Here is a 72089-nt window from a genome sequence, read left to right on the forward strand (position 1 = left end):
TTTTGAGAGAGAAAGAGAGTGTGACTAGGGGAGGGGCAGAGAGGGAGGGAGAGAGAGAATCCCAAGCAGGCTCTGCACTGACCTACATGGGGCTTGATCTCATGAACACTTGAAATCATGACCTGAGCCCAAATCCAGAGTTGCAGGCAGTCAGCTGACTGAGCCCCCTAGGCACCCCTCTTCTCTTCCTTTCTGGCCCTTTTTCTTTTTTCTTCTCTTTTTCCCTTCTGTTTTCACTTTTCCTTAATTTCCTTCCTCCCTTCCTCGTCCTTTCTCCTGTGACTACTTCCAAATGCTAGTCTGTGGGCCTTTATCTGCTGTGTCTTTGAGGAGCATAGCCTTCAAAATTAGCCATGTGATTAATTTATTTTATTTATTTTGAGAGAGACAACACACGTGCGAGTCGGGGAGGGGCAGAGAGAGAGCGAGAGAGACCCCCAAGGAGGCTCCTTGCTGTCAGTGCAGAGCCAGATGCGGGGTTCGATCCCACAAACCAGGAGATCATAACCTGAGCCGAAATGAAGAGTCAGACACTTAACTGACAGAGCCACACAGGTGCCCCCAAAATATCCATTTTAAGGTAGTGTTCCCTACTTTTGGTATCAGTCTGTCCATCCACCACTTGGGCTAGAATTGGAGGAGGCTTTGAGTGCTGAACCTGACGTCCCACATCGTGTCTGGTCCCTGTGTGCTTTCTCCTGCCTGTGACAGTTCCACTGAGCAGTGATTGCCACAGACGTGGTACCCACATCAGGCCGGGAGTAAGCAGATGAATAATCAGGGGTAATAGGTCATTGTGTCAAACGAGCCGGAAAGAAGAGGAACAAATTAGCGGTTGAAAGACCATGTCTGTCCTAGAAAGGAGATCGGAAGTACAAAGAAGGGGACACAATTGAGGACATGTTTGTCCCATCAGGAAGGATTCTGAAATCTTGATGACAGGTCATCTCCGTATGAAACTAGTGCTGAAGAGAAGCTTGTTCTTAAACTGCACTTGTCAGCCACACAGTTTTAGTTAAGGAAGTGTGATGATAATTTCAGATTTGTTCTGAATCTAAGTACCTAAATTTGAATAGAAGGAAGATTAAGTTTTAAAAACATCAATAATATGTGTAGCTGCCCTAAAATGATGAAAGAAACTCATGGCTTTAACAGCACACTACAAATACGGTTGTAAAGTCTTCTAAAGTAGAATTGAATATAAAGGAAACTTCTTTTACAAAAAAGTATTTATACATCTTTCTTGTAAAATTATTTCTGATTGAGACCATTTCCAATTCTTAGGCAGCTGGTTATTTGGTGGGTATCAGAGCAGTTCTTAATGGTACTTGAGAGTCGGAGCTATCACACGAACGCAGGGATTGCGGTCTGCGGGGTCAGTCATGTCTGTCAGGCCTGATGCGTAGTCAGCCCTCATGGGTGAGCCCGGGGGGTGCATCTAAGCGCTCTAGCGTGTGTACTTGGAGATGAGGTAGCTGCTGGGTCCTGATGGTGCGGGCCCAGTACCTCATCAGAGCGGATCCCCAGCACCCCAGATGGCTACAATGTGCCAAGTCAATCTGTGTTTCAGTGGCTTGGCCCGGATGAAATACAACGTATGGGCACCTGATAGACGTTTGCCAACAGTCCACAGTGTTCCTTTCTGCCTTCTTCTGGAAAGTTACTCGGCTTTGTTTTTTTTCAAGATAATTTCTCTTTCCAACATTTGAAAGAAATTTTCCAGACTCTCCACGTGTGACCATCTTTGATAGGAAGAAATCAGAAAGAGTGATGACTATCTAAATAGTCAGCGTTTAAGAAGTAGAGGCAGACAGAATTTTTCCTGTATAATTCTTACACAAAACATTTTTAAAAGATGGTTTCCTTTTGATGGGGTCACTAATGTCAAAAACAGGGCTCTTATAACATCTTGAAAAGATTTTAAAAAACATTAAAAAACTTCTTTCCTCTTAATGGGGTCACTAATCTCAAGAATGGGGCTTCCTTGAAGTTCTTAAAAATGTTCTCTGTGTGTTTTCCCCCCTCTGCGTGTAGTTGAGTATAAACTTTGTAACTTCAGAGGTGCCCCTCGATACGCAGTTTTAATCCGGTTCTCTCCTTCCACAGGGTAAGAGGTCGAGACTCTGAGGGTTTTTGTGATTTGCTCAGGGGCACAGCAGAAAAGTCAAGATTAGAAACCTGGCACGTGATTCCCAATCCTCTGCTCCTTCTGTTGCATGCTTTTTAGAGCAAGGAGTTGTGAGCAATGCAACACAGAGGAAAAAAAAAAGATGTGAAACTTAGGTTTAAAAAAAAAGTTTTCAAGCCATCAGGACTCATTTGCACTTCCACAAGTTAAAACTATTCTTAATATACACTAAAACTTCCAACAAGCACAGAAAAACTGGGAATTATTTTATAAAACATGTTACCGACTTCCTTAAATGGTTCTCTGGAAGTACTTACTCTATGCCCTTCTTGGGTACCATAGTGGATTTATTCAGAATTTTCTAGAATTCATCTCTATAAAAATCAGTTAATGCTCTTCCACTGTAGCAGAGTGAAATAACTTTTTTTTAAAATCTCCTTCTCATTTGCAGTTCAAAAGGTAAAGTCCCTAAACCTCTTTTGAAAAGTCTGTGAGTGAAAGCTCAGATCTTGGGGGCAGTGTGGTCACAAAGGTAAGGTGGGGGCAAGAGACCTTACTCAGCTTTCTGCCCAGCACCTCCTGGGTTGGTGACCATGCCAGGTCACCCAAGTAAGGAGGGTCCTGGCGTCGGGCGACGTGCTAAACAAGACTGTAGGATAGGCTCTCCCTCCTGCTGTGTCTGCTTCTTGTCTCCCACTGCACCAGAGCAGGGGCCCCGGAAAAGATGACCCCTTCTCCTTGTCTTCGAGTGCATTCTGGGGAGGCCAGTGAATGCCGCTTCTGGTCAGCCCTCAAACTTCTGGTACAAGTTGTATGCACGTGGAAGACAAAGGTTATTTTTAGAAAGTCTAATAATGGAATCTATTTGACTCAAGCAGCTAGCAAATTCAAACCCTTCCCCCCCAAAAAACCCCCAAAAACTGGAAGCTAAATGTTACACAACTGCTTTTTTTTTTTTTTTTGATTTTTTAATTTTACATAATCTCTACAGCCAACATGGGGCTTGAATTTACAACCCTGAGATCAAGAGTCACATGCTCTACTGACTGAGCCAGCCAGGCCCCCTTCCCCATTAGTCTTTTAGACTGAGAATACAGGGTTTTGTTTCTAAACATAAAACTCTGTGTATAAACTTTTTAGGATTTGAATATATGTATCAAGTATCTCAGTAAGCTTCTAGTATTTTCTCATCTTTATCCTTGAGATTTTTTTTTTTTTGGCTTAGTCACATATTCTGAGAAACTAATTGTCAACACATACTTCAGATTTCTTAAAGCTGATGGTGACCATTGAACCAGGTTCTCATACTCTTTACGTGGCCTCAGGGGGCTCATTTGAAACTAGAAAACATTTTCCCCCCTCGATTAGCTAAAATATCAATATATTTTACACGTATCAAAACTATAAAGGATTGACCAGATTGCCATGACATTACATAATGTTTGTTTGCTTACATTCTTGGCTCAAATGTGATGAAAATGATTGAATTGAATCTCCGCTGAATTCCACAGATGGTGACGATTTTCTGCCCTAGGCACTCTGTCTCATCAGGTAGAAAGATGCTATTTATTTTGATTCCACTTTTCCTTGGGTAAAATCATCCCTGAATTTGTTCTTGTGGAGAAATCTTCATAAAACTATAGCTTTTGTCACATTTAACATTTTTTTCTTTGGTATTCTTACTATTATCATTTTCTGCTGTTCACACATTTGAAAATAACCTAGACCTTGGCTGGAACAGCATGTCCAACGCATGTGTTTTCTGCCTGAAGACTGGAGCCATCCTGATAGACAGGAAGATGGTCATAAATGTATAATGAGAGAATTGCAGAAGATCATCTTCCCCTAATACAGGAAAAGTCTTCATTTATAAATGAGATGTTAAAGCTGTGCACTGCACATGAGTGGAATTCTGTAAATATTGGGTGCAACATTATTTCAAAAGTCAATACTGAAAACACTGAGGACATGTGTAGGGCATCAGTCTGTTTAAATATTTTTAAAGAAAATTGTTTTATGGCAAAACACAGGTACTACTATTTTGAGCAGTCGCCTATACCATTTAAAATGATTTCGTTAAGCTTGCAAGGTTTAGGAAACTTATCTCCATCTAACTCTAGATAGAATTTTCTTTTCCTTTCAGGACCGAATATTTTTATGTGCTGCTAGTAGCTATGTCATAGCAGGAAACAATCCTGTCAAGAATCCAGCTACTCATAGGGTTGCCTTTACGTAGCCAAAATATTTGTTCCCAGAGGAAAGCATTTTAGCGTGATGCCTTTTAAAAACGATGGGGCGCCTGGGTGGCTCAGTCACTTAAGCTTCTGACTTTGGTTCAGGTCATGATCTCGCAGCTCGTGAGTTGGAGGCCGGCATCAGACTCTGTGCTGACAGCTCGGAGCCTGGTTTGGATTCTGTGTCTCCCTGTCTCCCTGCCCCTCCCCCACTCGTGCTCTCTCTCGAACATTAAAAATTAAAAAAAAACAAAAAAGAAATAAGCACTTCAATTGTGTTACCGAAATGTTTCCTTTTTAACACAGATGAGCATTTAAACATGATCTCCAGTGCATTTTAAATGTGCTAGATAGGAGCATTTCAGCTTACAGAAAGTATTTTAGCTGGTCAGAAGAAGTTAAATATCTGGGAAAGATTCTTTTTGAGTGAAATGCTTTCAAGCCATTGGAGGGATACTGAGGGATATTAAATCAGATGAAGAGTCTGAATGAATGATCCCAGTGCGCTGAATAACTATCTCGGGGACAGACTAAGCAGACGAACCAGTAAAATATCTTCCTTATTGATCCACTTGGTTATAAATTCACAAGTGTCATGTGCTACAGTATTTATAATCATCATTAAATATATTGAGATGAATTTAAATAAAACGTAATAGCAAATGTTCTCCCTGTGCAACTTTCTTTTCTAGAATCACACTTTTTCATAGTAATCGAAACCTGACCTCTGGCTAGAGGTAACGAAGAGGGGCAGGGGGAGATGGAATGTTTTCGTACCATCCAGTTTGGCCCCTCGTGTAAGACAGTAATGGACTGAACTTCCCAGTTTATAATACAGCGTTCATTTTATTTTAAACATATTTTGCATGATATAAAAATATTGATCACAGTGAGCTTTACCAATTGTTATTGCTATAAAAATGAATGCAGAAACAATATTTTTAGTGGAAATAAATTATATAGTCATTATTTTTCTTTTTTAAAATCACAAGAGAAAAAAAAAAAAAAACCTCAGCCGTTTGGTCATTGGTAGAAAACCAGTCATTATAAAGAGGTCTTCTGCAGGTGAGCTCCCGTCCGTGTCCGCCAAGCTGTCCACACCGTTCGGGAAGCACTGTCCTTCCTCGTCCGCACGGTCCCACGAAGGCCTCTGTGGCCACGGACGGTTCTCCTGCGGCCGCACGGCCGGCCAGGACCGCGAAGTGCCAAGGTGGGAGGGAGTGCGGGCTCAGTCCCCGTGCGGCCTTCTCCAGTACGAGGGGACGCAGCGACAGACCTCGTCGCTGAAGGCGAGTCCCTGCTCGCAGCGCTTCAGTCGGCTCGCGCACGGCCTTCTGTAGCAGCTGGGAAAACAAAGAGGAAGGCGTTTGCGCGAAGACCAACCCCGGGGCTCACCGTGCGCACACCCAGCTGTCCGGCTACGTGTGCGACAGAACGGAGTCACCTGCTCTATCAGAAGCCTATTCTTAGGTGTCCGCCTCACTGGCGTCCGGGCTGAGGTTCAGAAACCCGAGGGGCCTGGGGCGCCTGGGGGGCCTAGTCGGTTAAGCGTCCGGCTTTCGCTTGGGTCATGATCTCGCGGTTCGTGGGTTCGAGCCCCGCGTCGGGCTCTGTGCNGGAGGGAGGTGACGGAGCGCAGCTTCTCCTGTCGCGTCCTCTGCGTCGTGGGTGGAAGGAACACAGAACAGAGGCCGGGAAGGCGAGTGTTTAAGGGTCGGCCGATGGAGTGGGAGCACGGAGGTGTGGCCGAGTCCACAGGCGTGGGGGTGCCTGTGCGGAAGCCCGACTCGGAAGGGATGACTGTGGCCCTCCGTGGGGAGCCCCGGCCTCACTCCGTCTCTCTCCACGGGGCGCGTGCGCGCTGGTGCCGCGGGGTCCCCTCGCCCTCTCCACCTGCGCTCCCGGCGGGGGGGAGGGGGGNGGTCGGGGGGAGGGGGGGGGGGCCGGTGCCTGCCCGCCCGAGACCCACGGGGGAAAGGACACGGGCTCAAACTGCCCTGTGGCTGCGGCCGACGGAGCTACCTTTGAGGAAGCTCGTGGGAGCGGGACAAGTGTCCAGTGCGGGAAGGGGGCGGGGGTCCAGGGAGGGACACAACATGACCGNAGTTGGAAGTTTCATTTCCTGTGCTCTGGAAAAGAAAGCACACCTAGTTAAAGTGCTCCTTTCCCCCGCGCCGAAGCACAAGTGCACTCCTGGAGACTACCGGTATTCCGCTGCTAAAAAGATGCAAATCTCAGCGGTCAGTGGAAGTCGCTGATGAAGGCAGTGGACAAAAAATATATAGACTCGGCCCCTCCCCTCCTACTTTTGGAATAAATATGAATGAGAAATGAGTGTCCACATTTTCAAAATATTAAATTATATATTTTTTGCTTCAGCATATACATGTATACCCTTAGAAAAATGAACACAGGAGAGCTTCCATAAATTAAGTCTTCCTGAAACAATGTATCCTATTAGGAGATTACAAAGATCAAAGTCTTTCCTCTTAGATTAATGCAAGAATCTGTAGAGAAGTACGATGGCTGGTTAGTCTTATCTAAGCATAAGATCGGGCTTTCTAAATATACTAGGGTCCCTCAAAAGGTTCACTGTACAAAATGGTTAATAACTTTTAATAAGACTTAGTATGTATAATAGTCTGCATTTTTGAAATATCCTTCCGGGAGGTAGATATGCAGAAAAAATTGGAATGCAGTTGCTCAAAATATTCTAAGAAGAAAACAAAAGGATCCCTGTAAGATCCTCTGAAGCAGTAATGGAAGAAAACAATGTCATCCATGAGACAGCTAGATACACTGAAGTTCCCTGATGCAGCGGCAAAAATGTGAGTGTGGACGGACTGTCAGGAACATAAATTAAAACGGGAACACAAGACTCGTGAGGATAAAAAAGATGGACATTTTACTTACTGGAGAGAAGTAATGAACATTATTGCAGCTGGGAAATTGTAAATACACGAAATTTAATTTTTTAAAAATATTTTGAGAGAGAGAGAGGGAGAGAGACTATGAATATCCCAAGCAGGCTCCATGCTGTCAGCACAGAGCCTGATGTGGGACTCGAACTCAAGAACCATGAGGTCAGGACGGGAGCTAAGATCAAGAGTCAGACACCTAAACTAACTGAGCCACCCAAGTGCCCCCTGAAATTTAAGTTTTAGGTCCTGTGAGTGATCATCTGTCGCAAGGGCATTATCATCATCTCTACAGAGTCAGCTGGAAGAAGAGAAGCCAGTGTGGGTGATGATGGACGGTCTGAAAGCTAAAAGGGGAGCCGGGAGAATGAAATGTTGGGTCAGCCGGAAGGAAGAGGGGGCCTCAAGAGAAAGCACACAAAGGACAGGTTACGTGAAGACTAACTTGCCCGCTGAATTTGGCAATGGAGTCTTTAGCTACCTTGTGTAGAACGTTATCATGGAATGTCAGGCCATGACCTGATTACAGCTGGTTAGATAAAAGAGAGATGCAGGAGGTAAACACAGATGTCAGATGCCTGGGTCTTGGCACAGCTTCGAAGAGGGCCGAGCTTCGCTACTAAAGTACACTCAGCATCCCGGAAAGATGCTAATAAAACAGAAGTCTGGGTCTGGGAGCTCTCATAAGCTGAGGGGAAAGGAAAGTAGTCGAAGATGTCCTAGGTGTGGAAGAGAGTCAAGCCCGTATGGCGGACAATGTTGAAGAAAATGCCCAAAGCACAGATCTGGCTAAAATGCAGACCACCTTACCCTCAGGTTAAAGAGGAAGTAGCTCAATCCGGGAAGGGTTTGAGTCCAACAGTCTCATTTTCTTTTTCTTGGTGAAGAAGGGGGCAGAATCCATGTTTAAGGGATGAGTCTTGAGTAATCTTTAGCGATATACTAATTTATTTTCCTAACTCCACTATTCAGGTTAACTCTTTTTCTTTCTAGATACATTTCTACAATTAGTGGCACTATCCTGTCTTTTGTAAATTGTGCGTAGACTTTTCTGCACTGAGGGTGGTTGGCCCGCCTTATGATGGTGTCATAATTTTGGGGTGGGGGCAGATGAGCATTGTTCAGATGTTCTGGAAATGCTTGTCAAGTGACCGTCCTGCGCCTCTGTCTCCCATCCTGTGGTGAGCACCACACTACCGCAGCCTCAGCCTCTGGGACCAGGATGAGAGCACGTGTGGGGCTTGGATCTAGTTTCGATTCCCAGGGCTCCTGTCTTGCTTTTCTCAGGAGTAAACACCGTCTCCACCCAAGTTTCACCTTATTTAGAAAATAATAGAATTCACCTCCCAGAAGTTAACTGGTCTTGTTCTAAAAAGCAACAGCTATTGGGGTTGAGAAAACTATTCCCAGTAAGACAAGTGAATACGATTTATGAAGATATCTTACCTGCATGTTTGATGGTGAAATTTCTTTCCTTTTAAGAAGCACTTCTGCGAATTTTCTGTACACTCACAGGCACATTTTCCGGGGTTTAGGGGCTGATTTCTCGGGCAGGTCCTTTTACATACGCACTGGCATGTGTTTTCATCAAATTCTCGGTTGGCCCCGCATGAGCTGGATAAAAGTTTGTTTTTACAGACACACTGGCAGGAGTTCCTGTCTAGTTCCCTGTGGGGCCCGCAGCTGGAAGGCTGGAGCCCTCCTCTGCAGACACACTGACACGTCTCCTCATCAAGCTCCTTGTTGGGTCCACAGATGTCGTGGAATCCGCCTGTAGAGTCTAGACAAACACAGGCAGACAGCTTTACCTTGCTTAGTGCCCGGTGTGGTGTCAAACAATTAAAAGCGTCTTTGTGTTTTTCATTAAAGGGATGTTCACAGACATGGGTATGTTCCTTTACAAGGAAGTTCAAAATAATACCACCGTCAGGTAGAAAATGTCCTGCTTCGTAGTCACTTATTTCAGAGTAAGGCGATCTGAACATCGTACGTGTGCTTTTAATATCGAAAGATTTGTTGATCAGGACAGAGACCCTTGGCATTCGGTCTTTAAAACATCATTCTGCTTACCTTCTCCAGAATCAGAAGGAAAAATAAAATCTTGCTGAGGCAGGCATCGGCACAGGTGACTACTCCAGATGTAATTTGTGGGGCAAGTCTCATTGGCAGCCTGGCACCTTGGGGAGAAACCCACGAATTAGCAGGCTAACTGGTACACAGAAGGGGGCGTCTCTGTTCTTACCCATGTATTACAAAGCCGACGCATGCTTGTGAAAATGCTTTCAAATGACCAGAGAACGTATGGAGTGAAATGTGAGCATTTCCTCTCAGACTGCCCTCCTCGACCCCACGTGTGGCCAAATCCTAAGCCTAACGGGGACCCCTCTCAGTGGCGTGGTCTTCTGTTACTACAGACTTTTATCATGTTACGGCAAGTACATTTATTTGTACAATCACATAGTGGTTTAGCTTGTGTACAAATGGGATAAGCCTCTTCTACTACTCTGGGATTTCCTTCTTCCACGAAACAATATACTGTGGATATCTTCATAGGTCCCATCATGCTCTGCTGTTTACTGGCTACGTAGTAGTCCATAATGTGGATGTAATGTTAATCTCCTATTGGTAACTACTGAAATTGCTTCCAACTTTTGGCTTTTTCAAACAATTCTATAGGAAACGTCTTCATATGTTTACCTTAACTGACGTCTTTTTAAAATTTTATTTGTTTTTTAATGTTTATTCAGTTTTGAGAGGTAGAGAGACAGAACGTGAGTGGGGGGTGGGGTAGAGAGAGAGAGACACACACACTTCAGAATCTGAAGCAGACTCCAGGCTCTAAGCTGCCAGTGCAGAGCCTGATATGGGGCTCGAACTCATGAACCGTGAGATCATGACCTAAGCTGAAGTCGGATGCTCAACCGACTGAGCCACCCAAGGCCCCTTTACTGATGTTTCTGAAACACAGATGGCTACAACTGTAAAGCGTCCATTAATACAAATTTCCACTATACAATCCACCAGAAAGGCATCGAAGACTTGTTAATGCTGCTGTTCTACTGTGTTCTCCCTGGCTCCCTCCTTCTCTTCTAGCCCTGCTGTCTGAGTAGAAGTTCGGAACGTACGGCCTTCAGTGAGGTACCCCAAGTGCTCTTTTCCTGCAGTCGCCCCACAGCTGGCTAACTGGGGCTCCTTCATGTTGGCGCCTGTATGAGATGAGCCCTTTAGTTTGAAGCTTCTCTGGGAAGAACAGATGTCACAAGCTCATCTTGCCCATTTTTCCCTCCACCCTCAGAATCAGCCCTTCTTTCAAGGAGCCCTAGTTCTGTTTGTTGGAAAATGGCCTTTGGGATTAGGTTCGTTCGGTGCCATCAGGTTACACTGGCCTTTGCGGGGCACAGAGCTAGAAAATGCTTGTATGTCCCACAGAATGTCTCTGTACTTAATGTGCATCCAGTAGAAGGATTCTTGGCTCTTAATATCCTAACTCAGAGTGTATATAATCCTCTTACTAGCTAATTGTTCAGCTGAGCTTGGTGCAGGGGAAATAAGTGTATCTTCCACGCTCGATATCATGAACAAACTGTTAGAACATAACATTGTCTTAACAGGTGCACTGAGTGTGAACAAACAGGTCATGCGCTGTTTCAGAGACCTACTATGTGATGATGTAATGACATACCTTGCTTTAAAGGCCAGCCTGATGTGTTGGACAGCACCACAGAAAGGGATATTTGAGCAGTGTAAGCCCATCTGTATTTTGTAGCCACTTTTTCGCTGACAGCCACCTCTGAGAATTTATGGGAACTCTCCCACCCCGCAGTCTGTACAGGAGCTCCAAGACCCACGGAATCTCTCCCTGTTCCATTCAGGTGATAGTCTGCCTCAAACACCCTCTCCACACCCCTGCGAATGGCAATGACTGCCTTACCCTTACCCCTCCTTCCTTGTGACTTTCTTCAAGGGTCATGTCTCCAGCTTGAGGAAAAACCATGTTATGGAAAGTTTTCTTGGGATTTTTGATTCGTATCAAGTCTTTGAATGCTCTGTGCTGTCTGCCGTCCTGTATCTTAAGCTAATTTCTCATTGAGCATGCAAATAACCAAGTAACCACATATAAAGCAACTGTGTGTTAACAACTATGATAATTGCCGGATGATTAAGGAAACAGTGTTTGAGCATTTTAGAGTCTGTCAAGATAGGATGTTGCTTTTCCTACAGATATTTAAGTTGTTTTGTAGGGAATTAGTTATGTTTGGGGTTTGCCTACAATACTTTATAATTCTTACCATTTAAAACAATAAAAATGTTGGCAATGTATATATTTGGAAATAGGCTATTGACTTTAAGTAAAAGATACCTGTACAGATTTTTAGGGGAAAAAAAAAGTCACAGGGCTATTTCCAAAGACAATGTAACATTACTGGGGTTTTCAGTTTACTCCTTTGACTGCGTACTAATAACTTGCATTAAAATCTTTTTGACAAAAAAATTGTTCCTAACAATCTTTATATTTGCTAAAGTATATATAATTATATTTACTTTATATGCTATATGCCTTTTTATAATTTTATTTTTTGAGACATTTATGTGATTTCAGTTAAAATTATGAGAAAACATATATTCAGAGGACTTCATCCTGGCCCATGTCCTCAGCATGCTGATGCTTTTTGTAGCTTTTTGTTTGTTTTCAATGTTTCTTTCTGTAAAAAGAGGAAAAATATTTATATGTATGTACATATACATATTCTTTCCCCATTCCATTACAGAGAAGATATCCTCCCTTACATACTATTCTAAACCTTGCTTTTCTCATGAACAATATTCCCTGGGGGACACTACCTTACTGATAATTTCATGTCGTCTCAAGAACAAGTCTTTACTTAACCATATATTTCTGTCATTAGTATTTTCTTCATTAATCATAAACGTATGCAGGACACCTGGGTAGCTCAGTCCGTTAAGCGTCCAACTTTGGCTCAGGTCATGATCTCACGGTTCGTGGGTTCAAGCCCCGTGTCGGGCTCTCTGCTGACAGCTAGCTCAGAGCCTGGAGCCTGCTTCGGATTCTGTGTCTCCCTCTCTCTCTGACCCTCCCCTGCTCATGCTGCCTCTTTCTCTCGCTCAGAAATAAATAAAACATTAAAAAATTAAAAAAAAATCATAAACATACATTGTTCCACACAAAATTTAGACAGTATCAATTTTCTAAAACAATATCATTGTTTTTTGCTTTATCTCCTATCCAGAGCTTTAGTACCATTCCACCAAATAAGATGCAGGTATGTTTAGTTACAGAATAACAACAACTAATCCTGGCTGAATCTCAGATTGCTCTTCTCTAAAAGAAGATCAGTACAGTACATTCTGGCTATGTTGTCGTCCTATTGACATACACATGAGTTAAGCTACACACTCCTATGTTAGTGTCAGGAGGGCACAGAGCTGGGGTGGTCACAGTAGAAGGGCATTTTCATTTTGCCAGTATGGGATTTATGCTGCCATTACCGAAACCCAGTGTTCTTCTGGTCGTTAGCTGTAATATGTCAATTGATCCTGAAATCAATTACAAGGCATGGGAAGTGCATTTTTAATGTAAAAGAATGACATATAATAAAATACTACTAGAATGCACGTATAAAGATGGTTTCAGCAATTATATTCCACTGTTATATATGCATATATTTTTGTAACATGTAATATGCTATATACACATGCATACATAAATATGCATGTATACACCATCACACATAGGACCTCCCCCCTCTCCCACATGTGTTTGTGTACGTGTGTATATGGTACCAATTCAAATGCATTAGTTTTTTAGTTACAGTAGTGGATAAATGCATATCTAAACTGTTTATTTTTTATGGGAAGAAGTATCCAGGGTGATCTCAATCGTTAGCTTAAATGAGGCTGGTCACTAATGGGCTCTTCAACTGTAGGAGTGGGTGCTACCGGACCCGTGCTGAACTTTCAGTAGGTACACAAGGCTGAGCCCCAAATGGATATGAAAATAAAACATTTCCTATTTCTCATGAAGTGAGGAAAAAAGTAGAGTGTTCTAATATTTAACACTGTTAAAAATATAAGTTCCAAAGTATGGACCGTGTATAGAAACAAATGTAGGAATGTATTTCTGAAAATGTCATACAAAATAACAGGGTATCTACCGTCTAGTTTTACTGAATGATTTCAATATGGTCTGGCTACGGTAGGCATTTTGATTTTGCACGTTCATGTTGAGTAAAAATATGGTCTTCAGAATAATAATTTCAATTATGTTATACCTGAAGTGTTTTTGCTAAAGTAAACTTTATATTACTAACTGTGCGTTACTAAAGATGAACTAAATATTTTAAGCTCTAATATTCGTAAAACTTAAATTTCTAGAAAAATGGCTTTAGAAGCGTCACCAAAAATAAGTAGCTACTATTTACCAACGTTAACCTATTTTAATGTTGAAATCTGAAATCCCGGTAGAGAGCATTTTATTAAAGAAACATGTATCTGTGTAGAATGCATTTTCACAATTACTAACTGAGGTTCCCTACTCTAAAAGTGAATGGCAAGTTCTTAGCATTTAAAGCTTCTCACGGGAGAAAAAGGGAGACAAAATTTCCAAAGTATTATTTTAGAATGAAAGAAAACGTTGTTAATGTGGAGAGGGGAATGAGCACAGTTTACTTATCTTCTACATAGCCTTTAGAGCATTTTAATTCTATTGAAATATTTCTTCAAGTTCTGCATCTTAATGTGTGTAAACACATTAAACTTTTAAATAAATTAGTTATTTTTTGTACACTGTATTTACAAGATAATTCAAAGACACATTTTGTCTGCAAAGTCAGTGATTATGCAATTATTTGTAAAGCTATCTCGGTGGAGAATCACATGTAAATAAATGAACTTTCCTACTTTTCCTTCTCCTACAAGCATGACCACAGTCCCATTGATACTTACGTAGGTAAGACACTTTTCTAAGAATTATTTCATTACCTCACTCCACCGGTTTGGTACCTGTTGCCAGTTAAAAGCAGAGAACAAACACGGAACGGGATGTGTGTTACAGAACAATGGACTTAAAGACCAGAATCGTTCTTATGTTGCCATTTATTCCTCTTTTGAAATTTTAAAGGACGAATATGTTCCCTGCAATTAAATCCTCCTTACTGGAGGAGAGTTCCCGGCTCTGGTACTCGGACCACTGGAGTGGGCTGTTTTGTGCACACTGTCTTTTGGGTTCTTTCAAGTTCTCTACTTTTTGCCACTAGAGTTTTTATATACTTGGAAATTCCCTGACCCCTCAAATCCATATTTAAGGAATGCAGACACATTGCCATCTTTTGCTTGGCATTAGTGACAACTGAGCTGAATATATTTCATAATATATTTCTAAGTGAAAAAAAATGAACTGCATCTTGATTTATATTAAACTACTACTCATCCACTTGACTAAATATCTCTTAAAATATTTCATAGATCATTCAAAATGAATGTTAACATTAACTGAACACACATTCAAATTGTGGCACTCAATAGCTTTTCGAAAAAGCAAATTCTCTCCGTGCACACGAACTGTGCTGTTAATCAAGTACACTCACTGGCATCTATTTTCATAAGATGTCTTCACAACAACCCAACTGATTAAGATTCCACTGATCATATGGCACCTGTAGTAGCAGTTCCTTGAATAGCTGTTCCTTGAATAGCTATCCTGCCTTAAGTCTTAATCAATGTGGAGTGTGATCCAGTAACATCAGTTTGAAAGCATGTGCTGTGGGCCCTCCTCTATTTCTTCTGAGCATCTTGATATCATCCAATAAGATGCTCTGCACCCCATTAAGAAAACACATAGGGGGCATTCTGGCCATGTTAATACTTTTCATAAATATCCAGATACAGTTTTGGTTCCCTAAATGTCAACTGTTGCTGTTATCTGAACTTTACCTGCTGTGATTAACAATCGCTCAGACTGTAATTATATGTTGAAAGCATATCCACCCAGACCCTCCTAAGATTGCTGTCAGAATAGCAGCTGGAAGGGCAGCTCTTTGCTTTCGCTGTCAGAGCCACAGAGCCCTGGGTAAAATACTTCAACAGTCTGATTTCCAAAGACTGAATTCTTGTGTTTGTCTTGAGTTCTTCATGTGTGGCCCTCGAATACACCTGAGTGTCTGATGCAAGGTGTTAATAATAGGGGAGTCTAGGGAAGGAGAGCAAGGGGTAGATGGGAATTCTTCACAACTTTTTCTCAGTTCTTCTATAAGTCTAAAATTGTTAAAAAAAAAAAAAAGAGTCTCTCAAAATTAATTAGAAAAATGACTGGTAGATTGGGTCTAATGTAGACATTTATTTAAAATAACCAGGGGTGCCTGGGTGGCTTAGTCGGTTAAGCATTCAACTCTTGATTTCAGCTCAGGTCACGATCCCAGAGTTGTGGAATCAAGCCCTGCCTCTGTCTGTGCGCTGGGCATGGAGCCTGCTTAAGGGTCTCTCTCCATCTCCCTCTGCCCTCCCTGCTTGTGAGCTCCCTTTTTCTCTCTCTCAAAGAAAATAATCGGTATGTTGTAGTTAAATTTGATAGTAAATTGACAAACTCTTGGATCTAATGGTTGCCCCCTCTCAGTAACTTGGTAGACCCAACCTCAGTGCAGGGGATACACTGATGGAACATTCTCAGCTCACAGAGATTCTGCTTTAATTTCTACCAGCCACCAAGCCACAGGAATGCTGTGCTTTCACCTGTTATTGTTCAGAAGACAGAAACCAGACAGTCCAAAGGTCGGTGCACAGTACAGCACAGTTAGTTTCCTGTTAGAAAAATACGCCCCTAGGCCTGGAGGTTCACCTGAGTTCCATGGGTACATAGATGCATATTAATAGGTGCTCATTTGAAGGCGTTAGGCAGTATTTAGATAATAATGGGGTTTGTAAAAAGGAAAAAAAAAAAAAGGATGAGCAGACATAGGAAGTAAGATTTCAGAAATAACTGCATATCATGAGGGTTTTAAACCTGTCAAGAGGGTCTTTCCAGGGCAGGACTCAGATGCTGGAAATACTAGAAAAGTAGCTTCTGGTCAACGGGAGCCAAGACTTTGTGTCCCAGTTTCACTGGCAGATGTATTATCTCTGCATTTCCATTCTGATGCCGCTTATTCACTGCATCCACGCTACTCTGTTTATCTCTATTTCTGGGAAAGCAATAATGCATGATCTTCAAATTAAAAGGAAAGGAAAAATTAAAAGGAGAAAATAAAAGCCTAATGGATATTCAAGCTTCTAAGCGTTCAGACAGGATCTGTTACAGATTAACGAAGACGCTGAGCCCTCAAGTTCTACATCAAAGGTTGCCAGGGCTGTAAATTTGCTCTGTTCCTTAGAGAAGAGAGTAGTTCTCACACGATGAAATTCTCCTTACTAAGCCTGAGTAACTCTAACATCTTAGGAGCAAATATTTTGTATTTAGTGTCTTAGTGAACAATGTTGACATTTTTGTAAAAGAAATGAAAACCAGTAAACAGATAAAAATGGGCCTTCAAGCGAGATTTTTCCATCTTCTCATCTTTTTTCAACCCTTCTTTTCCTCTGTCACCACAACATGACTCCCCCCCGCCCAAAGATGGATAGGACCTCTTTATCAGGTTGAAATCAAAATTAATGCTATTTTTAATATTCATTAAAAAACTCAAGGTACCCTGGCTGTGCTGAGCACATGCTCTTGTCATTCCACTACCAGAACACTCCTCATGCGCCCCAGGACCTCTACAGAAAAGGGGAAGCTCTGGAAGCTTCCTAAGCCCAGCCTTAGCACTGCCTTTTTAATTGAATTTCCTATGGCCTTCACTCATTAACACCCAATTCTCCTCTATTCATTGTCCCCAAAATATGCTCTTTCCTTTAGGAACCCTTTAGGGACACTGTCACTGGTGGCCAATTAACCAATTTATTTACCACTGGGTAGAATTCGTTTCAAGGCACTTATCTTTCAAATGTGACAACTCTCTCCTTTGGTTTTACTCTCTTCCCATATGTAGTATATTGCCTTCCCTATAGTATGTATCATAGAATAAGCAAGAATATTCATTCACGCATTCATTCATTGATATGACGGAATAGTACACAGGAATTTAATGAACAAAGGGGTCCTGGAGACCTCAAAATGATTACATCTCTAAAATCTACTGTTGAGAGAAAAAAGTAATGTCACCATTTTTACATATTTTAAGCAAAGCTGTATGATTATATTCTTTGTCTTACGTTAACACATTCATATACCGTAAAAATGGAAGAGCGTGAATGAGAATACAATTTCCAAGCAGTGGTTACCTTTGGGAATAAAGGGTGCCAAACGTGTGACCGTGACTTTGGGTTGTGTCTTAAGTGAGTGTGCAAAATTGGGGTGGAGGAATAGGTCTTTTTTGCTTTTTATTTTCTCCTTTGCTATATGTTTGAAGGTGTTTTTTTTTCCTTTTTTTTAATTTAAAGAAGTTAAAAATGCAGTCATGACTGCGTCCCCAAAGGAGTGGTTCCACATTTAGTGTGAGTCCCTGGTTTGCCACGCTTAGGTGTGTGATGCGGAGGCAAACGACTTCATCCCTCTGGTGCAGTTTCTCATATGTAACTGGGAATTTCGCTCTCTTGTTTCTTCTTCCTCCTTCTCAAAGTGGTTGTGTAAGGTAGGGAAAATAATAAGTGTTTTCTCTGTTTCATGTCCTTCAGATAATGAAGTCTGTCATCGTAACTTGTGAGCTTTATCTAAGATTTGATCATCTGACCCCTTTGTTCCTTGAATTCTTGTTTCGCTTTTGCAATACCCTTTGGATTTTGTAATAACTAGTTTTTATCCCTATTTTTCCTGACTATTCTCAGTCTCTCGCACAGACTCTTTATTTCTCCCAGTTTCTTAGATGCTGACAGCGTGCACGGCGCCAGCGCCTGCTTCTCTTCTTACCATCTCCCACCTCGGTTTTCCTTGGTTGGGCTCGGCTCTTCCCGGCTCTGACGACCTACTCTGGGCGGCAGTGACCACCCAGCCCCAGATCCTACTGCCTTCTGAACGTGTCTCTGTGATTGCTTACAGATACCATAAATGCTAACCTGTGCAGATACAGAAACCAGATTCTCCTTTCCAAATCCACTCTTCCTGGGAACACGTGTTCCCTGTCTTGGTGAACACCGTCCAAGCACTCGCATTTTCAGCTTGCGCCTCTGTGTTCTCCTGCACGTGGCGTTCCCAAGTCGTGACTCTCTTAAAGACGTCTCTCTATCTCCTTTCTTCCCATCCCCATTTCCAACGCCTTGATTCCGGCCCTTGTTGCTTCTGTATGAGATCATTTCAGAAGCTTCTTCTCCAGTTTTTCCACTTGGTTTTGGGACCCAATCTACCTGCTACAGTGCCATCCATGTTCTTTGTATTGTTACACTGCCATCCAGTCTTTCTATGACATACGATGTAAACATCACAGGCCCTACATCTGTCTCTTAATGGTTCCTGAGAGACTTGAAAAAGTCCATCCTTGGCATGGCAGGTGCAATTGTCTCTACCTCTAGAGACTCGGGCATCCTGTGCTGAGCGGTAGGGATGCAGCCCACACCAGCTCTGGCCCTGTGTTCATCTGTCTGACTCAGATGAACTGACTCACAGGATTTTTCTAGAAGAGCGAGCCTGTCTCCCTTCCTCTCCAGCCCAGCATAATGGTAATAACAAGTAGACACACAGTGTTTGATGAATGACTTAATAAAGCAGAGCACAGTGTACATTTATGTACTTATTGTATTAGACGTACTTGTGTTTGTACTCTGGCACAGAGCTGCTTTAGTTAAGGAATTATCCATTTTTAAAAATACCCCTCACTAGGATGGTGTGACACACATGTAAGACTCAGCATAAACATCTCATGAATGAATAGACACTACTTCTATAAAGTAACAAAATCTATGGCATCACTTCTTAATCACAGGTGACTCCCTCCACGGAAAGAGATTTCTTCCTTCCCATGTAAGGGCCCATAGGAATGCATGGAGTTCAAGCAGAAGGAAAATACGGGAGGAAGTAATTGGAAGGAAAGAGAATAATCTATGAAAACATCAACTTGAACATTGATATCTAACCACTTCTAGAAAGAATCCCTTCTACCTCTGGAATTTCTGATCTATCTTGGTACTGATATTGAGACTTGAAAAATTTTTTTTTTTTTTTTTTTTGTAAATACTGTAAGATACTGGGGTAGAGCATGGGTTTAAGAGATGAAAAAGACTTGAATTTTTTTTCTGGCACTTTTCTTAGCTGTTCAGCTTTGTTACGTGCTGAGTAACATTCCTAATACTCTTTTCTCATTTGGAGAATGTCTGTAAAAATAGCAACCAAAGTTTATTGAATGCCAACTGTCAGGCTTCAGGCACTGGGCCAACACGGGGCAGGGTGTCACTGAGTATAAACGTCACTGTGTCCTTATGTATTGGATGTTGTCGTCCTCTTTCTCGTTATTACTCTTACTCTATTATGTTCTTCTACAATACCAGACTAACACATAGCACAGCGTCATGTCACTGAAGAGGCTGGCTGTGAGGATTAGGTTATAAATGTTACGCTGCATTTTTGTACCTAACATTAGAATTTATGTTTTGTACATGAGGAAAATGAGTCACAAGAAGTTGACAGAAGTTAGCAAAACTCACAGCATAAAATGAGTTTTCTAACCCGGAAGCTGCCTGCAGTGTGCACGCTTCCAGCCTGAAGTCTGTGTGTGGACCATCCACGCAGCCACCTCGTGGGGTTGGGGAGAGCATGAGGTCCTGTGTGGACGGTGCCTGGTGCATGGAAACACTTCATAAAATCATACAGTGATCATCATATGAACCCGTGTCGTCCCTCCGTGACTGTGCATGTGCTCTGAGGCCAGAAGCAGCCACGCTCATGTGTATCCTCTCTCACACTGCCTCGGAGCTTTCTCGGCCCAAGTTAGAGATGCAGCAGTTATTGATGCATGCCTCACTTTATGAAAAATGCATTTATTTACTGAATTATACTTCTTCATAAGTAACAGAACAAATGGTCTGCTACTCATTTAATCTCCTCGTATCGGGAGTCGAATGCTACGCACCTGACAAAGGGATGTTGTCTTCATCCCAACAGTGGCTGGTGAGCCCGCAGGGCTGGGGCGGGGCAGGGAAATTTCAAACTCTCTACAAATGGGGACTGGGAGCTCCTACCTGCTGGGGACTCACGAGAACCTTAAAATATCTGACTTCATTATCATAAAGATTTTAAGCTATCTACCGTTATAAACCTACATGAATTTCAAAACTATAGTTAATAAAACAGGTTAATAAAACAGGTCTATTTCTCTTGGCTTTTCAGAGCCCCATTTTGTTGAGAAAAAATTGGCATACGGTAAAATGCTTGTATTTTAGATTCACCTTTTTTTTTTTTTTTTTACAAACGTATGCACCCACGTAACTATCACCACAATCAAAATATGGACTGTTTCATCCCCCAAAGTTTCCCTTTGCTCCTTCTAGCCAGTCCCAAAGTGCTTTCTCTGAATCTAGATGATATTTGTCTTCTCGAGGGTTCATGTAAATTGAATCATGTAACATGTAGTTTTTAGTCTAGCTTCCTTTACTCAGCTTGGTGTTCGGAGACCCATTCCTGGTGGGCGTGTCAACAGCTCATGTGGATTGTACTGCTCAGTAATGTCCCACTGTATGCATGGACCACAGTTTGCTTATGCATTCCCCTCTGACGGATATTTGGCTTGTTTCTAGTTACTGGCTAACGAAGCTTCTGTGAACATTTGTGTGCAAGTTACTGTGTGTAAATGTGTTTTCAGATGATTTATGGATGATATTGGAAGTGTATATTTAAGATCTTGAGACTCTGCCATAACGGTTTGCAAAGTGGCTATGCCATTTTACATTCCCGTTAACATGAGCATGGCGTCACATCCTCTCCAGAACTAGCTTTTGTCATTATTTTTAATTTTGGCCACTGTGGTGGCAATTCCTGTTAATTTCTTTTTTAAAATTTTTTAAAAATGTTTTTATTTCTGAGAGAGAGAGAGAGACAGCGTGAGCAGGGGAGGGTCAGAGAGAGAGGGAGACACAGAATCTGAAGCAGGCGCCAGGCCCTGAGCTGTCAGCACAGAACCTGACGCGGGGCATAAACCCACAAACCGTGAGATCATGACCTAAGCCGAAGTTGGACGCTTAACCGACGGAGCCACCCAGGCGGCCCAATTCCTTTTACTTCTAAGAAAAGGTTTTATAACCTAGCTCTATATTCATCATACATAAATCGCTATGACAGTAGTTTTTAATTAAATTGTGGGCCACAGTTCACAATAAGTGGAGACCAACATTAAAAAAAAGAGAGAGAGAGAGAGAAACAGAAAAGAAAGAGAAAGTATCTGCGTGCGTCATGCCCCATTCACATGGGGACAGTATCATCAATAAGGGAGTAAAAACTGGTTACGGGGGCGGAAGAATCTTCAATGTTGCAGTGGTTTTTGGCTCTCCAAAACCCAACAAAAGCTTCTGAATCAGTATTTAATTTCTGCTGGGCTTTATGGGCTGTCACGTGAGCAGCCTTGGCCTTGAAGATATCCAAAGTGTATGCAAGATAAGGGTTATAAAATTATAGTGAACAGAGGGCTGTCACCGAAGGACCTTCTCTGACTTGAGTGCTCCATCTCAAGGTCACAGAGCAACAGCTGCCTGTGGACTGCCTTGGGGTTGTTGCCAGTGCTTGATCCCTGGGGTTTTGTGGGTGACGTGAGCTTAGGGAAATAAGTAAAAATAGTTTTTATTATTTAGCTCTACAGAAGTTATTCAAGCCATTAGTATGTCAAATGCTGAGAAAAACAAGGTGGTAACACTAAGTGAGCATCCAAAAGTCATAGAAGTAACAGGTTGTTTTCTTATATGAAGCAAAAGATGTTTTCTAAAGAATGTTACGTAGATTATTTTAAAAAGTATCCTTTTCCTGGAAAGATGACTATTTGGAATGCTTTCTTTAAAAATATATTCATATCTTTATAGATTTATATCAATTGGTACTTTCCATATGTAATATGACATATTACTGCTATATTAGTAAATAACTTGCCCTAAAGGTTTATCAGCAAATACTGTTACAAAACTATGTTTGATGTTCATGGCTTTTACATTTTTAATTTAACTTTTAACTATAATTTTTGGGGTCATTTTTAGTCCTATGTTGCATTAAAAAACTTTCTACTTCTTTTATGTATAAAGCCCAGATATACATATGATACATAAAGTGATATGAATAGGTTTATGGTTTTAAACTTTATGAGGGAGGAGATTTGAAAAAAGGTCTGCAAAAGGATCTTAGGGGGTGATCATGAAAAAAGAGTTGGGTAGCTCTATAATAAAGGAAAGTGTTTTAAAATAATGTTCTGTTTTACTCTTACAGTTATATATGACTATAATTTCATGTAAGGTTACACAGTTAATTTAAATCTATACACTACGCATGCTCTATGCATATTAAATAAACATAGATATCACACCCACACAGATTCATGTGAGTACTGATGTGGAATGTGAAATGCTTTTTTTTTTTTTATTGTAGATAGTGATAAAAAAGAAACCCACGAGGAAACACAGGGAGATGGGTGAATGAGATATGAATCTTAATGGTAATAATCAATCTGCCTTTTACTGGCTATCTCTTAGACGCCAGGCACTGGGCTAAGCACCACACTGAGTACTTCATTCATTCCTCTTTACAACCTCGTGCTTTTACATATAAGCAAACTGAAGTACAGACACATGAAATAACCCAACCTTAAAAAGTGACTTAGTGCCAACCTGAATTCAGGCTCAGACCTGGCTCACTGTAAGGCACAGGCTTGATTTGTTCTTTTCGTCTCTCCTAGCCTTCGACAGCCTATGGCACAGTAGTTATATGAATAAGTAATGGTGAAAATCTGAGCAAAACGTGCAAATGCTACAAAACCGCAGATAAAGAAGTGATTTGATATTAACAAGCACTGGCTGATCAGCTGAGTGTATTCTTTAGTTCCTAACTCTGGAGTGTGATTACCTGATTCATCTGTACGATAAAGCTAATATGACTATGAACTTCACAGATGCTTTTTGGGAGGAGCTCAGTGAGACCGTGCATGTGAAGGGCTGAAAGTATAGTAGTGACTCAATAATTTTCAAGCATTATTAGCTGGAGACTGTGGAGGTTATAAACCTACCCGAAATGCTCACCACCCAGTGGCACATGCCACGTTTATGGACCCCTACAAATCCATGTGAGGACAAGGGAATTGCAGTAATTGCCACGGGCCTTTGGGAAGCAAAGGAGGCTTGCATTTGGGCAAGACAAACGTCGGAGCGAGACCCTTCCCTGAACTCTGAGAAGTGGACGGGGCTTTGGGAAGGCAGAACATGAAGGGAATTCATTGTGAGCCAGGACCAGGACAGAAAGGAGAAACAGGGCAGGAAATGAGCTCTGTGTTCAGGGAATGAGACTTGGTGAAACCCAGACCTGGTGAGAAATGAGAAGTGAAACAAGAAAGGAAGTCTGATTGCAAGACACAGAGGTACGTAATCTGTGCTCAGGTCTTTGAGCAGCTGAGAGCGACGGACTGTTTGTGGTCAGATGGAGGGAGTGATGCCTTCTGAAGCTTATGCGTGACATTACACAGGAGCTGGGGAAAGTTCTGGCACGAGAAAATGGGCGTCGACACCGCTGCATTAGGTCAGACCTGCACACGGAGTGAAGTGGGCGGGGATGGCAGTGACAGAAAGGAGCTACACGTCTAGGAAGGAGCAAATATCTCCCATCTCCCCCCCCCCAATAAAATCAGGACAAACAAGCGAAATGACAGCCGTATGATTTCAAGGCCTCAAAGAACAGGAGAGAAAAGTGCTTTGAATAATTTAGAAATAAGCAGAATTAATCTTTGAGTTTTGTACCTATTATATCTAATACAAACAGAGCAATAGAGGAGATTCAGATATATTTTAAGTCACTCTTAAATCGTAACTCTGGGAACAGTCAGCATGGGGATTAACGGCTGAAGTGCTCAGAACCGACCACCCGCCACGGGGCAGGGGAGGGGGCAACTTTCAGAGCTGTGTGAGTGAACTCACACACACAACAACTTTGGGGGATGCTCGTCCCCCTGTACGGCAGCATCAGTTTAATTCATAGCAGACTGTAAGAGATTTCTGTTCTCACGCAAAGGACAGACTTCACTCAAATGACACTATCCTTAGTTTAAGTGACCCTGGAAAGACCCAGATAGGCCTCCTATCTGCCACACTAAGTAAAGAGAAATGGGGAAGACTGCTCTCATCCTATCACATTTATTGTCAAGTCCCCTACAATGCAAGGCTAAAACTTTTTTTTTTTGGTAATATATACGTTTGCCCATCAATTTATTGAAAATTTTGTTATAGATGTCAAAGCTTAGTAAATGTTGTTTGCATGCACTGGATAGCCTAAGGATCAAAGAGCTGAATCCTTCTGTTGGGGTACAGAGCATAAAGTTCCTAGATTTTTGATGACAATGCAAAATGACTCAATAGACACTATTCAGGGTCCGCCCTCGATGCTGTCTCCGGGTCCTTCTATGTGATCTAATGCAGCAAATGTTGCCATTTACAAGCCTAAAAAGTTTGATGAGAAAGGAATTTGAGTAACAGATGGTACTTTGAATGTTAATTTGAAATAACGGTAAGAGAAACTTCTTTCAAGTAGTTCATCAGTATTTCAATATTCAGTCCTGGCTAAAATAAACAATATGAATAGACAGAGAAAGACAACTGAGATTGAAAAAAGACAACGGAATGCTAATAGATGTGAAGTAATTTTTTCCTATTTACTTTTTGTTTTGGACCAAAAGTCTTACTGAGGCTTAAATGTTTTTCGCTTGAAGAACATCATTTATGAGTTTGCACACTTGATTTCATGAGTGTTAGAGCAATCAGGCTAAATTACTGATAATAGAATATTGGTGGGATGTGTATCATTCCACAGAAATACTTGCTTTATATTGTTAACTAGATTGTCTATAAAAAGGGCTTCCCTGTTTCAGTTTGATTTTATTTTCATGGCAGACTGTCCAATTTGTCTTTTGCATTTGATGCAAAGTATATTATAGAAAGTTTCACAAAAATTCTTTTAATAAACTATGTTGACTTGAAAATACTTTTATATTAGTAGAGGATACAGAAAAAGTAGATTTAATTCATACTCACTGTGGTAGTGTTGCTGGCAGGGAACGTCTAATAATTGAATGAACTTGTCTGTAAACGTCCAGTTTAGACATGCATCGGCAGGAAGTGTGATTGGCAAAACTGATTGTTACTGGTTTGGGGCCTTGAGAGAGAGGCACTGTAATTTCAAACAACTACAAAGAAGAGACAAAAAGAAGAAAAAATTATATAGATGCTAGACAGCGTTTCTATGGTAAATGCTGGAGTCCAAAAAGAGTGAGGTTAATTCTTTACGATACATAGTGCTTCATGATACACATGCAGGCCGCAGAAGTTGGTTTATGATTACGCCGTAAAAACTGTTTTGCTTTAAATCAGTAAGTATCCTTTATTAGAATAATAAATAGTCCATATGCTTCTCTCACATCACTATTACAAAGCATATTTGATAACCAGCTAAGGATTATGGAGCAGAGGTGCAGTAGACCAGTGTGTTTGGGGAAAAAGCGTTTTTTTCAGAATCCTCAATTATTGCAGGGTTTATTAAAAAGTGGCACAGATATAAATATCTTTGTTAATATAAGAGTAAAAAGCTATTGGCCACACAACCTAGAGATCATTGGTTACATCCTATTCTATGTAAACCAAATACAGAGACATAAAATACATAGATGTGAAATCAATTTTCATTCCAAACTAAATTTCTCCCTCAAAGCAGTTTTACATTTGTCTGAGGTATCTTCTGAATTTATTATGTTTAGAAGAAACTAAAAACACTCATCACTTAGTAGATAAAGCTTGTTTCTCCTCTTTGACACAGGCATTATGAAAATAGTAAGGTCGGACATAATACATGATTGTAGGTTATAGTCTGAAAATTCAAAGTCTCATTCGGAATGCCTTGTTTATGAGAACTTCACTTCTTCTCTTCCTTTTCCAAAGTCAATATTTTAAGTAGAATACACAAATAAATTAATGGTTATGTAAAACTAAGTGGGTTTAAATTCTTAAGTTTCTCAAAATCTAACTTATCAGGGGTGCCTGGGTAGCTTAGTCGGTTAAATGTCCAACTTCAGCTCAGGTCATGATCTCACCGTTCTGGAGCTTGAGTCCCGCATGGGGCTCTGTGCTGACAGCTCAGAACCTGGAGCCTGTTTCAGATTCTGTCTCTCTCTCTCTCTGTTTCTGACCCTCCCCTACCCAGGCTCTGTCTCTCTCAAAAATAAAGCATTAAAATTTTTTTTTAAAAAAATCTACATCAATAATCATGGTAAAAGTGAAGTCCTGGCCATTATGTACTTGATAAGCTCCATCTGTAGTAACAGGACCATAGCTGAACGAGTTTGGTGTTATTTGTGCCTTTCAGGGAATTTGAGCAGGGCTAAAAAGGATGACAAACTCCAGGGCATTGTGGTTCAGCCCCTCACTGTACTTTCATGCCAGCACGTGAAGATCATTGAAAATCTTCAGGGAACTGAATTAGCTGCCCATTTAGTCTTACAGGGAGATTTATGGACATGAATTTTGAAAGAAGAAATACAGAGATATCTAAATTATAAAATTCACATTTTCTACTTTTGAAATACATTTATTATATATTCATTGAAAAATTCAGCTACTTCATTAGCATAAGTGCCTTAGGAGGAAGGATCACAAAGTCACACCCCAACAGGGCATTTTATTACCAACCCCTCTTGTAAGTTTGGAAAATTACAAGAGGGGAAAAGTCACTTAACTAAGTTGTATATTTCATTAAAAATCAGTCAAGTTGAGGAAACATTTGACCCATTGTTCATGGGATGGTTATAAAAATTACATATGCTAATGTCAATGAGTTTGATATGCATATTGATGGCTACATACATGTTTTTATTATATTTTGCACATATTCTCAAGATTCTAGACATTCTCCAGAATACTGTAAATGATACACAGATAATCTCAACATATGACCTCACCATATCCCAGTATTATGTCTTTGACCAGTTACTTATCTAGAAAGACATTTGTTTATGCACACTGGAAGACACCTTTTATTAGGTGAAAGGTCACCCTGGTAGAAATCCTTTGCACTAGGTAACACTCTTTTAAGAGACAGAATTCTGCAGGGTCTATGTACACTACAGTTTTTCTGCTTATCACTTCTTAGGACGCTTGTGTAAGAACCAGTATAGCACAAGAAATGTATGTTTAATAAATTGCTTATTCAATTTCTGTATGTATAAAATGTATAAATTATTTAAACCCTGGGTAATGGTAGAAATGGTAGGAAGATGTCTAGGCTGGCTCACAAAATCCTAAGAACTTATGTCTAACAGGCAGTTAGATTTGTGTCTAGAGCTTAGGAGAGCCATTTCAAAGCCATCAATGAAAGCTGCACTTGACATCTTGGACACCGATGAGATTACTTGGAGAGGTCATTCTGAATGAACGGAGAAAATGTCTGATAGAAACCTGGGGAACAGGTGCAGGGAAGGGGTGAAAAAGGCAAAGGAAATAGTAAATACATCTGGGAAGAAGAAGGACACGAACATGGAGAGTCAGGACGGGGTTACTGTTAAACCAAGAGACGCCAGAGAGAAGAGGGCTTCAGAGAGGCGTGTGTGGTCACGGGGTCCAAAGTCTTGGGGAAATGAAGTGTAAGGATAGACTGAGGACAACTGGGTACCAGAGCAGCTCCAGGCCCTGTGGGGGGCCGGGCTGTGGGACAGGAGCGGGGTGGGGGGGCATGGAGAGAAGACAGGCCTCCCGTAACCAGAGGGAACATGCTCAGTTGGCTCAGGCCAGAGGAGGCAGTTTTCGCTTACAGAATGCATGTGATCGCTATAGGATCTGACGCTGTCTCCAGCCACAGGAGGCAGCACGGAGCCCTGCGAGGGTGGCCTACGCTGCGCGGCCTGAGATCCCTGCTGTTGTGGAAGGGCGCCTGGTGTTCCCGCCCTCAGGGGCTGCTGTGTCCCAGAGGGCACCCTCGCAAGGTTTCCCAAGGGCTAAGACATCTCGGTCCCCTTCAGCCACTGCTGGGGAGATGATGTCCACAGTCAGGACCCACCCGTGAGTCCCGAGTGTACCCTTAGGAACGGGGGCTCTGCAGAATGTTCTGGTGGGAGGGGAGCACTCCTATGCATTAAGAAAGCAGCTTCCTGGAAAGAAAAAAACAAAAACTATACTTCCAAGGGGTGGAAGAGATTTGTGTCTGTGAACTCACTGACTAGAGGGACAGGTAAACAGGCACTAAAGGAAAATCACTGTTAGAGAACTATTTTTTCCTGTATTAAAACTACATTCATAAGTGTTAAAACTATACGGGAGAATGGGAAAGAAAAATTTCACTTAGGTTGAAATAAATAAAACCCCCAAATTTTAATTACTTATGTTTCATTTCTCTTATTTGAGTCTAGGCAGGCAACTGGTCAGCTGAATTCATTTAATTCAGCTAAAGGAAAAAAGAGGCTGAAAAGTTAAAAAAAAAAAGTTGCTTCTCTTGAAACACATGTTCCAACTCCAAATNAGAAAGATGCCTTGACCAATATTAAAAGTAGAAAGGTTCTTGATAAGTAAGTTTTATTCATCTACCAACTTCCCAAATATAGGGGAGCATGCCGTACGTGTGCGCAGTAAGCACAATGGTACCTATCGTGGCTCCTGTCCTATACTGAGGAGGCTCTTTCCTTTTTCCAGTTTCTTTGTTCACTGGTCTCAAGTGTGTGGATTGATTGACTTTTCACATTTAAAATGATTATAAGGTTTCCACTCCCTTTTTAAGAAGTATGGTGAATTCCATTTCCTTACTCATAGATCAGTTTGTAAATTGTACATAGCTATATTTACTCCCTACATTACTAAGAGTGTCCACAGACCGTTTACCCTAATCAGATAGTATGAGCTTTGGAAATGTAAACTTGTTTGAACAGAAAATAATAATTTGAATCACTTTATAAATTCACAGCTCCCCCCAAATAATTAAATATAATTTCCAAATAACCAGCAACTTCCCTCCTTTACTAGAGCTGGACGAATAATCAAGAACCGAGTCTTAGAAACACACAGACATTTGAGTCCTGCATCTGCAATTTACTACTTCCATGACTTGGAAGAATTATCTCATTTCCCTTTGCCTCCATTTTGTTATCCATAAAATAGGGATCATAATGGTGGTGGTGTTCTTTGAGCAATGGTTCTCCTTCAAAATTGATCTGAATCTTTGTTAGAATAACAATGATTTGTTTAACATTTTACCTTGTTTAGTTTTCAATAACTATTGAGAACCAATAAGATGGTGAGAACCAGGTGCCTTGGCAACTTCTCAAGTCATCAATGACTCTTGTCACAGGCAACCTGCTCTACCCTTCCCTCTTTCTCTCTCATATATATGCACACATATACACATATAATGGTCCTAGGTTAGAAGTTTTAAACTATTAAATAGTTTATCACACATGCTGTTAGTAAGCAAGAACCTACAGCTTAACCCTCTCGAAATCTGTGCTTGCCAGTATATAAAGATCTGAACCAACACAGTCACTATAATTTTCCTTCAAAGGAGTAAGTTCTATCTGGGCACATCGCTGTTGAAACAGTAAATTAACTCTTTATATTTCAATAAAACAAGAATCTTCCTACTAAACTGTTTTGTGCCTTCACGTGTGCACAACAGTGTTCTCTACTCTAGATGTAAGCTCAGAGAGTGCAAAATGTATGTATGATGTTCAGCATTAGCTAACAATTCCATGTATAGATGTGGACTCAGTCAATCTTAATTGAGGATGATGACATTTATACTTCGATATTTTGAACACGATGATTTTCCTAAAATAGTTTTATGCTGTAAAGTGAGCTGGTCTTGAACAGTACATGATAATAGCGTGTATCTAACTTAGGATCTAAGGAGTAACAGAATTTATAATGGACCAGTACTATCTGCATATGCCTGTCTGAGGAGTTTTGGAGATCAAAAGATGACATTTAAACAAGCCTGGACATTGGGGAAATAAAAAATGTGTGTATTCTGTAAAGCTGTAATAAGAGGAAACACCAAGCATTTCCAACTGAATGGTTCCCAGTTGTTATCTACTGGAATTCTTTAATAAGAGTATTTAATAGTCAATTCTCACCAACAAGAATGGACTTCAAATAAAGCCACATTTTGAAACAATAGGCTGTTTATACCAGCCTAGCAACAGTTGTAAAACAACAATTCCTATTTCTACTTATCTTGCAGGCTATTCAAGAAAAAGGTGTAGAACTTCCTTACTGCAGGAAGGACTGCAGTTTAGTATTAATATTACACTTCAAGGGGATGTCTGTGTGGGTACAAATATGAAACAAAAAGATGCCGCCCTTTACAACATCTTTATACCCAGAAATATGACGAGTTTCTCTTCATCACGTATCTCATTGCCATATTTAATTTAAATATTTCAACCTTGAGTATATTAATGAAGTATAGAAGCAATCTGGAGTTCCTGGAGAGTATGGTTAGTGACTGTAAGATGACTTAGAGAAATCACACAGCACTTAAATAATTCCTAAAAATGGAAAAAGGTGAAAATTGAGGTTCACTGTCAGCTTCTCAAGTGAGCAGACCAACCACAGGGACAGTGTCCAGGGGCAGAGAACTTCCATTGGGTCGGGGAGATCACAGGCTAGCTGACCCTGACAGATTGTCTGGTACTGAATTAATTTTTACATATTGTTATATATAAAGCGCATATACAATGCTACAATTAGAAGCCCCGATCCAGGAGTGTTAGAAATACTGAATCAAATTTGTACACATGATCAAGGCCTAGAGTTGGAGGGGCGCCTGGGTGGCTCAGTCGGTTAAGTGTCTGACTTCAGCTCAGGTCCTGATCTCGCAGTTCATGGGTTCGAGCCCCGCATCGGGTTCTTTACTGGCAGCTCAGAGCCTGGAGCCTGTTTCAGATTCTGTGTCTCCCTCTCTCTCTTCCCTTTCCTCGCTCATGCTCCTTCTCTCTCTCTCTCAAAAATAAAAATAAACTGTTAAAAAAAAATCTATAGAGTTGGAAAAAGGGGGTTATTTAACAGACGCATTATTTTTTTTTCTTAAGGCAAAGGTGATTCTTAGACTTCTGATAACTGGTATTGGTAGAGAGCTTTTCCCCACATCTGGACAAAACCTGATTTCCAACAACTGCACTTGCCAACTATTAATTAGCTAAAGATTCCAAACAAATCGCATTCCACTTGTTGAATACATATGAATGGAATCTTTCGAACTGCTGCAGTGCTAAACAATACCTCGAAGTTTCATTCCATAGCTGCACGTTTTTACGTGGGTTTAAATAAAGTTCGCTGTAAAAGAAAATTTTATGAAGCACTCAGATGAACTCAGATATAATCTGGAATGTTTTTGCTAATATATACGCTTACACTATTTCCTTATGGAATAATAAATGTAATAGTTTTTTTCTTTTTTTTCCGGATGGCAACACAGAATTTTAAATAATGCTGTGCATGTACATCAGCATGGGCTAGAGGGACCCGGTTTCCAGAGCAAGCTGGGTCCTTCTGGCACTACCGAACACAGCAAAGAGGGGACAGTTCTTGGAGCTCTAACCCCAAGATTTCCAGAGAATCCCCACGGGCTTAGTAGGTCTTCTTTTTCATTCCTATCTTTGGGAAAACTATGTAAGGACAAAACTAACATTGAGATAACTTTTTAATCCAAGCGTTTGTCTCCAAAGCAGATGACTTTCTTCTGCTTTTATTTGAGTCATCAAATAATTTATCTCCTGCAAAACTCACTTTCTGGTTTTTGGTTATAGGTCTTAAATACGCAACTTCTCGTAAGAACATAGACGGAAGGCCTATGTTTAGGAAGAAGGTCAAAAAGGCACCCAGTCGACTTCTCAGAAGCAGACAGCAGGGGGGACTCAGAGCAGTTGTGACCCATTAGTTCCCTTTGGAACTTGCACGGCCTGTGGTTTCAACTAGTGGCGGGTTTCCTTACACATGCTAGTAACCTGCCCTCCACGGAGCCCCGTAAAGAAAACATTCTAGGAAGTGTCTATAAAAAAGGAGGGTTTGATGTTACTTATGGTACATTGTCTTTAACATTTATATGATTCTAGTGGGTGACTTTTGTTGCTACAGGTTGTGTCTGGAACTCCTTGAACAAAACAAAAACTCTTTTTTATCCCCTTCAGAAAATATAGCAGTAAGAAACTTCCTTTTGTGTTGTAAAGAGATCCTCACATGCTCCCATTTACAGTACATTAAAAATATAATAAAATATATGCTTAGGAACGCTATTACTTAGGTATAAGCCTTTACAAGCTGCAATATTAGTAAAAATGTTAAAACACGCATGAAAACATTGCCTTCAGGAGTTTCATGCCGTGTTCTCCTTGATATGCACTTCCACAAACCCTTGCACTTACTTCTTTTTCATAACACTTAGGCTACTTTTATTTGCTTGATAAATGTTGACGTTCCCTGCTAACTTGTGAGCTCCATGAATGCAGGGTTCCTACATCGCTAGGTACCCATTATAGAGCAGGGTATGAAGCACCCACAGTTACGTCCTGCACCACAGCTCTTAACGGAATTTAAACGAAAATAATTGCTTTTACTATTAAAAAAGATCTCAATGGATTCTCTGGGTGGGAGAAGGGAAGATATTATAAAATTAGAAGGAGAAATGGATGGGACTATCAATGACCGAATGCTGGCTTTCCCTTGGCACTGGCTTTTATATGAATTCTGTACATAGTAACAAGTATACCACAGCCTCCCACAACATTCATCAATATGATGTTTCCTCTCATAGCTACAGCGAGGGAGCCAATCACTGCTATAGAATTCTAGAATTACATGCCCAATTGTTTTCTGGTATCTCCACTTAGAAATAACTCAGATTTTTCAAAATCAGCATATTCCCAACTCTACTCTTGACTCCAAATCTGTTCTTTTTCCTTTATTCATTCAACTGAGTGTTAGTGTTTCCCACGTGCCTATGACTGTGCTATGCTTCAGGGTAATAACCAAACACAATCTTTTCTTTTGTGGAGCTTAGGGCTTAGGAACTAAAACAGTCTGACAGATAAGGTAATGATGTTATCATATGGGCAATAAAAGATGCTACGGAGCAGATAACATGATGCCCTGGAAGTGACATCCATATATAGGCTTGAAGATGAGTAGAAATTAGCTAGATGAGTGGAGAAGCCAAGGCAGTGTATAAGAAGTTGTTTCAAACACAGAGGACAGCATTGTAGTGACTCTGAGGTAGGAGATAGTGACATAATTTAAGGAGTGAGAGCATTTGGGTCCTTGTGGAAAGCAGTATTTGGGGGAAAGAGCAGTGGCCACTGACGCTGCAGATTACAATGGCAGCCGGGTCAGGGAGGGCCTAGTGAACCATGGTGATGAATTTAACCTAAAGAAGACACCTTAAGGAGAGTATTGCTCAAAATATTTAACGATTTAGAACATTTGCATCAACCAATAAGAATGATGCTAGTGGGGTGCCTGGGTGGCTCAGTCAGTTGAGCGTCGGACTTCGGCTCAGGTCATGATCTCGCGGTTCGTGGGTTCGAGCCCCACATCGGGCTCTGTGTCGACAGCCAGCTCAGAGCCTGGAGCCTGTTTCAGATTCTGTGCCTCCCTCTCTCTCTCTGATCCTCCCCTGCTCATGCTGTCTCTATCTCTCTCTCAAAAATAAATAAAGTATTTAAAAAAAAAAAGAATGATGCTAGCATAGTCACTGACTTAGCAATGAGCAAAGAGAAAACTCACTGCTATAATGTGGCCAACGGACTGGAGGGAAGTAAGAGTGGAGACACAGGACCAGGTACTAGGATGGCCCAGGTGATTGATGAATGTGGCCTAGATCAGAGGGGGATCAGCAGGATGAAGACACTGGATGCGTTCTAGCCACGTCTGGAAGACAGATTTCACAGCAATTGATTGGTCTTGTAGTGAAAGGAAGAATAGCTTGGACTAACCAACAAGACGAGTGGTGTTACTTACCAAGACAGAGAATACCAGAAGAGGAAAAGGCTTATTGCTTGTCTATTTGTGCAGGTGGGGTGGGTGTGGGGGAAGAGATCATAAACTCCAATATGGCACACACTTTCTGTGACCATCAAAGAGGAAGCAGCATCACAGGGTTGAGTATGGGGGCCATGAGAGAAGTCTGAGCTGGATAAGGGTTTTGGAGTAATCCCCATGAAGAGCAAACTAGTGTAGATGCGGAAACCCAAGGAGAAGGTGTGGAGTCAGAAAAGAACGTGTCCTGGGGCAAGAGCTTTGAGGGCTAAGTACCTTGTTTTCAAAGCACTTCAAATTTTTAATTCAAACTTTGCTGAAGAGCTGCAGAATGTGAATGAGACCAGATGAGGCCAGTCTGCTCTTACAGTGATGCGCACGTTTAAAAACACTACCGCTCTGCAGATCACAACTTGTGGGGATTGTGATTACTGCACATATCAAACCTATCATAAAAGAGCCAAGAGAAACTTGAGAAAACCACACCAACCAACAGCAAGGAACAGACCTCAAAAATTTTATAGGCAAATTCCTGATTTTTTGTATGAGCAGGTGACTGGAGGAGGCAGGTGAAATGATTTCAACATCATAAATCTGTTATAAAAGGAAATCTAAATTCTATGGAGCCTGGAGGTGCAAGAGAATGAAATACAGTGAGAACTAATCCCATATGATCTAAAGTAGATTTCGTTTTCCTGTAGAAAAATATATTGGACAAAATTCTGGTTCACCTACACATACCTGAAACTTAGCACTAAACGCTCGTAGCCGGGAAGCCTTACACATTCTGAAGACTGCAACCATGTGAGGCTTCCAGCGTGTCAGACAAGTGTGTGTGCTGTTGTGCAGGCACACTCACCCTTGAACAAGTGCTTTCACTCTGGCATCAATGAGGTCAACACGGGACCTAATCACCCCACTGTGGGGAACAAGTATTCACTGGTCACAGAAAAACCACTAATGATCTGCTGAAGACTACATTCACTGACTGTGTTTACTAACAATGGTGTTCTGTTTTCCACGTTTAGATTTTACTCAAGGCACTCCTCATATCTACTTGGTACATGTTGTGTAATGTAAGCATGTGTTTAGTAAGACAATGATAAGAAGAATAGAAGGGTGACTTTTTTAAAGTTTATTTATTTATTTATTTTGAGAGAGAGAGGGAGGGGAAGAGAGAGAGAGGGAGAGGGGGGGGAGAAGGGAGAGATAGCAGGAGAGGCAGAGAATCCCAAGCAAGGCTCCACACTGTTAGTGTGCAGCCTGACGTGGGGCTCGAACTCACAAACCAGGAGATCATGACCTGAGCTGAAGCTGGACCCTTACCTGGCTGAGCCACCCACGCACCCCCAGAATGGTGACTTTTGTTCCCTATCATTTATGAATGGGAAAAAAAGGATAATTTTCTGTTTGTTAAAAAAAACATTTAAAAATATTTTTCTAAAACTTATAGCATATATATTTCATTAGACAACAGGATCCATTTATTTAAAAATTACACAAGTGAGTTGGGGCACCCAGGTGGCTTAGGAGGTTGAGCCTCTGTATCTTGATTTCAGCTCCGGTCATGATCTCTCAGTTTGTAGGATCGAGCCCCATGTCAGGCTCTGCACTAACAGCACGGAGCCTTCTTGGGATTCTCTCTCTCTCTCTCTCTCTCTCTCTCTCTCTCTCTCTCCCCCACCCCTGCTCTTGTGGATGCCCTTTCTCTCTCAAAATTACACAGGTGGCTTAATCAACTATTTTATTATTATTAACCTTCAAGGCAGTTGTTTTAAGATCTGGTTCAACAGATAAGGACTAGGGTAAGGAAGGCACCTCCTTGTAAATGTGGGGTAAAAATACTGTGGGTTTGTCCATATTTTCATCTTTTTCTGATGGTAGGATCCAGTTTACATGTGGTTTCAAAGGAAGTTGTACGCTAACGTCGTGGTAGATACTCAGGAAACTGATGAATGACACAGACCTGCTTTTGGCTTTATGGAGGGGGCAGCCAATATAATAATGGCTATATTGTTATCAACTGATTTATAAGCTGTAGTAAGTGCAGTGAAAGAAAAGTATGGGAAACTATACAGAATTTAAGAGAAACACAGGATCCAATCATGGAGGTCAGAAGAGTCTCCCCCAAGGACTTCTTGAGTCATGTGATGGGGGTTGGAAGAACTGGTCCTCCAGCAAGGAGGAGACTAGAAGCTAGAGTCTGAGCAAAGATCCTGGCCCAGAGGGGGCACGGTGGTTCCCAGGAGCCCAGAGCATTTGGAAGCACAGAAAGTAAGCACAAGGGACAATTCTGTCAGATGGTGCTAGAGAGCCAAGCAGACCATCAAGGCTGTGATAAAGATTTTGGTCGTATTCTGAGAGCAGTGGGAACTCACTGAAGCAAACACCATCAGTCTTGTGTCTCTAAAAATATCCCATTGGGGGCAATTAAGAGAATAGATGGGGAAGAGGGGAAACGGAAGCAGGAGAGCAGAGAGACTGGCTTTTCATTATCTGGAAAAAGCATGAAAAGTATGTTGGACTAGAGTGATGGTGGTGGACATGGGGATTCAAGATACTTAGGGGACGAAACTCACATCGCGTTGGTGACAGGCTGCATGTGTGATGAGAGCAGCGAGAGGTCAAGGACGACCCCCGTGCTCCTGACTGGAGATGAAGACATGCGTCCAGAGGGGAACCCCAGGACAAGGGTGGTGTTTGGGCTGAGCATGGTGCGGGGGAATGAAGAGTTTGTCAGAGGAACTATTACACAAAATGCCTGAGCATCTGTATCTAAAGAAGATAAAGTTTGTAACAGGTAATTTAAATATTAAAATGTTTAATAAATATTATAAAGTATGACTTTTTTTTTTACCAAAAATTTTACCAAAAATTTATTTTGAGAGAGAGTGCATATGACTGAGCATGAGTGGAGGAGGGGCAGAGAGAGAGGGAGAGAGAGAAAATCCCAGGCAGGCTCTGCACTGTCAGCCCAGAGCCCGACATGGGCTTGGTCCCACGAACTGCAAAACCATGACCTGAGCCGAGATCAGGGATCAGACACTTAATGGACTGAGTCACCCAGGCGCCCCAAAGAAAGTTCATTTAAAATTATTTTTTCTATCAACAAGACATCACAGAAGAATCTGTGGAAGAAATTAGTAATGAAAAACAGCTTTACGTATTGTCAACTGGCAACGGATTTTCATCAAGAAAATAAATTAAGAAGACAGGAATCTCCAGAAAGGAACAAAACGCAACCCCAGTGCTAAGACAGTTAGTACTCAACTTTCCACCTTTACAACATGAGCACTCTAACCATAAAGTTTCATCCACCAACCAAATCCAATAAGGCATTTTTGAAATGGCAAATAATGAGCTCTTTGTAGATAACATTTTATTTCATGAAACAATTCTTCAAAATCTAACTTTTGAGGCTATTCTATATCATCCCATTTTTAAAACAGTTCTAGTCTTCTGGTCTTTGGAAACTGCAACCGGTTTATCTGGACTTCCTTCAGGTCAACCAAAATGATAATATAATCTAGGATCAATATCATATTGCTTAATGGAAATATTTAAAATATATGCTATAAAAGGCACTCTAAAAAGGTAATTTTCCAAGTCACCCGCATGTATATTCTCTAACTTTGAAAACTCAGAAGGCCAAAAATCCTTTTATGGACTTCAGCTTAAACATGAGAGCAGTGACAATTTTAATTTTAACATCTCCTTAAACATGAATGTTACATTTTGGAGACTATCCCACTGGAATAAGTAGTTAAATTTAGAACAAAAACAAAAATGGTGTTTAGTTCCAGCACCTATAAAAGGATTTTTAAAATCCTGTTATACTTCAGGGTTACGATGGGATAAAGGCCTATTATCCAGTAAAACCTGTGAAATTCATAGCATTTTATTCAGAATAGTGTACAGTAAATCTCCACCTCCTCAGCTACCAAATTCCTAAACACGGTTTGATAAAGAAGAGGGGAATGAGCAAAGAAGTGTTATTGTGCTCAAACACTACAATGATGCTATTATTCCATTAAAATATTAGAATTTTATCACACACTGGACTGTTACGCTGTGACCCACAGGCAAAGACTCTCCTCAGGAAGTTTCTAACTGCATGCATATATTTGGGAGTATCCTGCTTCATCCAGAATAACGAACTCCTCCTGGCAGTGCTGAATTATGATGATAACAGAGAAGACACCAGGCCCCAAGGGGTCACTTTTTAGATTTTCTTTTTAATCTTAAGAGTTTTGGCAGCGGTAAATGGAATGGAAAACACAGTTTGAGAATTTTTGTTTCCTCTTGCGAGTCTCAGTATCTGAAACGGCTTGTTCCTTCATCAGGTATATGAGCAATAAAAAGAAAAATGACTGTTTTTTCCAAAAAAAAAAGCAATTTGGGTTGCATAACAGGGCAGTGTCTGCAAACTCGGGAGGCCAAAGGATCACTGCAGTAAACATTTTAGAAACTGCCAACCAGATGGGAAAACACAGCTGACGAAACTGAGGTAGTCATTTCTACTTAGTTCTATCACAATAAGAGCAGATTTTTATTAGTGGGATCCAAACTTTTGATCAGCTAGGTCTGTAAGAGAAGAAGTTTCTCTCACCTGTGTTCTAAGTATAGACCGTTATTTGACTAAAAGCGTGACTCTGGGGTCATCCCACACGGTACAGATCAAACCGAGCATCCCGTTTTGGAAATTATTTTCCACTTTGAAGGTCAAAGTACAGTTCTGAATGTAGCCAGTTACCTATGTCACTCCACCTCTCAAAAGTGACTAGAAGCGCCTTTCAGGCAAACACGGCTTTGTCTCTGAGGAAGTGTCCAGACATCCGTGTGCAGAGGCCGGTGGCTCACGGCACTTCCAGCAACGCTCTGTGCTTGGCCCCAGCACACACATGCCCCCCGACAGCCTCCTCCTCCTCCATGGCCGACCCACCGCGCAGCTCAGTGCATCCGCCCCGAAAACCCCAGATCCAAACCCAACCTTAAGATGTGTTTCTTGGTGATTTGTTAGAAGCTTAACATCTCGTGTGATGGGACTTCACGGGGAATTCAAAATCCTTGAGATTTGGCGTCAGAACGTTTTCTTTGCTTCCTAGGTGGACACAATGAACGCTCTGAGAGCACTGGCTTATTTCAATATCGCACCGTTTCACAGAACACCTGCATTTCGGCGTATGTTTTGAACGTGTACTTTGTGCTGTATCTCTATCATCTGAAGACTGAACCATTTAATAGTCATTTATTGCCGAAGGAAAATATTTAGATCTCTCTCTCTCATACACCCCTCCCTAAGTATATTTATTCTTTTCCTCCTTTGGCTCGGATTCCGCTGTTATGAACAGAGTTCCTAAAGGTCAGTTACTTTCTTTGTGAGATGCTCTCATCCACATCGCAGGCCCCTGAGAAACTAACCGCATTCCCCAAAGAGAATGTCAGCAGCTCTGACGGGCACAATGTGCCCCCCGGGGGACAGGGCCGGGCCGGGCCGCACCTACCGTCTTGCTGAGGTAGCTGGTGCTGGTGTTCATGCACTGCTGGCCCTCACTGTTGCAGCAGCCTCCACATCTGTAGGCGGACACACACGGGGGTTTAAAGAAGGTGTTTGTTGCCGCGCCGAACTCCTTCCCCACATCTATACACACCTCACGCGGCAGGCACTGAGTTTTCCTCCACTCGCTGTCAATACCTGTCGGGGCACAGGGGGGCCGTGAGTGGCACAGGAGCCAGCGAGGGCGAGGAGCCTCCGGCCGGCCGTCAGAAGTCACATTCCACTTCACATTTCCGATTTAAGGACGATCCGTAATGTTGTGAAAAGAAAAAAGGAGGGGCGCCTGGGCGGCTCAGGTCGGTTAAGCGTCTGACTTCGGCTCAGGTCGTGATCTCAACGGTTCGCGGGTTTGAGCCCCGTGTTGGGCTCTGTGCTGACAGCTCAGAGCCTAGAGTCTGTTTCAGATTCTGTGTCTCCCTCTCTCTCTGACCCTCCCCTGCTCACGCTCTCTCTTAAAAGTAAATAAAAACATTTAAAATAAATAAATAAATAAGTAAATAAATCAAGGAGTTGACAGGATCCCAAATTGCCCTGTAACCCAGAATACAATATAATATTTAACAGGGCACTTATTTTCTTAAAAAGCAGATCTCCTTTTTTTTTTTTTTTTAATTTATTTCTGAGAGAGAGAGACAGCATGAGCAGGGGAGGGTCAGAGAGAGAGGGAGACACAGAATCTGAAGCAGCTCCAGGCTCTGAGCTGTCAGCACAGAGCCCAACGTGGGGCTCGAACCCACGAACCATGAGATCATGACCTGAGCCGAAGTCAGACGCTTAACCAACTGACTGAGCCACTCAGGCGCCCCTTAAAAAGCAGATCTCTACAGCCATGTAACAAGCTAAATTAGGATTATACTTTCTTGAAACGATGTCTGTTTTCTACAGCATTTATGTTTGGTTTTCTTTGCTTACAAAGATGAAGATTTAATATATAGACCTTCGCAGGCCCTGCAGAGAGAGTCGCGCTCATCTGCTATATAGCATGTACTACTTTTGTGGTCTCTGAGCAAATACAAACATGATTTAATTTTTCTTTTTAAAGTGAGATGTAAATGAGAAAATGGCTATGGGTTTGGACTGAATTGAAAGATCGTTTTTAGGCAGGCTGCTTGGCAGCTCTGGGAAATGTCATGCTTGTGGCTACTTGAAAGGCCAAGGGTATTTTCCATCAAGCGGGACATGGACCCAGAACTTTCAGGAAAGTCAAATTTTCCTGTTCCTTTTATACTCTTGGAATTCTGTTTCCCGTGGGTTAGTGGGTTAGCTATAGCACTGCTGACCCTTTAAATCTGCATTATACGTGATGTACTTCTTAAATACTTTAGCTTATTTTTCCCATATTTTCCTGCAAGTGAAATTTTTGGAAAGAAAGCATGAAGCCATGTTGTGTGCATTTGTTTGGAAATAAATTGCAATCTCAAACCTTGAGAGCGATTCATATCTAACAACTGAAGGCAGTTATTTTTTAAAAGTAGGCCACCCATTCATACCATGCCACTTTACCCGGCATAGTAATTTTTGTGGCCCTTTCTGCTAGATCTTTTAGTAGCTTTCCCAAAGTCCACCTGTCAAGCAATAAGGCAAGAAGAAGTCACTGGAAAGATGATCTGGGGTGATTTATAAATTCAGCATTTCTAAATCCAAATTAGAAAATCTATGTACAATTATTTTGTAAGATATAGAATGTTTAAATTGTTAACCTGACGGAGTGTGTAAAATATATCTTCACCTTTAGAAAATTTTGCTTTGGGATATCACCTCAATTTAAAAAAGAAGTGTGTTGATATGCACGCATCTTTCTTGTCTTTAAATTTTGAGAAATCCTTTTAACCAGTCACTGTGAAGTCATAAAATGGTATATTTTGAAAATCTTTATTTCTGTTTTGCTTGCTTTCAGCCCTAAAGACATTTAGTGGTACAAACAAACACTGAAATTTAAAAAAAAACAAAACAGGCTGGCTGGTTTCACTGGGCTGATGAAAGCTTATCAACTATTTTCCCCCATACTTACTTTTCAAGATCTCCGCATTATAATGTGCTGCAGCAAATTTTATAGTCTCTTCTGTTCTTGCATTGGTGTTGGGCTGTTCTTTATGATGCTGCCAGCCGCCTTTCCTTAACTGACACTTGTACATTTTCCAGTATTCTGGGTAGAGTATGGTCATGAGCTCATCGACACTGGCCACAGACCTCAGCTGGTCCTCCAGATCGTTGCCTGCGTACGCCTATCAAAGAAACATGCGAGATCGATCATTTCTCACACTAGGGGATTCAGAAACAAATGCATGAAAAAACCCTGTAGGTTTAATGTTACGTATGCCAGATCCATATTAAAAATCAGGGTGCCTGGGTGGCTCAGTTAGTTAACTGTCTGACTTGGTTTCGGCTCAGGACATGATCAAGTGATTGGCGGGATCAAGCCCCACGGTGGGCTCTGTGCTGACAGTGTGGAGGCGGCTTGCGATTCTCTCTCTCTCGCCCCCCTCCCTGCCCTTCCTCTCTCAAAATAAATAAAATTTAAAACATATATTATCAGTCACCCCCGAATGACTTAACTTTTCTTGGTAAAATTGTATCCATATTTTAATTTGAATCAATACCACAATTAAAAATGAAGTTAAGTAGCACAACCAAATTTGGCAAGTATATATTTCGGTTTTAAGACAAAAATTTGGTGAGACGTAATTTTAAAAACCATTTCTAACACAGCCTGTCTGATTTACAGTTTTACTAAATTGGCAAATTTTAAGTTTGAAAATTCATTCAAGCTTGTATTAGCCTTCAGCACATATAAACCCAAGTCCACACTAATCCTTTGCTTCCCTTTTAATTACCAGCATCAATAAAATATAATTAAGCAAGATGCTTGAAATTAGGAATCTAATTTTATGGAAGTGATTTTAAAATAAATAACCCCGTGAAGAATGAGATTTCCACAAAAGTATCACAGTTAGGTATATATATTGGCAGAACCACCAAATATTTCCAAAAATGTTGATAGGCAAGACGTATTCTGCTATGGAAAAGGCATGAACAATCCAGACAACATGAATTCTGCTTAAAACTAATTGTCTACATTAGTGTATCTAGTTAAGTTGAACATTCCAAGTTGTATTCAGGTAGTTACTGGGGCACCTGGGTGGCTCAGTTTGTTAAGTGTCCATTCTGGGCTCAGATCATGATCTCACGGTTTGTGGGTTCGAGCCCTGCATTGGGCTCTATGCTGGTGATGTGGAGTGTGCTTGGGATTCTCTCTCTCCCTCTCTTCTCTCTGCCTCCTCCCCACTTGCGCACACACACGCTGTCTCTCTCAAAATATATAAATAAACTTAAAAAATTATATTCAGGTAATTACCATAGATACGAAAAAAGTTTTCTAAATTATACTTTGAAATTCTGGAAAATGGGCACTGTTTATATACAAAGTGAAATACAACATCAATGTTTATTTTACACTGTCATAAATATGGACATCTAAATATGGAAGTAAACACTTGGGACATAGGTTCTTCAAGTTGGGTGTGCACAGGCATCAGCCTGAGAGTTGTTCAGTTCAGGCACCACCCCACCTGTCTCAGACAGAGGTCAACAGCCCACATTCTAGCAAGCTACAGTTTTCTCCTTTCTAATTTTGATGTACAAGAAACATTGCTTTGAAAAATCAAAATACTATGGGAAGTCTTTTAGCCATTATTTTGAACAATCAAAGTTATTCTGATGTAGGTGCTATCTGTACTTTATTTCCCCTTTCTTCATTAATTGTGTCCTTGGGGCATAACACTTAATCTCTTTAGGCCGGTGTTTTAAAAATATTGATATTAATCCATTACCTTCTGGAATATAGAGGGCGACTCCAGATACGCCATGCAGCTATACACACAGTGTAATTCCATTGACTGGATGGAGCGTGGGGACGGACAGATCCCAGCTTAAATGAAAGCGACCACATATCCTCACAGTCTCTCAACAGTTCACGAAATATTTGTCTCAGGAAAATTTCACACGTGACATAACATTCAAGACTCAAAAATGTGTCATAATGGAAAAGGATTAACCGGAAAGGCATTTGGCAGAAGTACATGGGTAGATGTTCGGTCCTTGCTACCGGAAGTGAAACGCCATGGATGGGTTTCGTCTGCCTCTGCTTGCCTGGATCGCCCTTGAACCAGCAGAAGCAGCATGGGTCTGTGGGACTGGTGGGTCCCTGGGATTCCTTCCCCCATAATTTGGCCAGGAGTGAAGTTGGGAGGTGACCTCAGCTGATCGCACGGATATCACAGGCACAGGCACGCGTGTTCCCTCTGCCAGGAAGAGCTGCAGCGCCACACCTGATGTTACAGGGCACAGTGACAGCGGCCCTCCAGGCCATTAAGATAAAAGGCAGTAGCAAGGAGGGACTTTCAAGTATTATTTGCAGTTTTACGGCAAATCACTCTTGTACTTCAAAATTAGAAGGGAAAAGAACAGGGATGCCTGGGGGGCTCAGTCGGGTAAGTGTCGGACTCCTGATTTTGGCTCAGGTCACGATCTCCTGGTTCGTGAGCTCGGCCCCATGTCGGGCTCTGCACTGGCACTGTGCAACTGCTTGGGATTCTCACTGTACCCTCTCTCTCTGCCCCTCCCCTGCTTGTGCTTTCTCTCTCTCTCAAAATGAATAAAAAGAAGGGAAAATAACAATATTTGTATCTACGACAGAAAACACTGTTACTCAATAAATAGAAAAATAGAAACAGACTTCACAACAGAAAAAAAATGCAATATAAAAAAACTTGAAAAAGAACCTAAAACTGAACCACAACAAAGGACTGGAAGATAAAAGTTATATATATGCTCTTCAGCTGAAAAAGGGCCTTTCTGAAGGTGAATATAAAAATAAAGTGTAAACTATGTGTATGGTAGCAAATACTGGAAACCAAATAAAAGACAAACAGTAAGGTAGAAAAACTATTTGCGGGATACAGGACAGACGGAGAAGGACTAATATTCTTAAAATATCACATGAATATGTTAATGACAAAAACCAAACAGGTACTTCAGTAGAAAAATGGGCAAAGATCTTAAATGGAATATTCACGAAGAATATATTCTTATGTATTTGGTGATGGTAAAATGAAGGGAACTATCGTTTCTTTCGGTCCTGGTGGGAGTATAAATTTGGATAGCTCTTTAAGGCAAATGTGTTATTACAAGTTGAAAGGACTTAAAAACGAGCTCCATTTTAGATGTTAAAGTGAGATAAACTCACTTTAACAGTGAATTAAAATTTCTGTCTAACAGAAGGGAGAATATAATTATGCCAGATGTACGACAACTTCATCACGGGGCTGTCTATCATCATGAATTTAAAAGAACAATCTATACAGACATTAATAAAAAGACGGATTAAATAAGATACAGTACAAACAGAAATTAGCAGAGAAATGGAATGAAATGACGTTATAAAATGATACATAATTGAGACTTGTCAAGAGGTTCATAAATGCTTTATGAAAAAGTATACAATTTATACACAGTACACGCAATGTTTATACCTGTAGCAGTCTTTTCACAAAACCACATTTATGTAGAGATAGTATGCATACATGTGCATTTACAGACAATAGTAAAAGATGCAGCAAAAGCAGATCTATCTTTCCATCCATCTATACACGTCATCTCCAAACTGCAGGATTAAGGGAATTATTATGTCGTTCTTTATATATTTACGTACTTTAGATTTTAAAGAATGTACACATATAACTTTTGCTAGCAGAATGAAGATTTAAAAGTAATGATCTTGGGATGCCTGTGTAACTCAGTCGGTTAAGCGTCTGTTGATTTTGGCTCAGGTCATGATCTCATGGTCATGAGATACAGAGCCTTGGGCTGGGTGCTGTGCTGAGCATGGAGCCAGCTTAGGAATCTTCCCCTCCTTCTCTCGGCCCTCCCCTGCTTATACACTCTCTCGATAAATAACAACAACAACAACAACAACAACAATGGGAGCCTATGGGTGGCTCGATTAAGTGACTTCAACTCAGATCATGATCTTGTGGTTGGTGGATTCCAGCCCCGAGTCGGGATCTGTGCTGACAGTGCAAAGCCTACTTGGGATTCTCTCTCTCTCCCTTTCTCTCTGCTCCTCTCCCACTTGTGCTTTCTCATTCTTTCAAAATAAATAAATAAACTTAAAAAACTTTTTTAATAATAATAAAAATAATCGTCTCTAAGTGTTTCGGCAGGGCACGGTATCAGCAGTGAGTACAGCCTTTGTTGGCTTGGTCTCCTGATGACTCTACAAAGCGCACCCTTCAAGTATTACTTAGTGTGTATAGCAACCGCTGCCGAAAGCAGAAGCTTTCGCAGACAAAATGGTATAAAAGTAGCTTGAGCAATTAATTGATTTATCCCCATTGACTTTAGTCATTCTATCTGTGTAGGAAAAAGCAGCTCTACAGATTTCCATCTTGGTTGAAGACCTTATTTAATGGAGTATCATTAGATTTCATTTGAGTCTCACTTTACTCTGTAAAATGGGAATGATAATACCTTCCTCATAAAATTTTTATGATGATCCAAACAGATATTTGATATAGAAGCAGAAAATCTTATAGTTAATGTTGGAATTACTTGTCACTATAACATCATTAGAGAGAAAATAGTACAGATTGTTTTTTATACAAATTGAAATTTTACTCAATTTTGAACTGTAACTCTCAGTATTGTACTAGTTCAAGGACGAGATTTCTTTTGATCTGGCTTCTGCATTTTTGTTCTAAATGAGTAGCAACCCAGGAATTCAGCATTGTTGGCTAAGTGACAAGGCTATTAAGTGAATCCAGAGGAGACTCAAATATTAGGAATAGATACTACCAGCTCACCATGGTATCTTCATATTCTACTGTCAATGAATTAGTAGGTGTCCTAGTAACCTAGAATGAGTTCTGAACTTGGGACACATTCAAATCTTTCAAGTAGAAGTGTTATCCATGTGAATGTCAAGTTCTTTCTCAAAGATTTCTTTTTTGGGGGCCGCCTGAGTGGCTCAGTTGGTTAAGTGTCCAACTCTTGGTATGGGCTCAGATCATGATCTCATGGTTCGCAGGATCAAGCCCCCAGCTCTGCGCTGGTGGTGCAGAGGCTGCTTGGGATTTTCTCTCTCTGTGCAGCCCTTACCCTGCTTGCAACCCCCCCTCTCAAAATAAACATTTTTTAAAAAAACTAAAAAAAAGCTTTCTTTTTAAAAATTGTGATATACAACGTTATATTAGTTTCAGGAGTATAACATAGTGATTCAACAATTCTATACGTTACTCAGTGGTCACTACCATAAGTGTAGTCACTGTCTGTCACCAATGTTATCAGAGTATTACTGACCATATTCCCATGCTGTTGTTTCAATCTCCATGACTTATTTATTTTATAACTGAAAGTCTGTACTCCTTAATCTTCTTTATCTATTTCAACCATCCCTCCACACACCTTCCCTCTGGCAACTACCAGTTTGTTCTCTGTATTTAAGAGTGTTTGTTGTGTTTTTTAGATTCCGCCTTGCTATCTAAGTGAAATCACATGGTATTTGTCTTTCTCTGACTTACTACACTCAGCATAATATCCTCTAGGTCCACCCATGTTGTTGCAAATGGGAAGTTCTCTTTCATTTTTATGACTGAGGAATATTCCATTAAGTGTGTGTACCTGTACACATCACATCTTCTTTATCCACTCATCTTTTGACGGACACTTGGGTTACTTGCTTATCTTGGCTCTTGTAATACTGCTTTAATGAACAGAGGAATACATATTTCTTTTGAAATTAGTGTTTTCATTTTCTTTGGATAAAGTAGGAGAATTTCTGGATCATATGGTCTATTTTTAATTATTTGAGGAACCCCCACACTGTTTTCCACAGTGGCTGCACTAATTTATATTCCCACCAAGAGCGTGCGAGGGTATCTGTTTCTCCACATCCTTACCAATACATGTTGTCTTTTTGATACTACCTATCCAGACTGGTATGGGCAGTATATCATTGTGGTTTTAACTGGCATTTCTTTGATGACTAGTGATGTTGAGCACCTTTCATGTGTCTGTTGGTCATTTGTATGTCTTTAGAATAATGTCTATTCAGGTCCTCTGCCCATTTATTAATCGGATTGTTTGCTCTTTTATGGTATTGAGTCGTATAAGGTGTTTATATATTTTGGATAGTGATCCCTTATCACATATATCATTTGCAAGTATTTTCTCCCACTAAGTTGCATTTTCATTTTGTTGATGATTGCATTTGCTGTGCAAAATCTTTTTATTTTGGTGTAGTTCCAGTAGCTCCTTTTTTGCTTTTGTTTCTCTTGCCTGAGGAGACATATCCATAAATATGTTGCTATGGCTGACGTCCAAGAGATTACTGCCTAGGTTTTCTTTTTGGTGTTTGATGGTTTTAGGTCTTACGCTTAAATCTCTAATCCATTTTGAATTTATTTTTGCATATGGTGTAAGAAAGTGGTCCAGTTTCATTCTTTTGCAAGAAGCTATTCAGTTTACCTGGCACCATTTTTTGAAGAGACTTTTTCTCCATTGTATATTTTGGCCTCCTTTGTCATAGATTACTTGACCCTATAAGTGAGGGTTTATCTCTGGATTCTCTATTCTGTTCCATTGATCTATGGGTCTATTTATGTGCCAGTATCACACTGTTTTGATTAGATTATTATAGCTCTGTGGTACATCTTGAAGCCTGGGATTGTGAAACCTCCAGGTTTGTTGTTTCTCAAGATTGCTTTAGCTATTTGAAGTCTTTTGTAATTCCATGCAAATGTTAGGATTATTTGTCATACTTCTGTGAAAAATGCTATTGGTGTTTTGATAGGGACTGAACTGAATATTGCAGGTTGCTGGGTAGTACAGATATCTTAACAATATTAATTCTTCCAACCCATGAGTACTGAGTATTTTTCCACTTGTGTCATCTTCAATTTCTTTCATCGATGTCATAGTTGTCAGAAAATAGATCTTTCCCCTCCTTGGTTAAATTTATTCCTAGGTATTTTATGCTTTTTAGTGTCATTATAAAAGGGGTTATTTTCTTAATTTCTCTTTCTGCTATTCTGTTATTAGTGTATAGAAATGAAACCGATTTTTATATATTAATTTTGTATACTGTGACTTTCCTGAATTCATTTATCAGTTCTAATAGTTTTTTTGGTGGAGTCTTTAGGGTTTTCTATATACAACAGGTCATCTGCAAATTGTGACATTGCTTCCTTACCAATGTGGATAACTTTGTTTCTTTTTCTTGTCTGATTGCACTGGCTAGGACTTCCATTACGGTGTAGACTAAAAGTGTTGAGAGTGGACATTCTTATCTTGTTTTTGTTTTAGAGGAAGCACTCTCAGTCTTTTACTACTGAACACGAAGTCAGATGTGGGTTTTACATATATAGCCTTTATTGTGTGGAGGTATGTTCCCTTTAAACCCATTTTGTTGAAAATTTTTTATCATGAATTGGTGCTGTATTTTGTCATATGCTTTTCTGCATCTACTGAGATGATCATACAATTTTAATCTTTCCTCTTGTTAATGTGACGTATCACATTGATTTGTGAATACTGAACCACCCTTGAATGCCCAGAATAAATCCTACCTGACCATGGTGAATTATGCTTTTAATATGCTGTTGAATTTGGTTCTCTGGTTTCCCATTGGTTGAGGAATTTTGTATCTGTATTCAAATTCATCAGGGATATTGGCCTGTAGTTTTGTTTGTTTGTTTTTGGAGTGTCTTTGTAAACAGGGCAATACTGACCTTGTAGAACTAATTTGGAAGTTTTCCTTCCCGTTCTATTTTTTGGAATAGTTTGAGGAGAACAAGTACTAACTCTCTTTCAAAGGTTTGAGAGCATTAATCTGTGAAGCCATCTGGTCCTGGACATTTATGTATTGGGAACTTTTTGATTACCAATTTAATTTCATTACTAGTAATCTGTGTTCAAACTTTCTATTTCCTATTCACTTGTAGAAGATGCATATTTCTAGGAACATATCCATTTCTTTCTGGTTGTCCAACTTGTTGGTGAATAATTTTTCATAATATTCTCTTATAATTCTTTGTATTTCTGTGGTATTGTTTCTTATTTATCATTCTTCATTTCTAATTTTATTTATTTGAGTACTCTCTCTTTTTCTCTTGATGAGTCTGGGTAACTATTTTCCATTTTATTCATCTTCTCAAAGAATCAGTTCTTAGTTTCATCAATTATTATTGTTTTGTCTTTTCTTCATTTGCTTCCACTTTAATCTTTATTCACTCCTTCTACTAGAGTTGAGCTTTGCTCCTCTTGTTCTAGTACCTTTATGTTGTAAGGTTAGGTCGTTTGAGAATTCCCTCTTTTCTCAAGGTAGGTCTGCATTGCTATAGCTAAATGCTTTCTTGAGTGTTTATATTCACCACTGTTGTTCCAGCATGTTGAGGTCATTTGCATGAATGTTGATATACTGCTTTTATTTTCCAAAGCAATTTGGTATGTCTTAAAATAGAAAGCGTCTTAAAAATGGATATTCAACTGTAATAAAAAGCTTCATGTAATCTAAAAATAAATTTGATTCTGCATTCTACTTTGAAGGGCTCAATTAGGAGGTTCTTACTCTACATTACTCTCATGTAATGTTTAGCATGTATACATTTGCAAAGAGCAAACTATGTGACATTCAGAGGAGGATTTTGAGGTGCTATGGAAGTCAAGCTGATGATTCCAGAAGTGACATGATGAGAACAAACTTTGGGGATTCACCTGCCATCAGTAAATCCCTTTCATTATGAAGAATCATAACAGAACACTTGAGGTAACATCGACTGTAGACCCTAATCAACTTTACATTTTACACATATGGCTTACAAAATCTAGGTTTCCTTTTGCTTCTCTGTGTTGACTAGGGGTTGTTCAGATGTCTATTAGGAGAATCACCAGTGCACATAGATTGTCCTTCCTTCCACAAAATGTGAGCCCAGAGAGTCAATGGTAAGTAGGAACCCACCTAGGATTGTTAGTAATGGCCTAGCATTTGCCAATGAGTAGAAATTTAAATGAACAAACAAACAAACCCTACCAATCCAATGTCAATATTCCTTCAAACAACAATCTTTAATTGCTACACTACATATAAATTTGGTACTCATTTAATTTATGAAGTTGAAAATTCATGAGTAAATGCATATGTTCTAATTATGGAAAATTATCTTTCACTTGAAAGGATATATTCTTATCAAATAGTAAAAATGAGAACTGAAAGAGTTGGCAAATGACCATCAAAGATAGGTTTGATCACACTAGTGTAGTTTCATGAAGTAGTCAAAAGGTTATAGGCAAATTTGTTTAGTTGTCCAAAATATATATATTGGGGGGAGGGAGGAGAGGAGGCAAATAACTTATAGGGCAAATGGAAAATAAGAAATGTTTACATTTTTAAAATTAATTAGTTTTTAATTTACATCCAAGTTAGTTAGGCTGTGGTGCAACAATGATTTCAGGAGTAGATTCCTTAATGCCCCTCACCCAGTTAGCCCATCCCCCCTCCCACAACCCTTCCTGCAACCCTCTGTTTCTTCTCCATATTTAAGAGTCTCTTATGTTTTGTCCCCCTCCCTGTTTTTATATTACTTTTGCTTCCTTTCCCTTATGTTCATCTGTTTTGTATCTTAAAGTCCTCATATGAGTGAAGTCATANTACTTATGCTATTGTCGATATTGCTGCTATAAACATTGGGGTGCATGTGCCCCTTTGAAATGGCCTATCTGTATCCCTTGGAATAAATACCTAGTAGTGCAATTGCTAGGTTGTAGGGTAGTTCTACTTAAATTTTTTTGAGGAACCTCCATACCATTTTCCAGAGTGGCTGCACTAGTTTGCACTCCCAGAGATATTTACATTTTTTTCTTTAACTACACGCTATCTTTAAAAGTCTGGCTTAGTAATATGTTTTTTAAAATATGCATTTTCATGGATAATTTTACAAAATAAAGCAAACAGAAAATCATTTGGTCAAATTATCAGTTTTTAAGACAAGAAATTTACTAAAAAAGTTTAAAAGAAATTATTTTTCATATTATTCATCACATGTATCATTCCTTTCTCTTAAGAAACCAAATTAACAGTAAGGATCCATCTATTGTAAGGCAATTATCAAGATCAATAACTCTACACTACCACTGGGTTTCCTCCTCCCTCCCTCCCTCCTTTTCTTCCTCCCTCCCTTCCTTCTTTCCTTTCTCTCTCTCCTTCCCTCTCTTTCTTTTCCTCCCTCCCTCCCTTTCCCTCGCCTTCCCTTCCCTCCTTCTTTTGAAATAGGGTCAGATCCCATCATTAGAATAAGCAGTTGTTGAAATTATTCTTCCCCTAACATATCAAAGGAACTTGCTTATTTAGTCCTTCTTACTTAACAGTGGCAGTTGTAGGACACACGTACTGTGAGTTGTTCTGTTTCCTTCGGCTAACTATTCATGCCAGGCAAATTGAGAAGTTTTAAAATTATATTCTGATGAATGAAAAATACCTTTTTAAAGCACAATCTGGGCAAGGTGGTGGAGTGTAGAAGGTTTTGGATTTGAGAAATCCTCTAATACATAGTTGTAAAATTCTTGTCTAAAATCCCCCTTTAGTAGAGAGTCATAAATAAATATGTAAAATCAAATGATATTTTTCTAGGAACAGAAACTTATAAATGTTTCAGATAACCTTAGCAAATCGTTTTACCAAATGTTTCAGTGTAGGCGTCAGAGTCCGGTTGTTTCCCCCGTGAGCTGCACCCATCAGCCACATCTACGGCACCCTGATGTGCCACAGATAGGTGACCCTGGAAGCAGATGTTTCTATTTTAGTTTAATATCGGAAATTTTTAATTGGGGCCTTTAGGTTTTAGTTTTTTGCTTAATCCTCTGAAAATGGTTTATTATAATTTTTGAAAATAAAGCCATAATAAAGAATGGAATCTTTTTATATCTATTATGGATAGCATAAGTTGTTTTTTCAAAAAAGAAAAGTCATCTGGGCCAGAGCAACTTCTTAGTAGACTCATCACCAAAGACAAATGTAACAAAAGCAAACATGAACTACTGGGACCCCATCAAGATAAAAAGCTCCGGCACAATGAAGGAAAAAATCAACTAAGAGGCAGCCTACAGAATGGGAGAAGACATTTGCAAATGACATATCAGATAAAGGGTATCCAAAATCTATGAAGAATGTATCAAACTCAGTACCTCAAGACAAACAATCCAGTTAAGAAATGGACAGAAGACATGAATAGACACTTTTCCAAAGATGACAGCCAGATGGCTAACAGACACATGAAAGGATACTCAACATCATTCGTCATCAGGAAAACATAAATCAAAATTATGCTGAGATACTACCTCCTATCTGTCAGAATGGCTATTAACAACACAAGAAGTAACAGACTGTGGCAAGGATGCAGAGAAAGGGGAGCCCTCTTGCACTGTTGGTGAGAATGAGAACTGGTGCATCCACTCTGGAGGACAGTATGGAGGTTCCTCAAAAACCTAAAAATTGATCTAGCAATTGCATCATTAGGTATTTACCCCAGGGATACAAAAATACGGATTTGAAGGGGTACACGCACCCTGATGTTTATAGCAACATTATCAACAATAGCCAGACTATGGAGACAGCCAAAATATCCATTGACTAATGAATGAATAAAGAAGTTGTGGTGTATATATATGCAATGGAATATTACTCAGCCACCAAAAAGGGAAATCTTGCCATTTGCAACAATATGGATGGAGCTAGAATGTATTATGGTAAGTGAAATAAGTCAATCAGAGAAAAACAACTAATATATGATTTCACTCCTATGTGGAATTTAAGAAACAAAATAGATGAACAATGGTTGGAGGGAGGACTCTTAAGGATAGAGAACACACTGGTGATTGACAGAGGAGGTGGGTGAGAGATGGGCCAGATGTGTGATGGGTACTAAGAAGGACACTTGTGATGAGTGCCCAGTGTTGTATGGAAGTGATGAATCACTGAATTCTACTCTGGAAACCAATATTGCGCTGTATGTTAACTAAAATTCAATTAAGAAAGGTATGTGTGGAAGCATTTAAAAAGTCACTTCTTTAGTATTACATATATAAGTTAAATTAAAGAATCAAATACTTATTTCATCAATGAAGCAGACTCTTAGAAAATATACTAAATATTCATTTTCAGTTGTTACTTCTGAGACAACTTCCTAATTTAATGCCAAATTAGACAGTCATCTCTGTATAATCCACACAATCGATAAGATCACTCTATATACACCACTTTCTTGCACACGCCACTGGAAAACAGTTGCCTCTTATTTTCAGATGGAACTGGTTTTCCTTCCTTGTAGAATGACAAAATGATCTCAGAACTATTAACTCCAACCTTCGTCTATATATGATAGCAAAGATATCACCAGATAAATGAAGCCAAAAATAGCGAATGTTTTTACTGACCACAGGAAAATTCCAAGGAACTAAAACTTATTACTCTAATATTCCAATACGTGCATATTCTGGAGCAGTGACTCTACATCGTAGGGTCATTTGGCAACATCTACAGACATTTTCATTTTCAGAACTCTGGGGTGATGCTCCTGGCGGCAGTTAAGTCAAGGCCAAGAATGCCATCAACCACTCTAAAATGCACAATCCCTACAAGAAAAGAATGATTCAGGCCAACACTCACTGGTGCTGCTGTTGGTAAACTGTGCAGCTGAGTTAGAGTGGATTTTATCATTTACTGGCCTCTTGAGAATGTGTCAGAAGGTTGAAAATGTGCATGAATTTTACCTTTTAAAATCCCTAGAGACATCAGAATGTGTAAATGAATGGATCTAAACTATCACCAGCCAGTGGACTTAGTAATTGTAACATTCTCCAGGAGATTTATTTCTCATCCAGGGTAACATCTTATTTTTCATTTTGCATAAGCATTTCTCAACACCATTCCTTTGTTTCATAAAGAGAAGAGAATGTAGCAGTTTAGCCGTAGTCTTCCTAGGTAAGGAAATTCAAAACATTTCATAATTATTTTCCTTTGATTGCTTTCACTTTTTTTGAAGATTAATTTCAAAATCATTTTATACATTTTTCCAACAAGTTTATTTTGAAATTAATAAATAGATAATTATAATATCCCTTTCTAGTAATGTTTAGCTTTGATATTTTAGAGGCCAATTTATGTTAATGCCATTTAATCTTGAAGTAATATTAATAATGCTTTAAAAATCTTTAATTACTAATATTCACACAGGAAAGTGAACAAATGATAAGGACACAGTTTGATAAATTTTGACAAATTGAACACACATGTGTAATCACACCCAGATCAAGATACAGAGGACTGACCACATTCCAGAAACTTCCTTTGTTCTCCTCAGTGATAACTCTCCTCCAAATAGTGCCATTTTGTTACCTTTATGCATTTCTGTTTTCTACCAACATACTTTTTAGTCTCTTTCAACATAATATAAATGGCATCCAGTAGCACAAAATATTTTCTTTTGGGTCCTTTTTCTCAACCTTATGTTTGGGACATTGATCTCCATTGAAGCAGCTGGTTTCCTGCTGTGTCGTTTCTCACTGTTGGAACTGCCAGTTATTAATCTAGTCTTGTGACAGACATAATATGGATGGGGGGGTCTATAAATAGAAACAGGATTGGTGGTTCATGAGGTATGCTTATACAGAGCTTATAGAAATGGCCTTTTTCCCAAATAGCCTCACCAGTTTACACTCCTGCAGGCTGTATGTCAGAATTCTTGGCTCTGTATGTTTGCCAATGACTAACGGTGTTTGGTGTGTAATTTTAGCTATTGTCAAAGGGTTGCGATAATATTTTGTTGTGGTTTTAATGTATAGCACACCTCGATGACTATGTTGACCACTGTCCTATTATTTGCACATTAGGTTATCCTTTTTTAAAAAGGACCAGTTAAAAGCTTTGTATACATTTCTGTGGCTGTCTTATTTGCCACTGATTTGTAAGAACTCTTAATGACTCTGGATACAAATCTTGTGTTGAATATGCATATGGTTAACGTCTTCTTCCAATGAGAAACTTGTATCCTCACTCTCTCAGTGGTGTTTGCTCAGAGAAATTAAAGAAAATCTCCGTAAAGGAAGAGACCTACCATGTAAACAGATTGGAACACTCAGTATCATTCAATTGATAATCCTCCCCACATCGATCAATACATTCAATGCAATCCCAGAATTTCTTGTAGAAATGTCAAACTGATCTCAAAATGTGTGCAAAGTATCCAGAATAACGAATTTGATTTAGAAAAAGGAGAACAAAGTTGGAGGCCTCCTATGGTCAGGTCACAAACTGTACGGTAATCAGGACAACGTGATACTGGCTTAAGAACAGATTGATAAACTCGAATAGAGAATGCAGAAGCAACAAATAAAAAAGCTCTATACTGATGATCAAAAGATTTTATTTTATTATTATTTTTTAAATGATTTATTTCTGAGAGAAAGAGAGAGAGAGAGAGAGACATCATGAGCAAGGGAGGGTCAGAGAGAGAGAGACACAGAATCTGAAACGGGCTCCAGGCTCTGAGCTGTCAGCCCAGAACTCGACGCGGGGCTCAAACCCACGAACCGTGAGATCATGACCTGAGCAGAAGTTGGACACTTAACCGACTGAGCCACCCAGGCGCCCCAATGATCAAAAGGTTTTAGACTAAAGTGCCAAGGCAGATAAATACAGCAGGGTAGTCTTAGGGGGCACTGGGGCAATCCGCTAATCATATGCCAATATGAAAACAGCAAAACAACCACCACAAAAGCCCCCAAACCAGAAAACAAAACCACTTCCTTCTCACTAGACTCATAAGTGAATACAAAATAGATCACGTACTTCAGGGTAAGCGTTAAAACTGCAAGATGTTTAGTACAAAATGTAGTTTGATCTTTGTAAAGTTGGATTAGGCCACAGTACCTTGGGTAAGACATCAAAAACACAATTTACAAAAGAAAAGATGGTAGACTGGACTTTATCAAAATGGAAACTTGTGTTCTTCAAAAGATATTAATAAAATCAGAAGACAAGCCAAACATGGAGACAAAATGTCTTAACATCATACTGTTGATAAAGAACTGGTATCCAGAATATATGAAAAAATATTCCAAAGAAACAAAGAAAGACAACCCACGTTTAAAAAGGTCGGAGGCAAAAGACTTGAATAGATGTTTCTCCTAAAAAGATATTCAGATGGCTAACATGCATTTGAAAAGGTGTTAAACATCATTAGTTATTAAGGTAAATTATGCAGATTAAACCACAAGCCACTAGAATGGCTATAATCCAAAAGAATCATAGGCCAGTACTGGTGAGGATGTGGAGACATTACAGCCCATGTATTGTTCATATGAATGTAAAATATACATGTTGGAAGCTAGTTTGACAGTTTCTTAAAGAACTGGACAAATACTTATCATATGGCCCAGTAATTCCACTGCTAGTGAAATGTCCACACAAATACCTATATGTGAATGTTCATAGTCACATTATGCATAATAGCCCCGAACTGGGAAAAACATTACAAATCCATCACCTGGCTAAATATGAGAAAAATGTGTTACACTGATATAATGGAACAGCTATTCAGTTGAAAAGAACAGACTACTGATACATACTACAAAACTGATGCACCTCAAAAATATTATGCTGAGTGAAAAGAGCCAGTCACAAAAGACTATGCATTATATAATCCCATTTATAAGGAATTTCTTGGAAATTGCAAAACTATAGAAAGTAGACACAAATTGGTGATTGCCTGAGCCTGGGGGCAGGGATTGATTAAACACAAGAGCACTTTTTGGGGGAAATAAAGATATAAAATTGGATTGTGATGGTTGCTTTATGTCTACAAATCATCATCTATTTACAGTGAGCAAATTTTATGGTATGTAAATTATGCTGCAATAAAGCTGTTAAAAGTGAGACTCTTCTCAGCCCCCCTTGTGAGGAGCACCTCCTTTGTGTTGGAAGTGTGGGATCACTATATTGCACACCTGACCCTAGTACTACCCTGCATGTTAACTACCTGGAATTTAAATAAAAACCTTAAAAATGTGATTCTTCAACAAAAAAAGTTAACAAATGTAATTTGAAAACATTAGTCAATGAAAACATTTTGTTGAAGTATAATTAACATATAGTGTTATATAAGCTTTAGGTGTATAATATAATGATTCAGTTCTGCACATTACTCACTACTCATCACCATAAGTGGATTCTTAATGTCCTTTATCTATTTCACCTCTCCCCACACCCACCTGTCCTCTGGGAGCCACCAGTTTGTTCTCTGTATTTAACAGCATGCTTTTTGGTCTTTTTTTCTTTATTTTAGTTCTTAAATTCCACATGAGTGAAATCATATGGTATTTGTCTGTCTGACTTACTTCACCTAACATTATACTCTCTAGATCTATCCACATTATTGCAAATGGCAAAGTCTCATTTTTTTTATGTCTGAATAATATTCCATTGCATATATATACCACTTTATCCATTCACTTATTGATGGACACTTGGACTGCTTCCATATCTTGACTATTATTTATATTTATTTGGATACATACCCAGTAACAGAATAATTGGATCATATTGTATTCCCATTTTTCATTATTTGAGGGACCTCCATACTGGTTTCCACCATGGCTGTACCAATTTGCATTACCCCCGACAGTGCAGAGAGTTTCCTTTTTCTCCACATCCTGGCCAACACTTGTTATTTCATAGCTTTGTAACTTTAGCCATTCTGACTGGTGTGAGATGATATCTCGTTGTGGTTTTCATTTGTATTTCCCTGATGATTAGTAATGTTGAGCATCTTTTCATGTGTCTGTTAGCCATGTGTATGTCCTCTTTGAAAAAAAAAATCTATTCAGGTCCTCTGCCCATTTTTTTCCCAACCGGATTATTTATTGTTTTGGCATTGAGTCGTAGAAGTTCTCTCTGTAGTTTGGATATTAACTCTTTATTGGATATGTCATTTGGAAATATGTTCTCCTATACAGTAGGTTGCCTTTTACATCATTTTACTGATGGCTTCTTCTGCTGTGCAAAAACTTTTTATTTGGATGTAGCACCAATACTTTAATTTCGCTTTTGTTTGCCCTAGCAGGGGATACATATCTAGAAAAACGTTTCTACGGCCCACACCAAAGAAATTACTGCCTATGCTTTCTTCTGGGAGTTTTATGATTTCAGGTCTCAAATTTAGGTCTTTATTTTGAACTTACTTTTGTGTATGTAAGAAAATGGCCCACTGTTGTTCTTTTGCATGTAGTTGTCCAGTCTCCCAGCACCATTTGTTGAAGAGATTATGTTTTCCCCATTGTATGTTGTTGCTTCCTTTGTTATGGATTAATTGGCCATGGAAACATTGTTCATTTCTGAGCTCTCTCTTATGTTCCATTGATCTATTTTTTTCTGCCAGTATTATCTATATTATTTTGATTACTTCAGCTTTGTAGTAGATTTTGAAATCCTGGATTTTTCTTTCTCATGATTGCTTTGGCTGTTTGGGGTCTTTTGTGGCTCCATATCAATTTTAGTATTTTTTGTTCTACTTCTGTGAAAAATGTTGTTTGCATTTTGAAAGGCACTGCATTAAATCTGTACAGGGCTTTGGGTAGTATGAACATTTTAACAATACTGATTCTCCCAATCCATGAGAATGGAATATCTTTTCATTTGTTTGTGTTGTCTTCAGTTTTTTTCATCGATGTTTTATAGTTTTTAGAGGGCAGGTCTTTCACATCCTTGATTCATTAAGTTCATCCCTAGTTATTCTGTGTTTTGGAGCAACTGGAATTAAACTGTTTCTTAATTTCTTTTTCTGCTACTTCATTATTAGTGTAAAGAAATGCAACATACTTCTGTATATTAATTTTGTATTCTATGACTTCACCACATTCACTTCTCCGTTCTGGCAGTTTTTTGGTGGCATCTTTAGGCTTTTCTATGTATGGTATAATGTTATCCACAAATGGTGAGTTTTACTTCTTCCTTACCAATTAAAATGCCTTTTATTTCTTTTTTGTCTGATTGCTGTGGTTAGGACTTCCAGTACTATGCTAAATAAAAGCAGTGAGAATGGATATGCTTTTCACGTTCCTGAACTTATAGGAAAAGCTCCCAGCGTTTCACAATTGAGTACCATGTTAGCTGTGAGTTTTTCATATATGGGCTTCATTATGTTATGTTCTGTCTAAACCTACTTTGTTAAGAATTTTTGACATGAGTAGATGTTGTTCTTTGTCAAATGCTTTTTCTGCATCTTTTGAGATGACAGTATTTGTAAGTGTGATGCATCACACCGATTTATTTTGCAAACCTTAATCCACTCTTGCATCACTGGTATAAATCACACTTGATCATGGTTCCAATATTTTCTTTCTAACTTAAATGACAGGCAAGGCAACTATTCCTGATTTTGTTAAAGATGTTATCTCTTGCTGTTGAGAGAGTCATTCCCTAGTTTGAAAGAAAGTATTTCCAGTGGGTTTCTCTGTAATGGAATTTTGTTTATTCTCAGTCTACGGGGAATCTTTTTTCTTCTTGCAGTAATCAGTTCTCTCCTCCCTTGGAGCTCCTTCCTACATGACTTACTGATGACAAATAGATTCCAAAACACCTTTTAAATCCTCACATTCTAGTAACATTTCCCAAAATTAGTCTTTCAGGTACAAGTGAAAATTTGTCTTCTATTCTTTATCCTCAGATTTTTTTCAAACATCATTGTCTTTTTATCCAGGACATTTACCTATATTTTTAGGATTACAAATTACAAGACTGCAAAACACTTCACCGCGGTAAGATTAGTGATTATGGGTTTTTAGTTTAATAATTTAAATTTTGACAGTATAGAGTAACTTTTTGTTCAGAACAGTGCAAATGTGTCCACCTTTTGGATCTAGACAGAATTCTGGCTCACATGCTTTTCAGTCAGTTCTGTTCTTTACATGGGAAAGAAAAGGAAAAGAAACAAAATATTAGTGGCTATATACCACCACTGTCTTTGCCTTTTTTCAGCACTGGATGTTTTGGACAGAGGCTCTTGGAGGAAATCTTCCCAGAAATGAAATTCTCCTCTTTGTCTATTTGATAGTGTAGGGAGAATTTAATGGAGTAAGAGATTGGGAAGTGTCATATTCAAGAGCTTGCAAATGCACACTTCTGAATGGTGACACTCTGAATAGAACAGTGCACAGTTTAACCTTAGAGGTCCTGATGCTGACCTTCCAAGTATGAGGAGACACTGGACCAAGTAGCATCACATTGCTTCAGAGGGCTTCTTGCCATTTGGATCATTTTTCAAATGGCTATTTGAAAGGACTATGAAATTGTTTCAGTGATGTATGTAAAATTCTCATAATCTTTTGATATCTATCTTATGTAATTTGAAACCTTTAAATAGCCTTCTATAACATCTAAAATAGCAAAGACTTTGGAAACTAATTGGCCTTAATTAAGATACATGTACCCGTTCATCTAAAAATGGACTTATATCCCTTGTTTCCTGCTAGAGAAAAGGCACTGTCTCCACCCTGAAGTATCATCTCCTCCATGGAGACTCTTCCTTAGTTTTTATAACCAGAGAAATTCTATAAAGGCTCCAGGCTTGAAAATTATTTTTTGAATAAGACAGAAAATACTGGAATAGTGTGCACCTAAATCACCAATACAAAAATAAAAGGTTGCAGGCTTTAGGACAATAATGACCAAGTATGCTATAGTCAAATTTTGTGGTCGTTTTCCTTCATTTAAAATTTTAAAGAGCCATTAGTCTTTCTACATATGCAATATAGAAGATGAGAACCTAGTCTTTAGACCTAGCCTCAGAGATTAAATACTCAGCTGTATATACATTATTTAGTGGCTTTGTGCCTCAACTAATTCTATTATAAATTAGATATAATAAATGTGGCTGCCTCGCTTTTTCTTATAACAATTAAAAGAGATGATGTGTGATTTCCACCATTCTAACAGTTGTGAGGTAGTATCTCACTGTGGTTTTGATCTGCATTTATCTCGATGATGAATGATGTTGAGCATCTTTTCATGTATCTGTTGGACATCGGGATGTCTTCTTTGGAAAAAAAAGTGTTCAGGTGCTCTGTCCATTTTTACTCAGATTATTTGTTTCTTTTGGAGCTGAGTTGTAGAAGTTCTTTATGTATTTTGGATGTTAACCTCTTATTAGATATATCATTTGGAAATATCTTTCCCCATTCCTTATGCTGTCTTTTTGTTTTGTGGATGAGTTCCTTGGCTATGCAAAAGCTTTGTATTTTGATGCAGAGGGTATTATGCTAAGTGAAGTAAGTCAGACTAGGACAGAAGCCCTATGATTTCATTCATGAATGGAATAAAAAACATTAATAAAAAACAGAAAGCAGAATTAAATCTGTAAATACAGAAAACAAAGTGATGATTGCCAGAGGAGAAGGGAGGTGGGGGGTTGAGCACAATGAGTGAAAAGGAGAGGGAAAAACAGGCTTCCATATTGTCATGAATAAATCATGGGCATAAAAGGCACAGCATAAGGAATACAGCCTATGATATTATAACAGTGATGTATTGGAAGAGAAAGTAGTTATATATATATATACCTGTGGTGAGCATAGCATAATACATAACCGTATCCAGTCACTACGTTGTACACCTGAAACTAATGTAACATTGTGTGTTAAACATACTCAAAAATAAATAAATAAATAAATAAATAAATAAATGTGTAGAATTCAGTATAATTCTGGGTAAGCATAATGAATACTACATAGTGTGAAACTATTTCCCATAAGGCTCCAAGAGAAGTATGCATTTTTAAGTTAAATTTATGCACATAAAAGGAATGAAGGACTCTTTGATATAAATATTCATTTTAATGAGAATATCTCTTGTAGTGATTTTTTAAAATGTTTCTTTTATAAAATTGTTAGGTATTTCGTAATTGCTTCAACATTTCTCATGTTCCTAAATAGGGTACTATTCACCAAATGAAAAACAATTCTTAGCTAAACACATAGAGATAGAAGAAAACTATGGAGTAAATATTTATTAATGAACTACATAGTGAACATTTTATTTTTAAGGATGCATATTAAAATAATGATCCTTCTAGTTGAACAAATGTTAATAAATTTTTGTAAACCATTCTTAAGCAAAGTATCTAATGTATCAGTGTATAAATCTGAAATGGTCCTATAAAACATGCACTATTTACAAACCTGAGTGGTAATATTAATTAAGAGACCACCCACTTTGTTGAATTAACTAATAAACACCCTAAAATAAACTGTAAACCAACAAGGAAAAAGAAATGTAAACGACTATAAAAATTAATTAATTCAAAGAGGAGGGAATTATGTTTGTTTGAAAATATTCTAAAAATGTTTTGTAATTATTAACACAGAAATGTTAAATTTGAGGTATTTTTTCAGAAAAAATACAGATGAATCCAGAATTTATTCAATGTTCCTTAAAAAAATTTATCTTTCAGTGTTCAAATAGTTCTTATCTAAAAATTATTTGAAAAGGAGAAATACCTTCTTATATATTTTTATCTTTTATCTTTATAAAAAGAGCCCCAAATAACGATATAAATTAGTGTTCTAAACAGAATATTCATACACATAGTCTAATTATAGAACTTTCATTGTATAACTATGCATTTTCCCAATAAGCTCTCCTTGGATAATCATATTAATTCTTCATAATTTATCATATTTTATTCCTTAGTGGCTATTTAAAAATAATCCAGGGTTCTCATTTATCATTTCAAATTTAGTTTGAAATATAAGCTGCCGATGCAGAAAGCACTAACGGGAGCAGAATGTTTTGCAAACTTTGTGAGATACTACTCCACATTTCTTTAGTTGCTGAATAAAAGCTTATTTGTTTGGGAGATGATAATTGAAGAAAAATCTGGGGTGCCTGAGTGGCTCAGTCGATTAGGTGTCTGAATTCGGCTCAGGTCATGATCTCACAGTTCATAAGTTCAAGCCCTGCATCAGGCTCTGTGCTGACTGCTTGGAGCCTGGAGCCTGGTTGGCTGGCTCTCTCTCTCTCTCTCTCTCTGCCCCTTCCTGGCTCGCATGCTTTTGCTCTCAAAAAATGATACAGTATCATATCAACTTGATACAGTAAGATGCTGGATCTGGGCCAAAGGTAGGAATAAAATACAGCTGGACATTCTTAGAAAAAGGCTTTGAAATATTTTAAGAAATAAAACAGGTTAAGTAATGGGTTGAAGCTTTTAAATCTGGATGCCCGGACAAAGTGAGATTAGGTTTTATAATTTTAGTAACTTTTGATGGAGAGGTTCCCTAGGAGAGATTTTTCACAAAACCTGCTCTGGACCAAAGCACATCAGTATATAGTTGAAATTCAGGAGTTTAAAGTCATTTTTTGGATCACCTTATCAAAGCAAATCAGTCACAAGACTTTTGGTAAATATCACATTTAAATTATGTGATGACTTGGTAGTCTCCATACTGATCTCTGGTATTAACCATATTTTTATAGCTTGATGATGGTAAGGCTGGTCCTCAAATCAACTTCAAGTCTAATTAATCAAGTTCAGGAAAATGGAAGTGAGCTGTAGGCTGGGATCTGTGTTTCTCTGCTTATTAGCTGTTTGGGGGGTTTTGTCTTCAGAGGCTCTGGGAAGGATTAGGAACATGCCCAAACCATAGGTTTCAAACTTGAAACTGTTTTCTCAAAACAAAAGAAAACAAGCAAACACACACCTCAACCTTTTACAGTCATATAGATACTGTGATCACAATTAGCCTTCCCTAATAATTGGAATACTCACATGGTTTACAGAACTTGGCCTCAAATGATTTTTGGCCATTTTTATGCTTGGCCTTATTTAGATTATTATAAAGAAAAAGAACTGCTACATATTATGGAGACATTTTCAAAAGTCAATAGTCCAAAAACGTCTTAAGCAAAAGCAAACTTCTCCTTTGTTCCAAGTTCAGGTAATTTTTTTCCACTGCACCTCAAACAGTTCTTTCCACACAGTATGACCTCAATTAATATTTACTGATTGAAATGAACGGCAAGTACTCGACAAATATCTGTGTATAAAGCTGTTAATCAATTAATTAGCAAGGTCAATGAAAACTCTCTGAATTTGAGAGATCAAACAACAAAAAAACTGAGGAATATTTTGTTTTACAGTCTTCATTTATCAATGACACTGTCCAGTATCTCTTATGTATTGGGTCTTGTGTGTGTGTGTGTGTGTGTGTGTGTGTGTGTGTGCACCCCCGCCATGGAGCACAGCTAAGTGCTCATTAAAAACTTGTTTTATTAATGTTTATTGAGAGAGAGCGAGTCGGGGAGAGATAGAGACAAAGAGGAGACTGAGAATCCGCAACAGATTCTGTGCTGAAAATAAACAGCCTGATGCCGGGCTTGAACCCATGAACCATGAGATTGTGACTTGAACCGAAGTAGGATGCTTAACCGACTGAACCACCCAGGCGCCCCTCGTGCTCATTGTTAAAGCTAAAGTTTCATTTTGACGGTCTGTCTTCATGTAAAATCACCGTCTTACAGTAAATTGGAAAGTTAGAGAACACAGGAAATGTTTTGTTTGTTTCACATAAATCCTTACATCATAGCGTAATAAGAAACAAACAAAAATGCCTATGCTAATTTCAGCTGATTTGGTTGTTGGAATAAGGACTTATTTTATGTAACCATGCATGTGCCCAGGGCTGTGCCACCTAGACAATGAACACTGGTGAAGATTATGTTGGGATAGTCTGCAGGCACATTAAGATGTGAGACATCCAGGCCAGAGTCTACTTTGGGGCTTGATTTATCTGGTCCAGTTACTCTAGTATTGTAGCAAGTGGGAAACTGCCAAATTGCTACTGAATTATGCTGTGTATGTGATGTTTCAGACCTCTAGTTCCTAATTTTAAACTAATAGAGTACACAGTGTCCCATACATCCTAAAACACATTATGCTGTGAATGATTTTTTAAAAAAGTGTAATCTTTAGTTGAAAAAAACATTTAATGAATGTTTTAAATTGAACTCTTTGGTGCAACTGTTACTGATTGTGTTATTCATGAAGAAAAACTATTCTGGACTATATCCAAGATCTACATAAGGGAAAGGAAATGGACGCAAGTTACCACATTTAAGACGAAAAGCCATAAATCATGTAGCATTAAATTAATTCTCTTATTTAGTTCTGTGTTGTTCTTCTCTTTCTTCAGATGGTTCAAGTGCATGGCTTAAGGGGAGATCACGAGTTTGGGATCAGATAGACCTTGGTTCAAATCCTAGTTCTTCTAAGTACTTTTTGGCTTACTTTCAAATAATTATTCATAATAATTCTGAGTCTCAATTTTATTATGTTTAAACGTGTTTCTTAGTAATTGTCTTTCGGGTTGTTCTGAAAAGTAAAATGCTCAACCTGTTCCACAACTAGGTATCATGATCTTCATGCATTTTCTTGGCACTAATTTTTAATAAGTTGTACTATTCGAAAAACAACTCAATTCTTAATTCTGTTCAAATTATTCTAGAATTGGTGGTGTTAGCTCTTGCCCACAATGATGCAAAAGGTCATAAACTAAATTTATTCTTCCAAAATATCTATCTGGCAAGAAGTGGGCCAGGTGCTGGAGATGGCAGGTAGAATATGTCTCTTAATTTGAGACAGCAGCAATGTCAATATCAAAGCGACCACAGTCAGCTAGCCCATTTGGGAGCCCATTTGGGTGCTGGATGAAGGGAAGAGGAAGGATACCGAAGCCAGATATAGTCAAGGAAGGACTGGCAACCCAGGGAAGTGAGAACAGTAAGAGGGAACTCGAGGAGGAAGTAAAAAGGTGGAGACGGGCCACAGGCAAACACCATTGGTGAGTATTCCTGCCGAGTCCGATCGCACACGGTCTCCTTCCTGGCCCTGGGAAGGCCATGCGAAGTCAAAGGACTCAAGACAGAACAGACAGTAAGAGCTTGTTTTCAAAGCATTTTCATATTAATAGAATACAACTGCTGAAAATATTTGAGGCAAGAAAAGCTGTAATAAACTGTGTATGTAGCTATTTGGTATGCCCTGCTTATTTAAGTAAATGAAATGATATCCAGTTAAAAGATCACAAAGCAGAATCATAAAATGAAGATAAAGGATGAAAAGGCTTCTATGATTCTATGATAGTAGACCAGCAACAGGACGTAGCATGTGCAATTATGTAATCAGTATCTATTCCATATTATATAAACGTGCATGAATAATATATAAGGCAATATATAATATATACATAATATATAGATGATATATTATAGCTTATGGTTGCATATTTATATAAATATGTAATGCTCCAGCGTTGAGGATGCTTAGTAAGATCTTTCCAGCAGTAATGGATATTGTTTTCTATTTCTCTATTGCTTTATTCATATGAATGACAAATGTGTAGAGGCATTTAATAATGTATATTAGTGATTTTAAAACATCTACTCTGGGAGCTAAGTGCAGCACCTGTCTAAACTTCATAATACAGCAACAATGTAAATGTGGGACAAGCACACCTTCCGACCAATGACTCCAAGTCTCCACCCCATACTTAGGGCCACACAAACTTATAGAATTTTGATTTCCGAAAATGCTGGTCACCATCCAGAAAGGAAAAAAATGGCCACAATTTCAAGAAACCTTTGTTACTCTATTTTATGTTCAGTTATTCTTTCTCAAAGCCATTATTTGACTCAAAACTTGTCATGCTTAGGGCATTCATAAAACTTGAATGTAGTAAAACTCCCACCTTAAGAAAGAAAAATCCCTTTATGTTGAAAATGTTTGGCAGTGATTAATCCTGGATACTCAGTCCTGTGAATTCATGGACTCTGTCTGGCCATAAAGTCACTGGTTACAGAATGATTTCCGTGAACGGAATTGTATAATACTAGCCACTACTTTACAAACAAATTTAATTTATTGTGAATGGAATCTGTGACGGGTGAGGTTTTGAGCTAGAATACAGATAATACTCAGAACATCTAGCGAATCCTGGCCAGCCTCTACACAATTTAAGCAGAAGGAAATATCCAATTTTCTTAGAAAGCCTGAAGTGCCCAGGACAAACATTTCCTTAAAAATATCAAGGTCCTTTTCTAAATGAAAAAGTATCTCTCCATTCCCTTTACGACCTAGGGCCCATCTGCGATGGACCTATAGATACAAAGTTTTGTAAGATGTTAACCTCTTTTCTTTAGAGCCTTAGGATTAATTTTGATGTTCACAGGAGAGATTTCAGCATATCAACCCCAATATGTTGGTAATACTCATGTAAGGATATACAGTTGTTGATGAGAAGGAGGTAATCAAGATATATAAGCTCATTATATGGGGCGCCTGGGTGGCTCACTTGGTTAAGTGTCCGCCTTCGGCTCAGGTCATGATCTCCCCGCTCCTGAGTTCGAGCCCCACGTCGGGCTCTGGGCTGACAGCTCAGAGCCTGGAGCTGCTTCAGATTCTCTGCCTCCTTCTCTCTCTGTCCCTCTCCCACTCATGCTGTCTCTTTCTCTCAAAAATAAGTAAATGTCACAAGCAAAAATTAAAAAGATATATAAGCTCATTATAATAGCAATAACTATCGAAACTGTCAATGTCGATAACTAGAATCTGTGCTAGCTTTTTAAAACATACGTTATTGTTTCTCCTGTAACAGTAGGTGGTATTAACCTTATTTTACAAATGAGGAAGCTGGGGTTTAGAAAACTTAAATAACTCGCCAAGGATATGTAGCCAGTAAGCAGGGAAGACAAGATTCAAATCTATATTCCTGTACTTCACAGCCTGTGCTATTTGCACTACATTTTTCATATTTCTATGTAATTCTAAAAATCTGTGAATTTTATTTATTTAAAAATTTTTAAACATTTATGTTTTAGAGACAGAGTGAAAACAGAGGAGGGGCAGAGAGAGAGGGAGACACAGAATCTGAAGCAGGCTCCAGGCTCCAAGCTGTCAGCACAGAGCCTGACGTGGGGCTTGAACTCATGAACTGTGAGATCATGAGCTGGGCCTAAGTCAGATGCTTAGACTTCATGGGCTGGGGCACCCAGGTGCCCCTAAAAATCTGTGATTTTATAATTTTATGCTCCCCAGTTAGCCTTGATAACTGGGTGCATCTTACCCTCTGTCTCAGTCCTTCCCGACAGCCAGCTTTTCTCCCAGTCCAGCGGGTGAAAGACCTGGAGACTCTGATAAATGCCAGTAACAAGGACCAAGGTCTTAAGGACAGACTGCCCTGCGTCAGACACCGGCCGCTGACCCTCGCAGATTTCTGAGTGTCACCTTTCCTGGGAGCGCTCTGGGAAGCTTTGTCGATCCCCGCAGTCTCGCAGATGCCCGCCCCTAGTATGAACACCCACTGCTTGTATCTTCACTGTATCAGTGACTCCAAAGCTCTTGTTAAAGAACATACAAATTTAGGAGCCCCTGGGTGGCTCGGTCGGTTAAGCATCCCACTCCTGTTTGAGGCTCAGGTCATGATCTCCAGGTTTCAGGAGTTTGATCCCCGCATCGGGCTCTGCACGGGCAGCAAGGAGCCTGCCTGCCGTGTCAGAACACATCTCAAAGAATGCAGACGACGTCCTGGCCTAACAGCTCATGTGGAAAAGTCTGGGTGTTTTGGGGGTTTATGAGTTCATCCCAATCCCAAAGCGTGGTGCCCGGCTAGAGTCGCGCTGCGCCCTGCGGGGTGCGTTCTGGGCGCTGTGTCCAAGAGCAGGCACCTCATTTCAGGACAGAGGAGGATGGTCCACGGGGGGACACAGGGACAACAAAAACACTAACAGGCCACAGAAGGTGCCAGCAGGAGCACGAAGGGCACAAAGTGCAGGAAGCTCAGATTCGAAGGGAGACGTATCAGTTTCCACACACTTGCTGTGTTCAGACCTGGGGGGCGTTTTCTGCTACTCAGGGGACAGAGCTGGGGCCAGTGTGCAAAGGCGAATTTTTGGTTCCTCCTGAGAATAATTTTCGAAGAGCTAGAGCTTTCCCATAACATAAAGGAGGGAGGTCAACATCACACAGAAGCAAATGAGGGATGGTATGGGGGACACCTGCCCAGAGGCGGTGAAGAAAACACCGGAAGACGATACTCTAGGGCGTTTTCTGTTTATGAGTGGCTGGCGGTGCTTCCTCGTTTATATAAAAAGGCAAGCGGCCTATCTCTTTAGCTCACAAAACTAAGGTTGCTCCCCCAGCTAATGTCTGTATCAGAGTCCTGTTCCGGGCCTGGAGGAAATTTACCCATGTGAGGCCACTGGATGGTATTCACCCTTCTGGGACTTCTAAACTCATAAAACACAGAGGGAGATGATCTTTGGAACTGAACGCCTGAATGTACACATGTCTGAAAGATGTGATGTTTTACTGCTGAGATCCGGGAGCAGCCAGGAACCTTCCAGAGTCTTGGCATGCAGTGTTTACTTGGTATTCCGCACTAAGACGGTATAAGTAAGTTTTTAAAGGAAAAAAATCCCTTTTCAATTAGCAGCTTGTAGGAGTCTGTGTCCGTTACTTGCTAATAATATACTTTTGAAAATCTCCCTTCCTTCGTTCTTAAAAATTTATTTTTCTAACATTTATTTATCTTTGAGAGAGACAGAGCATGAGCCAGGGACGGGCAGAGAGAGAGGGAGACACAGAATCAGAAGCAGGCTCCAGGCTCTGAGCCGTCAGCACAGAGCCCGACACGGGGCTCGAACCCACGAACCTATGAGATCGGGACCTGAGCCAAAGTCAAGATGCTCAGCCTACTTAACGACCCAGCTGCCCCTCCCTTCCTCCCTGATAACATATATAATTCTGAAATTTGTTCTTCTCTTGGTGCTTGTATTTTATAAAGTTCTTCAAGGTGAAGTATATGTGACCAAAACTGAAGGCCACAGAGACTTTCCTTGGTCGATCCTGTGATTTCTAGGAAGTGTAAAGGAACCAAGAGAAAGCTGGTTATGATGTGAACACTAAGAAGAGCACACAAACATTAAACCTCTACTGAAATTCCAAGCAACCACAAAAATTATCAAAGGTCACCAGGCATCAGTTATTCATACGTAGCCACTAGAGGAAGGCAGATGCCAGATGCTGATAAACCCTTGCTTGCTTAACTGATTACCAGACGCAGGAATCTTACCGCCCGATGCTTCAGTAGCCGGGGACACGCACCGCAGGGGCTGCGGATAGGGAGAGAAACCGCATCCTCTGAGCAGCAAGTGCGGACACCGCGTGCCGAAGGAGCAGCGTGCTTCTGCTCATGGTTCCCTGTCATGATTCAGAGCTGACATCATGAAAACACGGCACGTGGTGGGGTCCTGTGACTCTGGGTATAAAATTTAACAGCACGGTTGTGTAAGCTTTGAAACGGGAAGCAGAGGGAAAGGAGATGCGCTTAAACACCAATCAGGATGGACACAAATTGAAGTTAGGAACTGAGTACGTTCTTTTAGAGCACTGTGTTAAAGTAAACTGATTTGAACTGTTTATACGTACATGATGATGCCAATCTTTTTTGAATAATTAATAGTAAAAATAGAGGCAGAGATAAATTAGATAAAAACAAATCCACTTTTTTTAACAGAAATATCACGGCCAGTACTCAGAACCAGAATGAACGTAATGGCAGGCTGTGGCACGAAGGAGAGATTGGAAGGGTACAGCATGCACGGAATGACCAAGTTCTGGTTCATTGAACAGTTTATGCTAACAGAGGACATGACAGCCAGAAGCAAGGGAGACACTGGCAGACAGCAAGTGTTATGTACTATGTCTGGATACACCATGAGTTTAACCTTGCTTTAAAAAATATAAAGCACTTCTTTTGGGATCGGCAAAGGCTTTTGAACTACGTGTTGAGGCATTTAATATGTGAACCAAAAATCCTGAAAGTTTTAGACTACAGCAAGCCTGCACCAGACTGATCTTGTGTGAATCCATTTCTTACGGGAG

General features: G+C 39.7%; 1 protein-coding gene across 1 annotated transcript; it reads right to left on the bottom strand.

Annotated features, from left to right (window-relative positions):
• Positions 1-5207: 5207 nt before the first annotated feature.
• Positions 5208-43916, bottom strand: VEGFC (vascular endothelial growth factor C). Its single transcript, XM_077779061.1, has 7 exons — positions 43881-43916; positions 42062-42275; positions 39998-40188; positions 25524-25675; positions 9351-9457; positions 8727-9060; positions 5208-5705 (listed from the first exon to the last, which is right to left on the bottom strand). Exons 1-7 carry the CDS (start codon positions 43914-43916, stop codon positions 5591-5593), a joined length of 1149 nt encoding a protein of 382 aa, XP_077635187.1. The 3' UTR covers positions 5208-5590.
• Positions 43917-72089: the final 28173 nt, after the last annotated feature.

Source organism: Crocuta crocuta, unplaced genomic scaffold (assembly GCF_008692635.1).
Source record: "Crocuta crocuta isolate KB4526 unplaced genomic scaffold, BGI_CrCroc_1.0 scaffold88, whole genome shotgun sequence".
In the NCBI taxonomy this organism is placed as follows: Eukaryota; Metazoa; Chordata; class Mammalia; order Carnivora; family Hyaenidae; genus Crocuta; species Crocuta crocuta.

Bases quoted from the DNA above. Each gene is read 5' to 3' on its own strand.
- VEGFC (XM_077779061.1), bottom strand. From the start codon at position 43,916: ATGGCGTATCTGGAGTCGCCCTCTATATTCCAGAAG. The intron at 25,676-39,997 runs GTAGGTGCGGCC...TCTTCTTTGTAG, and splicing joins CCAGCTACCTCAGCAAGACG to TTGTTTGAAATTACAGTGCC. The intron at 9,458-25,523 runs GTGAGTATGAAT...TTTCTCCCCAAG, and splicing joins CTGCCAGCAACACTACCACA to GTGCCAGGCTGCCAATGAGA.